Consider the following 72089-nt stretch of genomic DNA (forward strand, 5'->3'; position numbering starts at 1 on the left):
TATATGCACTTAACATTTTACACTGCATTAGTAAATGACCTGTACATTGTAGTAATCTATAACATCAATCAAGGAAGGCTGTTATAACCTTGCACAGGACTGCAGAGAACCCCATAACCAAGGCAATTACCAATTCTATACGCAGGTCATGTCAACCGGGGGAAAGTCAGTGCCAAGCAAGGAATGAGGGATAGATTACAATATGAATTAGGGAAGAAGCTAAATCATACACAAGGAAAACTTTGCAATACAGGTATGGGACCCATTATCCAGAATGCTCAGGACCTGGGGTTTTCTGGATACCTTAAATCTACTAAAAGATTATTTAAACATTAAATAAACCCAATAGAATTGTTTTGCCTCCAATAAGGGGTAATTATATCTTAGTTGGGATCAAGTACAGGTACTGTTTTATTATTACAGAGAAAAGGGAATCATTTAACCATTAAATAAACCCAATAGGATTGTTCTGCCCCCAATAAGGGGTAATTATATCTTAGTTGGGATCAAGTACAGGTACTGTTTTATTATTACAGAGAAAAGGGAATCATTTAACCATTAAATAAACCCAATAGGGCTGTTCTGCCCCCAATAAGGGGTAATTATATCTTAGTTGGGATCAAGTACAGGTACTGTTTTATTATTACAGAGAAAAGGGAATCATTTAACCATTAAATAAACCCAATAGGATTGTTCTGCCCCCAATAAGGGGTAATTATATCTTAGTTGGGATCAAGTACAGGTACTGTTTTATTATTACAGAGAAAGGGGAATCATTTAACCATTAAATAAACCCAATAGGGCTGTTCTGCCCCCAATAAGGGGTAATTATATCTTAGTTGGGATCAAGTACAGGTACTGTTTTATTATTACAGAGAAAAGGGAATCATTTAACCATTAAATAAACCCAATAGGACTGTTCTGCCCCCAATAAGGGGTAATTATATCTTAGTTGGGATCAAGTACAGGTACTGTTTTATTATTACAGAGAAAAGGGAATCATTTAACCATTAAATAAACCCAATAGGGCTGTTCTGCCCCCAATAAGGGGTAATTATATCTTAGTTGGGATCAAGCACAAGGTACTGTTTTATTATTACAGAGAAAAAGGGAATCATTTTTTAAAGTTGGTTTTATTTTCTTTTAATAGAGTCTATGGGAGATGGCCTTCCAAAATGCTCACAGAACAACTAGCAAAATTAGAAACAAAATTTCTCTGGCATATCTCAGCTTTACCTGAGGGTTTAAGAAAGTATGCAGTGCTCTAATAGGTCATCTGATATTTTGAAAAACCCTAATTCTAATGGCTGAGGCTGAGGCGTAAGGTGTCAATTTGCATTTACTCATGCAGAGCCAGTCTACATAATCCAGGAACTTCGACACTGGTGTATAAACCATAGTTTACCTCAAGAAGAGCGCAATTCAATAAATATGAATACAAAATACAAATCCACAAGGATTTGAAGCTATACGAACAGCTAACAATTTACCCTGTTCTAGCTCGGTTTACAGGAAAGAACACTGTGGCAAAATCTTCCACTGTGAGTCCCAGGGAAAATCAATCTGTTAAAAATGTTTTTTCTACTGAAATTTCTGTACATATTCCATAATGCACCCATAGTGCCCCCCCAAAACCTTCTTTAAGGCATTAGACTCTGTTATAAGGGGTTTTATATGGTCAGGAGGAAGCACAGAATGTCTTTTCAGACGCTACAAGTTCCATTAACTGGGGGTGGGTTGGCTCTGCCCAACTTTGAAAGATACTTCCTCGCCAGTCAGTTGGTGTACACACTGACTGGCGGGTGTAGGGTACTGAGTGCCGCCGGCTTACCTGCACATCCAAAGAATTCAAGTGGAACAGATGGACGGGGATACTGGGGTTTTGGTGGAATTTCTCAATAAATCAGTCTAAAACACAAATTTTTTAAGCACAATCCTTCTATTTGTAGAGGAGTATAATTCACTGGTACATTTATAATTTTTATACAATATGTCTCCTTTAAGCAAATCAGGGCTAGTTATGGAAAGAATCACATGACTTGACCCCCCTCCCAGCTGTATATTTTCTTATTGTAACAATGGGTCAATGAATCATGCTCCAATACCATTAAATGGTGCAATTACATTGGTAAAATGTCAGGCACATGTGATTCTTGCCATAACTAGCCTTGATTTGCTTAAAGGAGACATAGAAAAATGATAAATGTACCAGTGAATTATACTCCTCTACATATAGAAGGAATGTGCTTAAAAAATGTGTGTTTCAGACTGATTTATTGAGAAATTCCACCAAAACCCCAGTAGCCCCGCCCATCTGTTCCACTTCCTGCTGGCTGAATTCTCTGAATGTGCAGGGGGCTGGCGGCATTCAGTACACTGCACTGTAGGATAGGAACCAATCAGCAGCTAGGCTGACCTGATAGGGAACTGAAGCCTGTCTTTGCTTGTGTGAGTGCAGGGCTGTGATCAGAGTCGGACTGGCCCACAGGGATACCAGGAAAACTCCAGGTGGGCCCAGGTGTCAGGGGGCCCCCATGCTTCTAACCATTTGGCCTAATTCATTCCTTATTTTTCTATATGAACAAAGAGACTAAATAGATAAAAGAATAGAATATAGTATGTAAAGATAAAAAACTGGGAAAATATAGAGGTTGAGTAAGGAGTGGAGTAGAAGTAGTTTGGAGAGTGGCCCCATGGCCTAAGGTTTTCTGGTGGGCTTCTGGGGTCCCAGTCCGACACTGAGCCCAGGCATCCCCAACCTTTCTTACTTGTGAGCCACCAGTTTCAGACTGGCCTGCCGGCATACTGGGAAAAACCCCGGTGGGCCCCGGCGGCCCAAATCTGATCCTCCCCAGGGCGCTACTGTGATCCGCCATCTCCCTCCCCTGATGCGCCGCAGGTAAGTTTCATTTAGGAGCTATTGGGGGAGGGGGTCGGAGGGTGTTGGGGGCCTCTGGGGGTAAGTGTGTGAAGGTGGGGGCCATTGGGGGTGCAGGGGCCCCTGAGCCAGAAGCCCCGGTGGGCCCTGCACCCCCCTGTCCGGCCCTGGCTGTGATTGGCTCTCCCCCTCCTACTGTGCTTCTGGCAGGGACCGTTAGGACACACCCACCCTTCATTTCAAACACGGACGGAGAAGTGATAGGATCTATAGAGAGCTCCAATAAAGGGGCCATTTTTACAGATAGGATTAATGTTTAGCACAAAGGGAAACCAGCACCATATATTATTCATAATTGCCTACAAAATTAGGGTTTTTCTGTTTATCCAATATGTCTCCTTTAACACAAGTTAGCAACGCCTATTGATGCAGCCCACTAGTGGAATCCTGAAACTGCTGCCACATCCAAGATGGCAGTAATTCCAGAGCTCTACCTGCTATTGTACAGCAACATTAATATTTTGCCAACAGACATTGTGGTTATGTGAATTTATACCATATAGTTAGTGATGAGCAATTTTTTTCACCAGGCAAGGATTCGCAGCGAATTTCCACATTTCACCATTGGCAAATTGTTTTGCGAAACTTCCACAAAAATTCACCACGGAAAAAATTTGTTGCGCATCAAAAAGAGTTGTGGTCGCGACAAATTGGGTGTGCGGTCACGTAAAAATGGGCGCGGTCGTGTCAAATAAAAGACGCAGATGACAAAAAAAGACACGCAACAAAAAAGTTGCAAATTTTTCTGACATTTCACTAATTTTTGGGTGAAGCAAAATGGGACAGATTCGCTCATCACTACATATTTTGCAATTTAGAAGAAAGGTTTTACTATGCAGATATGGGTTTATATAAAACAGGGAATTTTGAGCCACTTCATATTCCTGTGGACATGATTCATCATTTCTTTTTGTAACTTTTGTTTTCATTCCTTTGTACCATTTAGAACTCTATCAGCTGCCCCCAAGCATGGTGATTAAATCAGATCACCCTTACTTCTGTAGTGTGCTTGAGTTGTCTTGAAACTATTAATTACTATGATTGGTCAAGGGGCAAAAAATTCAGTACTGACTCCTAGCAACCCTTGGAAACCCTTAGATGACAGCAACTTTGAAATATAGATGTTCTTACTTGAAAACAATCATAATATATGGGTTAGTAGGGCTCATTAAGGATTGGAGGAAGAAGTATCATGAGTTTGCCTCTTGTCCTCTCAAATAATGAATGCAACATTCTTATTAATTAAAAGTGAAATTATCAAATAAAACATTGTTTTAATTTTCCTTTTTACTTTATTGTAGCAACACTTTTCAAAGTTACTTTCAAAATTTTTTTTTCCAAATGTGGTTTATTTTGGGACAGCCATAAACAGCCATTAACTTTCTGATCATGTACATTAACCAATTAAGTGCCACAGCTAATACCACCCACAATCTTTTATGAAGAAGCTTTATGTCTGACATATTGTTAATTCTAATGTTTCTAAAAAGTATTTCTGATCTGTTCCCCACATCTTGGACAATTAACAGAACGTTCCCAAGGTCAACAGTGAGAAAATGGTTTATCATGTGAAAACTTATGCATTTTAGTTCCACAACAAAATCAGGTTTTCACCAAACAAAAAACCCGAACCGAAAAAAATAGAACAATAGCAAATGCCCCCTTCTAAGTCTGTGAAGGTTCTCATTCATCCAGGTCATGGTATATGTGTAGTAATAAGTCAAATTAACTTGAAAAACCTAATATATTAGTGACAAAAATTGGTCACCGAAGTCAAAAAAATTGTTGCATATTTAAAAATATGACGTATGTAAAAAAAAATGCGCGAGCAACAAATTTTCTTTTTTTTAAGTGCGAGACATTTTCGCCGTTTCACAAATTTTTCACTGTTTCACAAATCTTTTGAAATCCTTCAAAAATTTTCGGCAAAGCGAAACGGACAGATTCACTCATCACTATCTATTAGGTATTTATTTGACTTATTACTACAGATATACCCTTCAGTGTTGGCTAGTATACACACACAGACACTTTCTTTTACCGCCTTAATTGTTATCTGCTCTAAAAATATAATTTTATTGCCTACTGTGACTGGTTTGAGTACTGATCATGTTATTTTATTGCATTTTTTTTTATTGCCTTGTGGACTAGTGTAACTGGAATTTTGACCACTTAGCTGACTTGTGATTTTATTTCCTTGAGTGATTTCATTGAAGTTCTACATTGCTGCTAATTACTTTTGGCACCTAATTTAATTGCCTTTTATGAGAAGGTGAGCAGAAATACCACAGGGGTCAGCCCTTGGTCCTTTGCTTTTTAACTTGTTTGGGCATAGAAAGTATTCTATTTTTGCTGATGATACTCAATTTTGCAAAACTATTCAACTGTTCAATGCAGGATGCTGCCACTTTGCAGAGTGATTTAGAAAATATTGGAAAACTGAGCATCAAAATGGAAAATGAGGTTCAGTGTTAAAAAGTAACTTTGGTAAAAAAAAAAAAAAACTAAGGAGATTGAGTCACATACTGAATGGTAGTGTGTTGGGGGTATCCTTAATTGAGAAGGATATGGGGATTTGTGTAGATAGTTATTCCAGGCAGTATCATTCAGGGGCTATTAAAAGCAAATAAAGTGCTGTCTTGTATAAAAAAGGGCATTGAGAACAAAATTTTGCCTCTTTATAGATCTCTGGTAAGGCCTCACCTTGAGTATGCGGTGCAGTTTTGGGCTCCAGTCCTTAAGAAGGATATTAATGAGCTGGAGAGAGTGCAGAGACTGCAACTAAACTGGTAAAGGGGATGGAAGATTTAAACTATGAGGTTAGACTGTCGAGGTTGGGGTTGTTTACTCTGGAAAAAAGGCACTTGTGAGGGGACATGATTACTCTGTACAAGTACATTAGAGGGGATTATGGGCAGATAGGGGGTGTTCTTTTTTCCCCATAAAACCAATCAGGCACCAGGGGCCCCCCCTTTAGATTAGATGAACGGAGCTTCCATTTGGGTCAGTGTCAGTGTGGGTCTGTATGTTGGTCTGTATGTGAGTCTGTATGTGAGTGTATAGATAGGTCAGTATGGGTCTGTATGTGAGTGGATAGATAGGTCAGTATGGGTCTGTATGTGAGTGGATAGATAGGTCAGTATGGGTCTGTATGTGAGTATATAGATAGGTCAGTATGGGTCTGTATGTGAGTGTATAGATAGGTCAGTGTGGGTGTGTATGTGAGTGTATAGATAGGTCAGTGTGGGTCTGTATGTGAGTGTATAGATAGGTCAGTATGGGTGTGTATGTGAGTGTATAGATAGGTCAGTGTGGGTCTGTATGTGAGTGTATAGATAGGTCAGTGTGGGTCTGTATGTGAGTGTATAGATAGGTCAGTATGGGTCTGTATGTGAGTGTATAGATAGGTCAGTGTGGGTCTGTATGTGAGTGTATAGATAGGTCAGTGTGGGTCTGTATGTGAGTGGATAGATAGGTCAGTGTGGGTCTGTATGTGAGTGTATAGATAGGTCAGTATGGGTCTGTATGTGAGTGGATAGATAGGTCAGTGTGGGTCTGTATGTGAGTGTATAGATAGGTCAGTATGGGTCTGTATGTGAGTGGATAGATAGGTCAGTGTGGGTCTGTATGTGAGTGGATAGATAGGTCAGTATGGGTATATGTATGTGAGTGTATAGATAGGTCAGTATGGGTCTGTATGTGAGTGTATAGATGGGTCAGTATGGGTCTGTATGTGAGTGGATAGATAGGTCAGTATGGGTCTGTATGTGAGTGGATAGATAGGTCAGTATGGGTCTGTATGTGAGTGTATAGATAGGTCAGTGTGGGTCTGTATGTGAGTGTATAGATAGGTCAGTGTGGGTGTGTATGTGAGTGTATAGATAGGTCAGTATGGGTCTGTATGTGAGTGGATAGATAGGTCAGTATGGGTCTGTATGTGAGTGTATAGATAGGTCAGTATGGGTCTGTATGTGAGTGGATAGATAGGTCAGTATGGGTCTGTATGTGAGTGGATAGATGGGTCAGTATGGGTCTGTATGTGAGTGTATAGATAGGTCAGTGTGGGTCTGTATGTGAGTGGATAGATAGGTCAGTATGGGTCTGTATGTGAGTGGATAGATAGGTCAGTATGGGTATATGTATGTGAGTGTATAGATAGGTCAGTATGGGTCTGTATGTGAGTGTATAGATAGGTCAGTATGGGTCTGTATGTGAGTGTATAGATAGGTCAGTGTGGGTCTGTATGTGAGTGTATAGATAGGTCAGTATGGGTCTGTATGTGAGTGGATAGATAGGTCAGTGTGGGTCTGTATGTGAGTGTATAGATAGGTCAGTGTGGGTCTGTATGTGAGTGGATAGATAGGTCAGTGTGGGTCTGTATGTGAGTGGATAGATAGTTCAGTGTGGGTCTGTATGTGAGTGTATAGATAGGTCAGTATGGGTCTGTATGTAAGTGTATAGATAGGTCAGTATGGGTCTGTATGTGAGTGTATAGATAGGTCAGTATGGGTCTGTATGTGAGTGGATAGATAGGTCAGTATGGGTCTGTATGTGAGTGGATAGATAGGTCAGTGTGGGTCTGTATGTGAGTGGATAGATAGGTCAGTGTGGGTCTGTATGTGAGTGGATAGATAGGTCAGTATGGGTCTGTATGTGAGTGTATAGATAGGTCAGTATGGGTCTGTATGTGAGTATATAGATAGGTCAGTGTGGTTCTGTATGTGAGTGGATGTATAGGTCAGTATGGGTCTGTATGTGAGTTAATGTATAGGTCAGTATGGGTCTGTATGTGAGTGTATAGATAGGTCAGTGTGGGTCTGTATGTGAGTGGATGTATAGGTCAGTATAGGTTTGTGTGTGCTGGGTTTACTTGGAAGGGTTGAACTTGATGAACTTCAGTCTTTTTTCAACTCAACTTAACTATGAATGCTTTAAAAGCATGTTATTTCTTACTAACCTCATCTCTAACACTTTTATCAAACCATAAATACTGATGAGTGAATCTGTCCCATTTTTGTAAAATTTGTAAAACTACAGAAACACGGCAAACACAGCCATTTTTTTTACAGCAAATTTTAGCCAATGGTGAAATGTGGAAATTCGCAGCAAATCCATGCTCATGACTACTAGTGATGAGCGAATCAGTCCTGTTTCGCTTTGCTGAAAAATATGCAAAACGGCAGAGAAATTCGTGAAAAGGGCAAAAATGTGCAAAACAGCGGAGAATCCGCAGCAAATTTTCACTGAAGTTTCACTCAACAATTTGCAAATGGTGAATCCATGCCTGGTGAAAACATTTGCTCATCACTAATCACTAATTATAAAGATTTTGCATTGCAATGTCTCTCCTTGCTTATAAGGGGAATATACTGACCTGTATACTTGTTTAACAACATTTTAAAGATATTTCATTTTCCTTCTGTGCTCAACCCTATGAAAAGCCTTTCCCAGTTAATAGATTGTAGGGCTGCCCTTATACTGGCACATCCAAATATTGTGTTTATTTACTCCCTTATAGAGTTGTCTCTGCAACATAATCTCAAAGGAGTTTATTCCTTAAATGCTCACCCATGTGAATGCTAGAGATGAGTACATTTTCATTTAGCATATTTACAAACCTACTAGCTTTTTCTGACTTGGCCACCCCATTACTCCAATTAATGTCTGGATAACTGAAGTCCCCCATAATAACAACTTGACCTGATTGTTAAGCCTCTTCCATTTGTAATAGTAATACATACACTAATGATAATTTTCTTGCACCCCTTTAGACCTGCTAAAAATATATACCCAAAGGGATTGCACACCGACCCCATGCTGTCCCTGGTAATTTTTTGCATGTCTCTGATTCTGGCTTTACATGGACAAACTCCTCCACCCTTTTTAATTCCTCTGCCTTCCTAAATAAGGTGTAACCATTTAAATTCACAGCCCAGTTATATGTTTCTTCCCACTAGGCCTCTGTGATACCAGTTATATCATAATTTTTAGCACTTACAATGGCCTTCAGCTCTCCTATTTACCTGACAAGCTCCATGTATTAGCCAGCATACAGCGAAAATTACTACTTTTCCCTCTGATGTTTATATAACGTAATAAAGAGTTACATCTAAGGTTACTATTAGTCTGTTTTCAGACTACAGGGGAAACAGGCGGATCTCCTTAGCTGGTAAACTGTATGCCCCCCTCAGCCACAGAGTATTTTACAAGATATGTTCTTATAATGTTAAACAAATATCTTTCTTCACTGAACCTGAAAAACTGAAACAAAATGTTTTTTCCCATGAAGGAAGTAAAAAGTTGTTTTGCAAAAAAAGTTTCTGCCTTTATGCTAAAGAATCTGGATAGTCTATTAGGGGCTAGAGATGTAGCGAACTGTTCGCCGGCGAACTAATTAGCGCGAACATCGGGGGTTCACGAGTTCGCGAACTTTTCGCGTATGTTCGCAATTTTGGTCCGCGTGGTGTTTTTCCGCTGCGTTTTTTCTCGGCCTAAAAACGCTGCACAAGCCACACATGGCGTTTTTCAGCAAATCCCGTTTCCATGGTGCTAATAGTGCGAAATAGCAAAAAATGCTGCGTATTTCCGCTAGGTCTGCCAGCTGCCTTTGTGGTTTTATGCAGAGCTGTGTCAACAAAGTATTTTTCAGAGAAATTTTTGCCCTTGATCCCCCTCCTGCATGCCACTGTCCAGGTCGTGGCACCCTTTAAACAACTTTAAAATCAGTTTTCTGGCCAGAAATGGCTTTTCTAGGTTTTAAAGTTCGCCTTCCCATTGAAGTCTATGGGGTTTGCAAAGTTCGCGAATATTCACACTTTTTGGCATAAGGTTCACTACATCCCTATTAGGGGCTGGGCATATGAAATGCACTTATTGATTAGATTTAATAATACTGCAGAAGACACATATCACCATGATATTGGAATGGCATCATTTCTGGCCGCCAGCATTAGCAAGTGGTTCACAAAACAGTAGTGGCTATTAAGGCAACCCACTAAGGGAACCCTGGAATTGCTAACAGGTCCTGGCTGACACTCTATGGTTCGTACCATGTGCCCACGCTAAGGTCAATTTCATCAGGAGCCGACTGACTTGCTTGAGTGTTGTGCAGAGAATACAGGGATCCCAGGGGAAACCCACACAGAAATAGGGGAACATACAATTTCATGCCCTGGTTGTATTAAACCAAGGACCTCGGCAAAATGCAAAATGAATGCTTTCATCATTCTTATAGATCAGTATAACTGGTTCCATTGTTATGTTTTTGAAAACTTTTGGACTGATACACAGCAAAACTTTTTGCCCAAAGGTACCTTTACAGTACGTAAAAACAAAATAGCAGCACTGTATGCAGATGCAAAAAAAGGTGACAGTTTAGTAAGTGCTAAAGTCAACATTTTGGGCTCCACTTAGTCCTTTTCCAAAGCCTACCCTTGAGTACAGTAACACAACGTATAGAGGCACAGGTAGGGATGATTGTGATAACATTCTTATATCCAATACTCACACTGTCACTTTCTTTTTTCAAAAGCCACTTGATGAATCTTGTGAAGTTCCTCTATTAATTTGACAGACAAGAATTATAGATGTTCTGAAGCTTTAGCATCTACAGTCAATAACCTAAATATAAACCAATCATAGATGCCTGGATGCAAACTTTAAAGAGTAAAAAGTCTTTGTACATTAAAAAAAACAATAATTAACCTTGAAATCTATTCACTATTCACATCATCAGATGAGCGTGTCCCCGAACTTCTCTATCACATGCATTAGTTAATATTTTAACTGCCTTTTTAAATGTTTAACTTCCTGGAAGTAAGAAGGAATGGGTAGTTAGATTTTTTTGCATGTAATATTAGATTTGTTTCATTTAATTCTCTTTTCATTTCATTAATTTAATTCTCTTCTACTTGTCTCACGGACATACAGTATCTGAGTCTGTAGAGACATTTATATTATATATTAATAACAGAACTAGACTCAAATGTATAGTACAGTATCTTTTTATTGGAATAGTCTTCCCAGAGTTGAGAGATTTCTTATAATATAATATAGGTCAGCACAGATAGGTCACAACTTTTGGAGTGCTAAAACCTAATATATATATATACATATACACAAATTACACAAATACAAGGTACTGTGTAATTAATACAGAAAAAGGAAATCATAAACATAATTATTTTCTTAAAATAGACTCTGTTCGAGATGAAGAGCACCAAAGTCTCTAAAGATACCAAGATCCTTACTTTTCTTAGTTTCACTCAACTTCTTTCCTCAGTGGTCTTTTAGGTGACCTCTGTCCATAAACTCACTTTGCTTATCATCTGACATACAGTAGTTTACAGTAGTATGTTTAATAAATTATTTAAAAAAAATATGTCATCAGACTTCTAGCATGGAAGCTGGTGTAAAACAATAATGTGAGAGGTGATAGGTTATTCTCTGACACAATACACCTTGAGACTTCTTGAAATGCTCATTCAGATAAAGAAGTTTATTGATTCGGTGCACCAAGCACAGATTAGCAATACAGCATTCAACAGCTTTAGACAAAGTTGTCTGAACCTTACCCTGTTACATATTCTTTTATACCCTAAAATAAACATTATTAACATTAATGATTACATATTAAGGACTTTCTTATCTCATTGGTTGATACATTCATATTCATCATAAAACCATGAAATCATTGAATTAGACAATAAAGTGTCACCTGCAGAATGGTGAGATGCCCAAAGACACAGGACTTCATCTTTCATCTCTCATTTCCCTACTTTTAACCCAATGCTCTTGGAACACATCATGATCATTAAACATGGTATCCTGTTTATCAGAACATTTGCAGGAACTTTCAAGACACAAAATATTTGATACAAAGCATAATTAGCTAGAAGGTTATCTGAACTATTTGAGCAAGACCGGTTCAGGCGAAGCAAAAATAGACTCAACACTCAAAATAAACAACACATGTAAGAATATTTTTATTTTAATCTGTCTGTAGTTTTGTATGTATGGTTATATCCAAAAATTAAGACTTTTTCCTTTATATGTCATGGAGAACTGGCACAACTGAATTACCAAAAGTATGGAACCTCTAATGTTTCCACCATATAAAATAATGAACAATATTGTACATATACTGTAATGAGTGGGCCATATACAGGTTGGCTTATGGAGGGGCCACATTATTCCCTATCACTGTACCCTTGATATATTTATAGTAGTTATTACCAAACAGGAAATAGTTCACTCCTAAAAAAATTCTATAAGTTGTACAAAAATATTTGTTCACCTGATGCAGATTCCTCAGAAAGTCTTAGCCTTTTCTCAAAAGGTCTTAATCTAACCCACAGTCAATATAAATTGACAAAAAGAAGAAGGCTGACATAGTGCTGGTCACTATAGCTCTCCAAGGTGGCTGATGAAAATCTTTTTGTAATTTGGGAAGTGTATAAAACAGGTATAATAGTACATTCCTTCAATAGTTGCTCTGTAGCAAGTCCTGCTTCATAGGCTGTTTCCACCAAAAGTGTAGGATTAGCCTTCAAGCATGATATACAAAGTACATCAGGCATATAAAACTAGATATTTCCTTAAGGACATACTATTGTCAGGTCTGGCCACTGGTGTGTGACCAGCAGGTTGGAGCTAAATAATCCCAGAAACATGCTTTAAAGGCTGATTAGAGAGCAAAGGCCAACAAAGTGAAATGAAGCAAATAGATTCAATGGGCCAATAACGACAGTAACAAAAACAGATCAGAAGTAGAACAAAAATAAGATTCAAGATACAGGCCTGTGGTGAGGCAAAGATAAAACAGAGTCCGGTAACAGGCAAGTAGGTCAGGGCTGGCAGAAGACTGGTAAGTCCATAAGGCAGGCTGTGGTCAGTGGCAGGCAGCAGGCTAACAAGGTTGAGTAACAGGCTGAAGGTCAAACCAGGGAATCCACAGAATATGGGTATCAGGTGGGGAACGGAGAATGGGAACAAAGAACCAGGCAGGGCACAGGCAGGGAATGCAGGAATCAGGAATCGTGGAAAACAGGCTCAGGAACAAACGCATAACAGGCTCAGGAACAAACGCATAACAGGCTCAAGAACAAACGGTGATAGAGCACTGTCTGTTGTAAGGAGCCAGCTTATAAAGCCCCTTAATTGCTCGACCAACACCACTTGTGATTAACAAGATGGGTGGAGACAAAAGGGAAACAGGTAGAGATGCTGGATGCACATCAGAGCAACTGACCAAGCCTCCTATGGCTCATTAGGTTAATGCAGACACAGTTATATATAAAGTTCAATTCCCCGCAGATCCTGACTACTATACACATATGTTAAATATTCTGCAGACCTGGCTTAGTGCAAATTCTATGATTTTGGTAATTCTGTTGTGTCAATATTTGTTTAAAACAAATGCCTTGAAAATTTCTGCAAAGGGGTTAAACAATCTTAGTAGATTTAAAGTTATATAAAATAAAAATGAAACTGAAAACAGTATTAGTCTGGCTGTTCACATTCTCTCCACTCTTGGCTCTGACTCCTAAAAACAATATTGCAAGTTTTTACCTGCAACCATTAACAAATAACTTAACAACTTTTTAAAAAAAAAAAAAATGATTAGTGGAAATGCAAAGGTTGCATAGAATCTGTCATTGACAGATATCAGAAGCAAAGGCAGACAATCATCACTTTCTAGCATTCCAGGCAATATTGTTTACTAAGTTTTGAGGAGACAAGGTTTGTGTCAAGATTCTGCAATGGCACGAGAGTGAATTGTGTTTGTGTATAATACAGGTGTTTTGCTACATGTCAAATTGGGTGCGGTTGCGTAAAAAATGTCCGCGGTCGTGAAAAAACCTGCGGGCGACAAAAAAAAAAAGACCAAAAAAGACACGGGCAACAAAATAGACGGGAGTGACAAAAAAATTGCCCGACAAATGCGTTTCGCGAATTTTCCGTTGTTTTGCAAATTTTCTTGCCGTTTCGCAAATTTTATGGCAAAGTGAAATGGGACAGATTCATCACTACTTATGTGCAATCAATCTTTCAACCTTTTATTTTGCCTTGCAGTGTGTATGTAAAATGTGTGTAAGATTGCACCTTTTTTTGTCATTTTTAATTAATGTCCACACAAATTGTTTAATGCAAGACAGTGTCCTGAAAATGTAACTAATTATGCTGTATTTTCCGATCATGCGAATGAGGCTGGTAATGATAATAATGATAACCCCTCAGGATGCCCACAACAAAGCACATCATAATCGTAAGCTCAAATCCACAAATAGTACTGTTACACCAAAACTACTTGAACCAGAAAAAAATCGTTTCCATAAGTCTCTTATCAATTATCAAAAATCTCTCATGAAAAAATTGCATGCTTTTCATCTTGATCTGTGTATCACCACAACACGTTACAATAAGAGTCATGGACAACAAGCCTCATACAAGGCAGCTCTGTTAAAGATGTATGAGCAAGACTTAAATGTCAAGGATCAGCATATTTCTTTGTTGGAAAAACAAAATGCAATTTTAGACAACATAATTAATTGTCAACAGGACTTGAGCAAAAACTTGCTAAGTGTTATAGATAGCAGTCGAGCAGTGGCAACACGCTATTGTAGAAAAGATAGTGCAGATAGTTCAGCAAGTACTTCTTCAAGTACAACTCACCAACTTTGCAAAAAAAAATAATTTCCCATATTCTGTTGATATGCTGAGGGGCAGATTTCTTTAAAGTGTTTAATTAGAGTTCATCACTGTAAATTTGCACCAATATCTATTTATTTGTTTGTAGATATGTTTCTATTAATGGGTGCATATAGAGATGATCATTTAATAAACACACATCTAAAATGAATTGAGATTGGTTTTGCTGTTTTGTGCGCTAATTTCACAATTTGCTAAATCTTATACAAACATTAAAGAAAAGAGTTGTTTTCATATTTTTTACAAACATTTTATTTTGTTTATTTTTTCCAGCCAAAATTTGGTAGTAACCAATAATGTTACAAAACATTAACATCAGTCCTATGTGATTATAGTGCTATGTAAATAAACATTTATCTTGTTACTATTTCACATATTTGGTGATTAACACGCGGAATGATTGAGTCCGCCACAACTATTGTGCTATCGTGGTCAACTAGCCACTCCGAAAAGCCTTTCCATTAACAACAATAGTCGCCAGTGGAAAGCCTTTTCGGAGTTGCTCGTTGCCTGCAATAGCAGAGATGGTTGGGACCTCTCCCCACTGCTCCGTATGGGAGTTGAAAGGAGCACCTCGCGGCTGGGGGGGTTGCGTTTTGCGCATGCGCACTCGTGGCTTGCGCAGGGGGGTTCACGCATGCACACGGGTGGAGGGGGAGGCGACCAACAGGGGCGGCCTCGGGGCACCCAGAAGACAAATCCAGCCCTGGTTGGATGAATTGGATCATCTAGGTCATCAGCCACAAACCCAGGCAAATCCATGACAGTTGGCAATATTGTGCAGTACAGCACATGCTAGAACATTTTGGGCCACATTACTTGGGCTGTACATTAGGATTCCTCCTACCTTATCCAGACATCTGAAGCGGCGTTTCAGAACCACAAAAGTTCTCTCAATTATAGACCGCACTTTGACATGTGCTTCATTAAAAGCAGATTCAGCCCTTGTATGTGGCCTGGTTATTGGAGTCATTAGCCACCGATAACATGGGTAGCCAGCATCTCCTGAAATAAAATAAGATGAAATAAGTTCATGAAATCAAATAAGCTGCTTCCAGTCTCCCACTGTGAAAACAGGGCTTGCTTGCAATGGCAAATCATGCTTATGGCAGGCAGGCCCTGGTTTCACAGTGGGAGACAGAAAGCAAATATAGCAAACTTCTGATAGACATGACACAAATACTTACCTAAAAGCCATCCATGAGGCATGTTTCCACTTTCAAAATCAACAGATAATCCAGACTGCTTCAAGATGTAAGAATCATGTGAGGAGCCTGGAAATCCTGACATAATACTCATGATATTCATCTTACTGTCACATACGACTTGGATATTCAGAGAATGGTAATTTTGCAATTCCAGAAAACATGTTCTTTGTCTAGTGGGTGATTAAATGCCACATGCGTCTAATCTATGGCACCTAAGACATTTGGGATGCCACTGACACAATAGAGCTCTCTTTTTACAGTGTTCCAGTCATTTCTATTGATGGAAAACTTTATATAATTCCCAGACACTGAACGTATTGCATCCAGGACCTGCCCATGGCAACGTGAAAATGTGGGGTATGACACTCCACCATATATCCCTCCAACTTTCGGATAACTTCTGTTTCCAAAAAAATGAAGGGAGCACAGAAGTTTCACTATGCCAGGAACAGCATGGCTTCTATGTGTTAGTGGCTGCAGATAACGCTCCAGTACCTCATACAGGCTATAGATTGCAGCTCTACTTAATCTATAGCGCCTCACTATTTCCTTCTCTGTTAATCCATCTAAAGTTGATCTTTCCTTGAAAACTCGAGGATACATCTCTCTAGGACAATCACATACTTGATTCTCTTCTTCACATTCCAGAAAAAATCCGACTGCAGACTCCATGTTAGATTAGAGGAACGGAGCTTCCATTTGAAGCAGCGTAGGTGGTTTTTCACGGTGAGGGCAGTGAGGTTATGGAATGCCCTTCCTAGTGATGTTGTAATGGCAGATTCTGTTAATGCCTATAAGAGGGGCCTGGATGCGTTCTTGAACAAGCATAGTATCCAAGGCTATTGTGATACTAATATCTACAGTTAGTATTGTTGTTGGTATATATGGTTTATGTGTGTTGGGTTTCCTTTTAAGGGTTGAACTTGATGGACTCTTTTTTTTAACCCCATTTAACTATGTAATATGCTTTCTACATCTCTTTACTGGCAGTAAATTGCCAGTAAATTGCTTTAGTTCTTTGATATTTGAAGGGTGCCTTCTCTACATTGCCCTTTTTACGTATCTCCAAAAGTGTTCTATGAGATTTAGATCTGAACTCATTGCTGGCCACTACAGGTCTTTGTCTTAAACCATTCTTGGGTGCTCTTTGAAGTGTGCTTCGGGTCACTGTCCTGCTGGAAGACAAATGTTCTGTGTCTGTAACCCAGTTTTTAATATTGCACTTCTAAACACCATGGCAACCTCCTGATTTTTGATCCCATGCACAGACTCAAGGCACACAGTTCCAGGATCAATATAGAAACCCCAAAACAATAGTGACTCTCCTTGTTGTTTGAATTTAAGGATGGTTTTCTTATCTTTAAAGGCTGATTGTGGGCATGTAGTATAAGTGTGTAGGTTTAGGTAGACAATGTTGCGCCTCTAAATTACAAGCAAAGTTGTATTCTTCCTATAGTTTATGATTACACCTTACACTTTTAAAAGAAAAAACCTATAAAATAAGCAGACTAGATCATCCCATGCTGTACAGTACTATGCATAACAATGCGGAACAATGCAATATAAACTCAATTCAAACAAGTAATGCAAAATAACTTTAATCACATATCACAAGGGAGTCACAGCATACAGGTAAATATTCACGATGTTTCCAACAGGGCTTTCTCTACAAAACATGTACAATTCCACAGTATCCAGAGGACGTCAGTCTTACCAGGGGTAGCTACTTTTGGGCTCCTGTCCCCACCTGGTTCAGCAATCCAGCACTCCCGGTGCCCTTTGCTATTCCACCAGGCCTTTTCTACTGGCCGACACTAGCCCGAAGCTCATCAAGCCCTCCTTCTAGCCTACCCCTATCTACTCGGGTCCCTGTTCTGTGGATGATCCACTGGGAAGATTATTTCCCTCTACCCTCCTTGGTGGGGCAATAGACGACCCTTACTACTGAACCCTGACTCAGACACCTAGTGCCTGCTCAACTATTAGCTGCCCTGTTCTGACCTCTCCTTACCCTGTATATTGGTCTTCTTCACTTCTAGCTGGTCTCTTCCTGTATTGTCCCATAAAGACCACTAATTCTGGGTGTGGCCCCCTTTTATACATTCTTCCCCACACTAGTGGTTGGGGGGTGAACTACGGTCATAAATTTTTAATTGGTTTTAACAAAACTCTACTGCCACCTATTGGCCATTTAAAGAAAATTTATAAGCTCATATGTCATTATTATCTACTAATAATCAACTATTCCAGTGCTCTGCACAATTCTAAAGGATAGCATTGTCTATTGACAACATGTAAAATAAGACTGGATATTTCCATGAAAACTGAAGAATCCTGCAGTGCCTGGGTTTGCAGGTTTGAGAAATCCAGCGCAGAATATCACTGCTTTCCAGAAACCAAGACTGCTGACATGAGCATTAGCAGCACAGTAACTGTCCATGATGCTTGGGTGCCTGGAGGAGAGAATGAAAGAAGGCATTATAGCACTCCATTGAAATGAATGATTGTTTATGAAGGTATCAGTTGCCACTAGAATACTTCCATGATTAGACATTTAAGACAACAGAGAAATCCTAGTAAAACAATTACTACTGCTTCTAATGTTAGTATAACAGTGTAAGACCAATTAAAAACTGGGCGATTTAATAATAAACCATTTTCATAAAAATCTACTTTTGTAGTAGTATGTGCTATTGGGTAATGCTAAATAGAAACCTTCCATTCTAAGAATAGGATTCACAGTGCACACAAACAAGCCAAGGCACACATACATGCTAGGCCACATCAGCCAATTAATGGACAGAGTTCTGCCTTTTGCTCCCACACAACTTCCTGTTACAGTTAGAGCTGCATTATTTCCTGTCATGTGATCTCTGAGGGAGCACACAGACCATCACTAAATGGTGGATCAATGGAAAGGATGTAAAAGGGCAATATTTACTGATATATATATATATATATATATTCCAATTTGGTGAGATTCTTTAATAGGCCACTTAATATGATATAAACTATCAGTTGGTTTAGTATTCATTCTGAGGGTATAGTTTTCCTTTAAAGAAAAAAATCCCCAAAAAGTCGGCAGAAAAACCTTTAGCAAGTAAAAGCTGGCAAGTTTCGATAGAAGTCAATGAGAATTGTCTCTAACAACTTTATCTGTTTATTTATTTTCTCAGTATTAAATCCTTTGAGTTTCTTAGCTTCATTAAAAATGAGTGGGACAATGTGGTTCTTGTCAAGAAAACTTGAGGGGGAATATTCTGTTGCATTTTTATTATATAAGCTAGCATTGGAGAAGAAACACTGCACGAGGTGTTGTTGTTTTTTACATCCACTTTTTTCTTCCAAACTCAAATTTTAATAAATCTGCTGCTTAGTTCAAATACGTAAAGGATTAATAAGGCTAATTATCAAATGCAGTGATTTTTCTATCACTGATTAAGTAGCCTATTACTACTCCTCCTGGCTCTCACTGGCTTCTTTGGGGACAACCTAATAATGCTTTTACCAGCAGTTCTTATACTGAAAATGTGCATTTAAGTGTTTATTGGTAATGGTATTGGTAATGGTATCTTATGGAAGAGACATTCCTGTACAAGTGGTGTTAGGTGGCACCCATTAAACCAGTGGTCAGTAGCAGTCTTTACACACTTCTCCAACAGCAAAGAAAACACCTTGTAAACATCAAACAGAAGAGATCTTTTTCTGAAGCACTGGGATTTAGGCTGCATCTTCTTAGAAGTAAATGTTGCATATGTCTTTAATATGAAGTAGATACTAATTTAGGGAACAGTGATAAGCTTCAATCTTTTTTTCTCTATTTATAAACATATTCCTAATCAATCTAAATTGTATAATTGTATTTTATAAAGTTAGATGACCTTGAACATCCAGATTATATGGATTTATTTGGAGCACTCGGATGCTAGTGTAAAATCTGTACTGATGTAGGAGAAAACACAAATTACAAAAACTAATATGGTAGAGACAGAATAGGAAGAGCTAAAATGGCTATACCAGAGCGGTCAAGGGGATTAATGTAAAAGACTAGTAACCACGGGTGTAACTAAAGATGGAGCAGACCCTGAAGCCACGGGAGTGCCCTACAGAGAAAGGGTATGATAAAAACCTAACAGGAACTTCAGACAAACAATCCTGTGTATAGAGAGGAAGCTAGTAAAAGGGCTTGGAAGTGCAGGAGTAGCCATAGCACTGTCCCTCCCACCCACCTATAGACAATTTTAAAGGAACAGTAACACCAAAAAATGAAAGTGTATAAAAATAATTAATATATTATGTACTATTGCCCTGCACTGTTAAAATTTGTGTGTTTGCTTCATAAACACTACTACAGTTTATATAAAAACCCTGCTGTGTAGCCATGGGGGCAGCCATTTAAATTGAAAAAAGGAGAAAAGGCACAGGTTACTAAGCAGATAACAGATAAGTAGCATAGATTCCCGTTGTATTCTACACAGTTTATCTGTTATCTTCTTATGTAACCTGTGCCTTTTCTCCTTTTTTCAATTTAAATGGCTGCCCCCATGGCTACACAACAGCTATTTCTATTAGCTACAGTAGTCTTTCTAAAGCAAACACACAACTTTTACCAGTGCAGGGCAACAGTACATAATATTTTAATTATTTTAAAACATTTATATTTTTTAGTTTTACTGTTCCTTTAAGTGCCTAGGTGTTGGTTGTTGTGTACATGTATTTGGCTAATAATTCTGTCACAGTTGGCGGTGAAATGCTTGCCTTTGGGGGACTATAGGCAGTGATTGTTATAGATGTTATAGATAAGTAGCCAACTGGTTTGAGTCCCATAAGAGTGGTGACGTTTTACTTGCCCATCTGGCCCCTGAGGGGTTGGGCAGAAGGCATGTCAGGTAGCCCAGAAAGGTGCATGGTGCTTATCCTTGGCAAGCATTCCTTGAAAGTCGAATCGATTTATGTTTAACATTTAAAAACCTTTGGTTTGTAAGTCAATATGTTGATATTATTGTATCTGTATGTTTTGTAATTAAAACTATGCCCTTTTCATTCCCAAAATGCATCCTGTGATCTCCCATTTAAGTTTTTGTATATCAAATATGTGTATGGGGATGGGGGGTGGCATGAGGCCATAAAATCCCAAGTTACAGCCCTGCTTGTAATGATCATTACTTTGCCTGCACTTATGTACAATCATTTCTAGTTTAATTAAATTCACAAAGTTTTACCGGAAGCTGCAGACGGTGAATCTGGAAAGCAAAAGAAAGTTTATTACATTTAACAGGCCACAACATTGTTATAAATGACACAAATCCTGCTTCAGTTTAAAAAATAATATTTACTATTAGTGAGTACATTAGTGAGTACAAGTTACTAAAACTGGCCAGCAGCCTTATCCAGCAGGTAGAATTTAATTGTTTAAAAGCAAACTTCTTGTTGGTTTCTATGGGTTACTGCTCCTGGGCAAACATAGTGCCTTTTATTACATATGAGGGTTATTTTTCTACTGCAGTGATTGGTATTCCTCTGTAACATGCTGAGCCAAATTGCTATATATTGCACTGCTAAAACCTGTTTCATCTGCAGATGATCATTCATCTCCAATTTTTTTTATAGGTCATACCCAAACTATGCTTAAATGAGATTATTTTGTATTAAAGGGGTAGTTCGCGTTTAAGTTAACTTTTAGTATGTATCTTATACTGTAGAACTGCCTATTCTAAGCACCTTTTGAATTGGTCTTCATTATTTATTTCAAGGTTTTTTTTATCTATTTTTTTTTACTTCTAGCTCTTTGCAGCTTTCAAATAGGGGTCACTGATTTTGATAAATCTGCCCCTTAATGCTCTCTTTAATAATACAATGATGGAAACAAAGGATACAACATGCCAAATAATAATATTCCCTTAATGGTGTAACTGGTCCTTTCAGTTGGTGCCCAGGTAAAATAAAATGGAAATATTCAAAGTTTGAGAAGGGGAAGGAGATCGTTACTTTGCCTGCACTTAAGTACAAACATTTCTAGTTTAATCAAATTCACAAACAAGGGAGTTTTTACCAGGAGCTGCAGACGGTGAATCTGGAAAGCAAAAGAAAGTTCATTATATTTAACAGGCCACAACATTGTTATAAATGACACAAATCCTGCTTGAGTTTAAAATTAATGTTTTAATATTTACTATTAGTGAGTACATTAGTGAGTACAAGTTACTAAAGTTGGCCAGCAGCCTTAACCCATAGCAACCAATCAGCAGGTAGAATTTACTGGTCACCTGTTTAAAAGGAAACTTCTTATTGGTTTCTATGGGTTAGTGCTCCTGGGCAAACATAGTGCCTTTTATTACATATGGGGGTTATTTTTCTACTGCAGTGATTGGTATTCTTCTGTAACATGCTGAGCCATATTGCTATATATTGCACTGCTAAAACCTGTCTCATCTGCATTTCACCTACAATTAATTGTTTTTATAGGTCATACCCAGACTATGTTTAATTCAGATTATTATGTATTAAAAGGGGTAGTTCACGTTTAAGTTAACTTTTAGTATGTTATAGAACTGCCTATTCCAAGCAACTTTTCAATTGGTCTTCATTATTTATTTCAAGGTTTTTTTTTATCTATTAGTCTTTTTCTTCTAGCTCTTTGCAACTTTTAAATAGGGTGGTCACTGATTTTGATAAATCTGCCCCTTAATTTTCTCTTTAAAACTACAATGATGGAAACAAAGGAAACAACAGGCCAAATAATAATATTCCCTTTATGGTGTAACTGGTCCTTTCAGTTGGTGCCCAGGTAAAATAAAATGGAAATATGCAAATGTTTGAGAAGGGGAAGGAGATCATTACTTTGCCTGCACTTTTAATCAAATTTAATCAAATTCACAAACAAGGGAGTTTTTACCAGGAGCTGCAGTCGGAGGTGAATCTGGAAAGCAAAAGAAAGTTTATTACATTTAACAGGCCACAACATTGATATAAATGACAGAGTAGGAATTTGAATTGCACAAATCCTGCTTGAGCTCAAAAAATAATGTTTTAATATTTACTATTAGTGAGTACATGTCAATAGTTTGTATTACTAAACTGTAAAGGGACTCGTATGTTTCAGCTGTTATTGACTGGACAGTAAGTACATGGTACTCTCATTTGGCTTCCTGTACCATCTTTATGCAGATTCCACTCAAATCTCCAGATTTTCCCCTTTTGTCATATCTCAAGTGCCCAACTGTACATCTGTTATATCCTCTTGGATGTCTTCTTTCCTTTTATACCTCAACTGATCATATTTCCACACACACGCTGTACCCCTGGCCTGTCAGTCACTATGAACAACCACCATATTATCATTAAAGGATAAGTAAACTTTAATTAAAAAAACTCTAAACAGTGATAAGTTAACATAACTTTCTCGCTGCATTGCCTCAAGTTCTACAGTGCAAGCAACTCATGTGCAGCTTTTCCTAGTCTAGCATAAAGCCCCACCCCCTTTTTTCTGAGCTCTCCTTCTCTGTGAAGATGTCAAAGAAGTGCCTACTGGGCATGCTCACTGCCTCTGCTCCAATGGAAATCCATCAGACATGCGCAGTAGGCACTTTTTGAAAATAAGTTTGAGAATTTTGGTGCAACTGAGTTTTTTTACATTCCTTTTAGCAACTGAGTTTCAAAGATTCTACTTTTTTCATGAATAAGCTAGCAATAAAGATTTTCTAGTTTTTTTCTCAAATTCGAAAAAAACCCCAAAATTTGAACTTTAATAAATCTACCTCCATCAGTTTGGGTTTTGTTCGGCTGAAAACTTTGGCTCAATCTGAATCCTACAAAAAGGGCAAGGACTTAAGTTGTTACAATTTAAAATAATTATTATGATGCTGTATTCAGGCTGATCTTTAAGAATGCACTAAGGATATTTTTTTCCTATGTAAGGCACTTCCTAATGAACAATATTATATTATAAATGTGATATTCATTCTTATTTGTGTTCATTTCAATTAGGTTCACATCATGTATAACATATAGCCCCATGTGTACTCACCCAGCCTTTTGAATGGTCCCAGTTTCAGGTTAAAGGTCTTTTCCATGTTTACATCCAAGGCGCGGGCTCCAGAGCATGTCTGCAACACATAGATATCCATTGTTTGTAGTGCATGGTTGAGAGAACATTTTTTATGTTTGTCTGATCCAGCAAAATAATTAATGCCAAGAAGGAATCGTAATGTAAAGAAGGTGCAAATTTGTTTAGTCATCTGTAGCAACTAATCAGCAAGTAGCATTTACTGGCCCCCTATTTAAAAGAAAATGTCTTGGTTTTTTGCTATGGGTAATGGAACCTTTTTATTTCTTACAGGTTAGAACCTAATGATATATGAATACAGTTTTTACGCATGCAAAACAACACACGTAGAGGGTTTATGTAATAAATTCAACAAAAACTGGCCAGCAGCCTTAACCCATAGCAGCAAATCAGCAGGTAGAATTTACTGGTCACCTGTTTAAAAGCAAACATCTTATTGGTTTCTATGGGTTACTGCTCCTGGGCAAACTTAGTGCCTTTTATTACATATAGGGGTAATTTTTATAATGCAGTAATTAGTTTGTTTTGTTTCTGCTTTTTCACTCTTAGCTGTGGTGCCCATTCAGTCAGGTACAATTATTTTTACATAATTGTCACTGGGCACATGCAGGTTCAGTAGCCAGACAGATCTTCAGTGGAAATTGTGATTTATTTTTATCACATTCAGGAAAAAATAGTTTTTTGCAACAGTGCCATACCAACTTTTACCAGCAGGTGGTCAACTGTAACCCTTCAAGCACACTCCTGGAGCTCTATAACTACCTCTTACAAATGCTTAACACAGACTCCCAAAAGAAACCAGTCTGCAGCTTTTATAGCCTCCAAACTGCTCTATGCTGCCCCTGGTGGTCAGCATCTACTCTATAAATATTCATTCAGAGAGGCAGCCCACCCCTTTAGAAACTGGCTTCTCTGAGAGCTCCAGGTAAGTGCTTTATTCAACTTTACTTTATACATGCAATTGCAATGTTCTGTATAGAAACAAAGTAGTTTTATGTACACACTTTTATATACACTTATGGTAAACCTAGCTTTCTATAAGCAGTAGTTTCAGTACCATTTAAAACATACTTCCAGCACAGCTGAGGCACATGTTTCAAACAAAGTAGGCCTCAGTTTGTAACCCAAAGCTAATACTGTTGCACAGTTTGTACTTTTCACACATATATACCACATATATATATATACAGGTTATACATATAGCTATTTACACAAATAATAAATTACTGAATTAATGAATTACTGGCCAGTAAAATTAACATTTAAAGACAAACAAACAAACAAAAATTTTTTAGTTTAATTCACTCCTTCACAATAATAATTTACTTAATAATTTTAAATAATTTTGTACTCACAGGTGCACAGGCAGAGGTCCTACTGTCACACGCATAGATCTGACAGTGCAGATAGACCTGGTTATAATTCCCTGCAAATGCAAACATTTGAAAAGAGAACCGGGCTTGGCTGGATAAGCCATTTTCTGCTACATTGACAGTGTCATCAATTGTACTAGGGCACCTGTACAAAAGACAGAAAGCACTGTGAGTGAAATAGGTCCAGAATTAGGTTTGGGTCCACCTTACTTCAGTTACAGATATATGCAAAGGTTTTCATCTAAATTACCCTTCTCCTGTTCCAAGAACAGTGCGGACCAACATGTTTTAGGATGTATGCCAAATAGCTGATATACTCCACATATATATTATATAATATATAATTATATAATATATATTATATATGTGTATAATGTATATTTTTCACCAATGGTAGCAGTTTGGTTGTTGATATTAAATGGGCGTAATTACTAGAAGTCACCATTAAAGCCATTAAAGTGTATTTATACTTATATGTAAAATGTAAATATTACCTTTATTGCACAAGGAGGTGTCATTTACTAACTGCCTCGCAAATTCCTCTGCTGTTTGTGCTTGGCAATGCTTGGTCCTTCCTGCCTCCTGTTCCAAATATAGTGAGGTTGCACCTATTTACACAGGGGAACCCAGGGGCTACTGCCACCACTGAACCAGGTGGTTGCTCCAGAGTTCCCACAGTGCAGTTGTGCCAAAATAATAGGGCTTATGTGTCACTTGCATGGCAAGGGCAGCACACTTGTATTAATTTTAATGCATGGGCTACATTTGTGTCAGTCGCATGTTCCCCTGGCAACCACAATTGTTTTGGGAAAAACATTGGGGGAAGCCATTGCAATGTGGGGAAAAACAAGCAAATTTCACTGAAAATTGTGTGATACTTCACCTGTTTTGTATGATATAATATTTAATGGGATCATCGGGATTGCTTGATGGAGTGGCATAGCAGTTATTCAGTACCATGGCAAACAGAGATGGATCCGGCCCATCAAAGAACACTCCAATATAAATCACTGTTTTGGTATATAGATCAATTTGGGTTCCTTCGTATGGATGTTTATAGTCGCTGCTGTTGTAAGCTGCCATGTGAGCGCTAAACGCTCCGGTGCCATTAATGGAAATATTTGTAGAGCTACAAAGAGAATGGAAATGACAGTCATCAAGAACACATTCATTTTCCAATACAAGACATTTGAAAGAGGAAACCATTTTGACAAAAACATATGTAAGGGTGACCGCAACCATTTTGACATTACTGTGGGCAATTTGATGCGGCTGCACCCATTTTGACGAAGTCGCACCCAATTTGACGCCACTACGACTTTTTTGGATGCAGCAAAATTTTGCACCTTTTTTGCAAAAAAAAATTTGCAGATGGTGAAATGCGGAATTTCCCTGCAAATCCATGTCTGGTGAAAAAATTCACTCATCACTACAGGACAGCCATCTTCCATAGACCTCACTTTAAACAAATAATTTTTAAAAATTATTTCCTTTTTCTCTGTAATAATAAAACAGCACCTTATATTTGATTCCAACTAAGATATAATTAATCCTTATTGATGGCAAACCCAACAATATTATTGGGTTTATTTAATGTTTAAATGATTTTATAGAAGACTTAGGATATGGTGATCCAAATTACAGAAAGATCCCTTATCCAGAAAACCCTAGGTCCTGAGCATTCTGGATAAAAGGTCCCATACCTGAACTATACTTTGACTATATCTCTTTAATCTTGAATTTTCTACTAACAGACTATCTGGGTGATATGTCATATCTGAAATTTAAGATTAATTTCCAATCCTTTCTTAATTGCTTTCTCTGCTTTAATCTAGAAATGTCTCTGCTATAACTTTATAGTATTCTTTTTCACTTCCTTGCTGCAGTATATCAAATCTGTAATCCTACAATGTGAACATTTTATGACCCCCATGAACTCCTCTGTAAACAAACTCTGTAACTCACTTTATCTCAGTGTTAATATTCACTGTTTCTCTGCTATCATCCTGTGCCACAGCTGGTAATTACTTTGTTGGTAACCCTGAACTCTGCTGCATACCAACTTGTCTGTCATTATTACTCTTTAACTTTGCTAAGAACCTTTTTGTCCTCTATCCTTTCCAACCTTCATTCAGATTCCCAATGTTCCTTCTTTCTACATCCCTACTCTTTTATTAACAGAAACTTGATTTTCCCAGAATACTGCCATGGAGACTGCATCTCACGTTGGTCTTTCTTTCCCTCACAACCCCAGGACCACTGGATGCAGTTGGGGAGAAGGAATTCTCATTTCTTCTAAATGCCACTTCAAAATTATTCCTATCCCTCCAGCCTTCTCTACTTTCTACACATCCATAATATTTTTGACCCTTTGCAATCTGACTTTCAATCTGCACAATTTACTGAGATTGCCTTGTGCTGAATTATTATTGACCTTCAGGCTACCGAAGCCAAAAAAGTCCCTTTTTCGAAACATACAAAATCGCACTTTGCTCACTGTGTCTGCAGATGTAGGTGCCTTTGTGACTATAGTGTATGAGCCATTATCAACTTAGTAATAATAACAGACATATAGTAAATACTACATTTACCTGATAATTGGATTCAGGGCAGTTTCTAGACTTAGTTTCATATCAAGTGGGTAAATACAAGATGCAGTCACTATCAACTTATCTCTAATAATATTACCAGGAAGTACAAAGTAAAACTCAAAGCTGTTCACGTAAGAGGCATGGGTTCCATTTGTCTGATAAAAATGAGAAAAAAATGTATTAGTGCAAAGAGTATTAGTGCAGAGTATAGATAAATACAGGTATGTCTTACTGTATGTTATCTGGAAACCCAGTATTATGAAACTTCAAAAATGCTGGTAGTGAAGAGGTTGATCTGTCTGTATAGAGACAGGACTGAATGAGACATTTGGCCACTGAATGCTTTCGGCTTTGTAGCCAAAATCCATCTGTGTGACAAATGGATCTAATTTATTCCTGTCACAATTTCAGTTTGAATGTTAGTTTTAGATCTTTGAACTATTCTTGCTTTTCCAGATCATGCATTGACTTCCATAGTTCCCCTTAACAGCCATTTCTTAATGACATTATGGGCAGTGGAAAGTGTGAAGGTTTGAGAGAGATTTTATTTGAGGAGAACTATCATGAAATTATTAATTACTAAAAACAATCATTGTATCAGGTTATTTAATTCTCTAAATAGAATGTATTCAGTTGTTAAAATATTCAGTTATCATATGACATACAAACAATAAGAGGTGACCATCAAATGCCACTTTTTTACTGGTTGCTATTGTTACTAATCCTGGGCAAACTTAGTGCCTTTTATTACATAACCCCATAATGTAGACAGGGGTGCCCAAACTTTTGCATTCAACTGTATAAGTAACCGGTGTGAGTATCACTTACAGACAATGTCATCCCACACTTTTTTGCTTGCAGAGAGGACAGAACTGAATAGGTGTTGGTAGTGTTATCATTCAGGACAGTGAAGCAATGGCTGTTTGTAAGTACTATATCTTTGACGTCAACTTTCAGAGCCCTCAGCTGGCATTTGCGGAAAGATATTTTCATGCTCTGTACTCCACAACTCACAGTTGGTGTTAAGTCTGAGAAAGCTTTAAACAACAACAATAAGTTAAGTTTTCTTTGATTTTTTTCTTTTCCTATATTAAGCTTTGCTCATTTCCAACCACCCAAGAGCCCAGTTAATCACCCTAGTGCCTGTGCTGCAGTATACTGATTGTGTTTACATTTACATAAAGCACTGCATACACTTGTGGTGCTATAGAAATGAACACAATACATTTCTTTGTAAAATAATTTTCATATTGTACTTACCAGATATTGTCCGATTGTCATTGCAGTAGCACCAATAGGATCCAGACACAAATCTGCATTCCTCATCAGGGGCACATAAGCATTCACCATTAAGTGAACTGGGATCTAATGAGATAAAAAATAAAAATGTTTTAGTATGTAGTCCAGCAGCGTTTGGCTAAAGTACACTGAGCAGCAGTGTTTAGATCTCTTTCAAGGCCAATCACTTATGCTGGTAATTCTTGTTACCTACAATGGGAAGCACTGTGGTTCACTTGGGTTGTCCTGTAAGTGAGTAATATATATATATATATATATATATATATATATATATATATATATATATATATATATATATATATATATATATATATATATATATATATATATATAGGGACGTTTACGTTTACTGCTGTGCCAAATGACAGAAAGAGGCTTAATTAAAACCACTGATGCTTTTAACTAACATACTGTAGGCTTTAAATTGCACTGCTAGAGTTACAAGTCACAATATATCAGCAGTTAACAGGCTACTGAAGGTTTACAAAATCAAAGATTTTATTGTTTGCTATGAGCAACTTCACTTGTTCAGTTTATACCTATACAGGTATGGGACCTGTTATTCAGAATGCTCAGGACCTGGGGTTTTCTGGATAAAGGGTCTTTCCATAATTTGGATCTTCATACCTTAAGTGAACTGAAAAATCATTTAAGCATTAATTAAACCCAAAAGGACTGTTTTTCCTCCGGTAAGGATCCATTATATCTTAGTTGGGATCGAGTACAGGTACTGTTTTATTATTACAGAGAAAAGGGAATCATTTAACCATTAAATAAACCCAATAGGGCTGTTCTGCCCCCAATAAGGGGTAATTATATCTTAGTTGGGATCAAGTACAGGTACTGTTTTATTATTACAGAGAAAAGGGAATCATTTAACCATTAAATAAACCCAATAGGGCTGTTCTGCCCCCAATAAGGGGTAATTATATCTTAGTTGGGATCAAGTACAGGTACTGTTTTATTATTACAGAGAAAAGGGAATCATTTAACCATTAAATAAACCCAATAGGGCTGTTCTGCCCCCAATAAGGGGTAATTATATCTTAGTTGGGATCAAGTACAGGTACTGTTTTATTATTACAGAGAAAAGGGAATCATTTAACCATTAAATAAACCCAATAGGGCTGTTCTGCCCCCAATAAGGGGTAATTATATCTTAGTTGGGATCAAGTACAGGTTCTGTTTTATTATTACAGAGAAAAAGGAAATAATTTTTAAAAATGAAAATTATTTGCTTATCATGGAGACTATGGGAGATGGACTTCCAATAATTCAGAACTTTCTGAATAACGTGTTTCCGGTTAACGGATCCCATAACTGTATTAGTAAATGGGGACAGCCCCATTGTTTTTAGCGTTATATCTATAAGTGGCAACAATGTACCTGTGCAATATGCTAAGGAGCAGGCTGGTGTTCTATTCAGCTTATAGACATGGTATCCACCAGGACAAGCCTTAATCTGTATAGTTGATGACCACCGGCAACAATCTCCAGCCCAATGGGCACAGGCTGTGCGAGTGACAATACCATCAGTTGGAGCGGAATGTGGTCCATTTAACCACATAGGTGCATCAGTGCTACACCTATTTACTGGAACACAGGATTCTGGCATGCGTATTCCTCCACTTCCAACAAAACGATACCAGCCCTCTATGTCACGGTCACATCTGATGTTCACAGATAAGTCATAGGCAGTGCTTCTCCAGGGTTCATTAAGAACGGTGTAATTGGCACATGGATCAGAGCAAGAGTAGGTGCTGCCATTTGTAATGCACTCCGTACCAAGCCCACACACATCTCTGGTACATGGATCAATTTCACAGTCAAATCCATCTCCTGTGACTCCAGGTGGACACTTGCATGTGTAAGTTCCAACATGATTAAAGCAAGTGGCAGATGGGTGGCATTTATTTAGGTCTGGGCTAGAACACTCATCCATGTCAACACAAGTGTTTCCTTCTCCTTTTGTGTAGCCATCAGGACACACACAGTCATAGGAGCCAATAGTATTTACACAATAGCCATAAGCACAGCTGTGTAACCAGGAATAGGCACATTCATCAACATCTGAGCACAAGAAGCCATCTCCAATGAATCCATCCTTACAGGTACATTGAAATAGGCCAAGATATGCTTCACATGTAGCGTTAGGGTGACAGTCTGAGCATCGTTCAGTCACTGGAAAAAAATAAGCAAGATATGTGGTACAGGTATAGGACCCGTTATCCAGAATGCCCGGGACCAAGGGTATTCCGGATAAGGGGTCTTTCCGTAATTTGGATCTTCATACCTTAAGTCTATTAAAAAATCAATAAAACATTAATTAAACTCAATAAGATTATTTTACATCCAATAAGGATTAATTATATCTTAGTTTGGATCAAATACAAAGCACTGTTTTATTTTTACAGAGAAAAAGGAAATCAATTTTTAAAATCTGAATTATTTGCTTATAATGGAGTCTATGGGAGACAGGCCTTCCGTAATTCAGAACTTTCTGGATATCGGGTTTCCGTATAAGGGATCCCATACCTGTATATTTCTGTTAAATTAAACTTTTATCCCCTGCTTTAATTTAATGATTTCATACATCTTGACAAAAGGCTAGGATAAAGTATATGTACTTTAGAATTTAGTATCATCATCCTTTCCAATATCCTTAAATAATGGGAACTTTTAGACCTGTTTTTAAAAGCCTTTGACTGCATAAGAAAATAACTGTCTATATTGTATTTTCATATGTTTGTGAAATTTACTAAAGAGAAAGAGCTGAATGAGCCTGGCATGCTGTTAAATATCCTACCCCTACCCCTATCCTACCCCTCTGCTCATGAGTTACTGCTCTTATCTAATGTGTGGGGGCACAAGCAACTGTGTGCCTTTCTTCTGTGCTGTGTAATGTAATAAGTAGTAAAGGTATTTATTTTTCCCTCCCCCAATGTTATCCTGGATGCAGTTACACCTTTTATAAATCCATGTGTAAAAACAGCTTTAAAAAATAAGAGATGGTGAAAAATTAGAGATGTTATATGCATGTGTAACATGAAACGTAAAGGCTCTATATTTTAGTCCTGTAGTATTAAATCAATTAATGCCTTTGGGAAAGGATGTCACAATTTGCAATTAGTGTTTCCCTCTCCCAGGCGTTCTCTGATACCAGAGAAACCATCCAATTCCATCATTCCACAGGGTACAACAAAATGCAGCAAAGAATATTGAGGATTTCAAGGGTTGAGAGTTTCAGCCTGCCATCTGTTTACCCCACAATCACATGCCTCCTATCTGACTAATCAAATTGTGCCCTCCCTATAGTATTAGGGAACTACTCAGCAAGGCATTGTGGAAAGGACAAAACATGGACTTTGGGATTTTCAATGGTGTAGAGCTTCAATCTGCCATTTGTTTACCCCCAAATCATCATGTCTGCCCAACTGACCATTTCTATTTCATTGTATAACCATTGCATGACTACCATCTGACCAGTCAGCATGGGGAATGCCACTCCACAGTATTTTTTCCTTCATTTTATGATGCTTCTATATATCCTCGGCCACCATTGTTGTTACTCTTTAAACACTTGCTTTTTCTTTCTTCCTAAAGCCTTCCTGTAGTTTCACAAACGTCTTACAAAAAGACAGCATGAAGCATGTCCTTGCATTACATGGCATGGAGCGACATCTCTGGAAAAAGCTGACAGTGGTTGTTAATACCGCAGCAGCATCAACTTACTTGCTTATGTCAGCAGTCAGTACAGAGAGATGCAGTAATACTGTGCCGGCATTCTCCTGCACAAGGAGCAGGACATATTTATGGGTATATTAAGGCTTTGATTGAATAAAGCCGTCTCTTTTCACGTACTGTACTGTATAACTAAAAATAATAAATACATATATATTAAAATATATATTTGTTATGGAGAGCAACTTACCTGACATGTTGGAAGCTGAAAGAGAAAAACATAAAATATGTTATAATTACAACTTAAAAAATAAAATAACAGCCCTAAGAGAAAAAGTAGCCATTGCCACAGCTGCAAGCAATTTCCCTTTCAATTTATTTTGCCTGCCCTATGGCAGGTGGCATAAACAGGGTTAAACAGTAGTACTCTTTGATTGAGGTATATTTTTGCACCCTTTAATGCTCTTGCACATTTGTCTTGGGTCATAATATATTGAATTATGTAAAATATAGGGATATTATAAGTCACTGAGGAGTTCCATGACCATATAACAGGTCATGAAACTCTGAGGTGACTTCTAATATCCTCATATTTTACAACAGGGGGTATTTTATTTAGTATAATATACAAGTTTTAGTCATGAATCATGTGACAGAAATTACATCACTAAGTTCTAATTATAACTGATGACATCACTACTCACTGGTTATATAGGATATAATTTACAGTTTGGTCCCATAGAGAAATGACCAAACTGTATATTATAAGCATGTTAAGCATTTTAACAATTCTAAGAACTTGTATATTATATTGAATGGAACATTTATAAAAGCATCAAGGTTGAAAAATGGATAAAGAAATAATGCAACTTTTTAAACTGAAGCTTTTGATAAAAATTCAACAGATGGTTCATTTGAGTACAGCTTATCTTTATATTCAGGTCCCCTACCATTCATATTCCAGTTTCTTATTCAACCTACTCCCTGGTTGCTAAGGTAAACTGAAATTCCAAACTGGAGAGTTACTGAACTAAAGGTAAAATAATTTAAAAACCACAAATAATAAAAAAAATTAAGACCTATTGCAAATTGCCTCATAATTGTACTCTGTACATCATACTAAAAGCTAACTCAAAGGTGAACAACCTCTTTAAGAGGCCTGAGAAAGTGGGCAGTTAAGGGGCTGGAGCAGGGTCAGACTGGGCCATCCCAGACCCTATCTCCAAAGGTGGTAGAGGCCCCTGGGGGTGTGTGGGGGCCACTGTGAGCATCTCTTGTAGGTGTAGAACCCCGGGGGGCAGCCCCAGTGGGCCATACATCCCCCAGTCCAACCCTGGGCTGGAGGAGGAGGAGAGTGAATGGAGCACTTTGCCAAAAACTATTGCCTTGGGTGCTATTGGCTTGTGTAGCATTTTCATATTTTGACATTGACTACCTCAATAACTATTTCATTGCTTTGAAGTTTTACAAAAAGACATTGCCAACATCAGTGTAACCATACCTGAAAGGCTAGCAATAAAAGTTTCCACAATCTACCACAGTGTATCTATAGTTGCTGGACAGCAGCATGCTTTATATGTTGGAGAAGGCCACAGTGGAAGGTTTATGTCCCCTTTAACTACTGTGATTATAATACTTTATTATTCAATGCACTTATAGAATTTATTTTGTACCTGTTAGTCCCTCCACCTGAAGAGCATGAGGGCTGCTTGAAACAACGCATATGTTCCATGCTCCTTGGGCAGGATTTTTAATCTCATACAATGATCCCCAGATCTCAGACACAATTGTTTTGGGGTTTTGTTCTTCAGCTACAATAGGAAAAAAAAATATATATAATTTATTTTTGTTCACTGTCGTGATTTTCTTTCTGTAAAGCCTTGAAGCTGCAAGAGAACAAGAAACATAACAACAAATATAAAAGTGTATAGGAATATATTGTAACATGCATCTTATTGCCTGGCATCAGTAGATGGTACTGTTGGTTTAGAGGAACTGACGGAACTGATAAAGAACTAAGTAGACTTGGAAATCTCTTCTCTCTGTCCTGTCTTTATTATAAAGGCAATGCTATAATATATTGGAATGCTGTTTTCTCGTGTGCCGGACATATTTTGCAAATGCAATGAGACACATTCTTACTGAAACTGACCATAAACTTACTAAAACTGTTCCTTGAAAGGTGGTGTATTATCCCATGTTTGTATCCATTGCCATTGGTCTTGGGCTGTTGCTATCATAGTTCTTGTCCAATGGGATTTTCCACCTGGCCCAAAGAATATCTGAACCATCACCATATTCACATATTCATTTTAGGGGTAATAATATCATCCCATACTAGATGAATACCCATTTTTAACATTTTAACTAATACACATTAATTATTATAGATGGATACAGTGCAAGGTTCAGATTGCAGGTCAGCACCTGTGAGGTTAAAAATGAGCCCAAAAGTGATCGGCAGTGATAACATTATTTTCCCCCTCAACCAGTGCCTGGAAAGACAGCATAAGTCAAGCTGTGGGAAAAGCTCCTCATAATGATTATTCTGCTATACATAATCATTCTTCAGACCAGAATAATTGTTTAGACCAGAATAACTGTTGCCTCTGGTCTGCTAAGTTTATGATATATCAGTCTGAATTTTGATTTGCTATTAATATTATATCAGTATATATCAGTACAACCATAATTATTTGCATAATAGTATCCAGTATCTAAGAATCTTTCTTTTTGCCATACATCTTGCGTCCGTGGTGCAGTTGCAGTCCCTGTGATTTCCCCACAGTCAGTTGCACGCAAAGCCACTTTCATTCTTTCATTAAAGGTACATGCTTCAAAATGCGCTCCTTGCACTTCCATATAGTTGCACCACTTGCCTTCCTGCTTTCCATTCCAAATCGAGCCCTGCTGTACCTATTGATGCAGGGGAACCCTAAAGCTACCACCACCTCCAGACTTGGCGGTAGCTCCAGGTTTCTCTTAGTGTCAACCACCACAGTTCAGTTGCACCAAAAGAATAGGGCGCACAAGTCACGTGCATGGAAAACACTGGAAATGACACCAGCGAACACCAGAAATGACACTAGACAGATTATTGTATATGATTTGCACTGAAGCGAATGTGCAGCTGCATTAATTTTGCCAAGCTGCATTAGGCACAGCGCCATTGTGCCAATAGAATTGCCCCCTTGTTACTAGAATTCTTGGAAAACTCTGCATTGTGGGAAAAAACATGGTGATTGCACTCGAAATTGCATTTTGCTCACTGCGCTTGCAGACGTTTGTGAGCCCTATAGTGATGGAATAATTCATTGCCATGCATACACACTTACCCCAAAAGTTTTAGAGATATGAACTAAATTGAATATAATGCACTTACAGTTAGGTCCGAGAATTCTTATTGAGGTAATTGGTCCATCAGTGATCACCAGTAAGGCAGATAAGTTACTTGTTATGTTAAAGTTATCACAATGATTTATTCCATCGTAGTATTCATACAAAACTTTTTCTGTAGTGTTAATAGGTCTTGACAGAGTATAGTCCAGATAATTAAATACCTGGGGAGAAAATTGTTAAACCTCTGCTTAGAAACTGAGCTTGTACAGCTTAAAACAAACACAAGCTAATTTATTATCTGTGGGTAAATTTTCACCTGGCCTGTAACCTATAGCAGCCAATAGTGATAAGCCCTTTTCAGTCAGGGACAGACAGTGGGTGAGACATAGATGGAAGAACAACTATATAATTTACAGTGTATTGGATGGGACTGAGGGTGTGAATAGTAATACAGATAGCCTCCATTTTATGATGGGGGTTCCCTAGTTCATAAAAGGGATGATTGACTTAGATTTCCCTTGCTGGAAAGGGTTGATGCTGAAGAGCCTGAGGCAAGAGTCCTCAGTGGAACAGTAGGGAGAAGATCTGTTCTGTAAGGCTGGACAAGATAATGTGAGGGACAGGTCCTATATCAGTTCACTTTAGGAGAAATAGGATTAGGTTAGTTAAAATAAGAAAGCCAGAGTCACCATCAGTGAGAGCAGAAAGGGTTAGTAACTGTTACCTGCCAGCATAGGGACAAATGCCAAACTCAGGGAAAGAGGAGCATTACCGTGATGATCTTTTTTTCTGGGGACTGGTCACCTACTTAGTACTAATGGCTGTAACTAGTCTAGCCTGTGCCCACATCATCAGGAAACAAAAAATACTGGAAAATGTAAAGTAATGTGTTGTGCACTATCCCAGATAATACTGTATCAGTGAATTTGTATCTGACTGCTGATAAAAGTCAGTTGTGAGCTTTCTGAAATTGTATAAGAAGTCAATGTGGAAACCCTACTTTCAAACCTACAGTGGGAGCCCAAATGAGATTGAAAGAGAGAGTTATGTTTAGTGAACAGAATGCTTCCAGGAGTTGCAGATCTGTTACAAATCAGCTAAAGCTAGACCAAGTCTAGTCTCTTAATGAAGTGCTTATATGAATGGAGAGAAAAGACAGTTATAAGGTTGAACAAATGCCCTGTATGTACTGCCCCTCTGGGCATATATAGTTTTTTATATACCTGTATACTTTTTTAAAAAAAAGCTTACAGTACTACTACACCCTCTGTTTATTTCACTTGACTCGGTATAGAGCCATCTAGTGTTACTTTTCTTTAGTACAACATGTTTAACTCGCTAGGTGACACCTAAATCATTTCACTGATTACTAGAGAGCCATGTGATTCTAGCATCTAACAGCCCTTTACATTCCAATACAGGGTGGTATCCCATACACTTTTGCTCCGCCTAGTGTGTATTTTAGGAATTAACCTCATCTGAAGGCCCTTTTCTTGTGAGTAAGCTACTGCTGAAAGAATTGGTTATGAAGTACTAGAGGCAGAATACTATACAACATAATTTATTATTCAACATTTTTGTTGTGTACCAAAAGAGGGAGCTGCATGTCTAAATGTTTCAGTTAAATGGATTCTGTTGTTGGTTTTGCGGTGTTATTTTTATTACTAAATTACAAGTATACAGTGCAAATAAATAATTTAACCATTTAAAATTATTTTCTTGAGCCAATAAATGTATTTTTTTTAGTTGCAATATTGTTGTGTAGGCAACCACCTCGGGTCACTGTGCCTAATGCTGTGCTTGTGGTGTTTCTCCTGCTCAGTGTAACTGGAGGAGTCTTGGCCAGACTTTACTATTGAGTGTCATTCTTATATCTGCCCCTAGGTGAGGCATGGGAGCATTTTTAAAAATGCAAGTGTGAGGCAGCTGTTATTCTGTTACCTGTCCATTTTTCTGCTGATAGGCTGTGGTGGTTGAGGGGGATTTCAATGCGAGATTGCAAAATAATGCTGGAGGAGCACTAGTTACTGATGCTATTTGTAATAAACATTTTTTCCCATGAGAGTATCACTTTAATATGTAATCTTTCCTTTATTGTGTGTGTTTTTCTAGCTTAATTTCTATGTGCTGTCTATGTGTTATATACTTGTTTTTCTGCAAATGTCTGTAAATAGTTAGCCATGTTGGAACTTTGATATATAAGATGTGTATGAGATCAAAGGATTATGCCTGCATCCCTTTCAGGCCAACCAGCACTCATGCCTTGGCTTTATCTGCTTGTGACATTATCCAACCTGGTTACAGGCAGGAAAGCAGTTTAATGGCTGGGAGGTGGGAAAAATGCCTGAAGTTTGCTGGGAGCCCATGCTGCATCTGGAAAAGAAGGACCCAAAGAAAAGGTTTGGGGCCCAGCATACAGGGTGGGCCACCAGATATATAAAGTGTGTCGCTTCTGTGTAAAGACTGGTCTTGTTTGTGTACCTGCTATGTAGGAGCAGATTATTTGTATTAGATGCCCAATGTATTTTTCTCTTTTTTTACATAAAGCTTATTATTAATGTAAATCTCTGTGTATTTTATTTCCTAGTGGGACCAAATGAGGTGTATCCCTCAGTGGCCCTGAGTGTTTCTCAGTCTCTCACAAAATTTGCAGAGGTTCCAGGTCCAGGTTTGTTATATTCCCAGCAGGTAAGTGCCAGGTCTAAAGGAGTGTGATCCTATTCTAAGAGAGTGTTCCTCACTGTCTCCTTTAAACTGAAATAAAGCCCTTCCATTCCCATATCTGTTTATTACAGTGGAGCAGCAGAATGGTAAATTGGTAACTATTTTCTACCCTCCCACAATTATTCTGAAGAACCAAGGAGACAGTATTATGTAGTGATGGTTTTGCCGCTATTGGCGAATTTTTTTACTGTGACAAAAAATTTGGCTAGAAAATGCCCATTGACTTTAATGTATTTGTAGTGAGGAAAAAATGACAGTCATGGCAAAACATTGCAGTAAAAAAAGTCCCAAGTTTCATGAATTTTTCAGCAGTTTCGGAAATTTTTCAGCATAATGGGACAGATTTGCTCATCACTAGTATTAAGTATAAAATTATAGTATTTAAAGCAATACTGACATCTTCACATGTGGCCATACCAGGATGGTGTGGAGGTAGGGATTTGTCTGTAAGCGCCCTAAACGCATTAAATGCACAGAACAGTGGCGTAACTACTCTACAGAGTACAGAGCTGAAAATGTAGGGACCCATAGGGTTAATATGCCCCTATGGCTTTAAACCCTACAACTTCCTTAGTTTATGCTATTACTGGGCAAAGACCCATGTATCTAGTTTATCCTTTGCCCTTATGCCATATTGGTTATTTGGTTGACCACTCCCTTTGCAAAGGGGTGTGTCTTCCTCTTTGGCTGCCTCTGTGTCTCAGGTGAAGGTCCACTGAGCCTGGGATCAGAATAGGCCCCAATAAAGCCATTTATGCCCTAGAGTCACCATCTTATCTCTAGTGAAGTCGGGGACAGGGACCCTGTGAATAAGGACCAATTAGATAGTTACTCTTGTAGAGCACTTTCTAGGAAAATGAGATAGAGAGGGAAGGAAGCAAGAGCAGTTTTGGCTCCAACCATACAGGCACTGTTGCCTTATCATAGGGCCACGGTTAAGACATAGGAGACAGTCAGTACCTTAACCCTGAACCACAGTCGGCTGTAGGACTCTTAAAGCTAAAGGTATTCAACCTGAGGACTGAGGTATCTATCCAGACTGCCCTCCATAGGGGTGCCTAACTGACCAGGTGCATTTACCCTGCCCTGTGTCCCAAAAGAGGTGGGATAAACCGGTGTGCATCCTCTCTTGTTGTTCTCAAAGAGTACTACTATTGTTATACCATCTGCATTGTGAGTATTTGATCCAACCCTGCATTGCTAGTTGTCTCTGACAATAAACCCAGTTAATATTTGTTCAACTGCAAGAACCATCTGGCGTCCATGATTTTTGCTAATTTGCACTGCACACAGCTAGAGTGAGTTGTAGTTGCATTACGCCCCTGGTTACTTTCACATAGCGAAGGCCCATCCTGAAGGACTGAGTCACATGCACCCCATGCTCTAAACCTATACTAGTCGTGATTTGACTGTTTTACAGCCAAATAGGGGTTACACAAACTTAACCGGCCCTCTGTTCTGATGCGCCCTCCCGTCACTCTGACATGTCCCCCCCCCCCCGCCCACTTGCATATAAATCCCTGCTCCCCATCCGCTCTCATATCTTGGAGCCAGTGTGTAAAATGGAGGAAGCAGACCCCGCCATCCGGGCCCCCTACCACACAACCACAGGGTCTGCTTCCTCAATTGTTACGTCACTGGCACTGAAGACGATGGACTTTTTTTTATCTCATGCCAAATGAATAGAAGTCAAAGGTTGTATTTTTCTGCAACTATTTCAGGGCTTTATATTAATGCTGAGTATATACTTTGATTTTAGAACCCCTTTTAAGCTGAAACAGCCTGGGCATTCTGAAGGGAAATGTTTTTGTATAAACAGAGCTCCCACAGGGACTGTACTTACCTTATTCAGATCTGAGAGGCCAATTTGAAAGATATGCCCATAACTTAGAGAAGCAATATCCCTGTAAATAAGGAACCTTGGATCATTTAAACCTGAGCAAAGCCCCGTTATCAAAAAGATAACCTGCGGAAGAAACAGGGAATATGAGTAAATGAAACATAAATAAAAGCTTTTCAAACAAAGAGCCAGAATCACCATGAACTAATAATATAGAATTTAAAAACCTTGTGCGGTACCTGTGACTGTGTGGTAGTTATAAGTGAACGTATGCTGTTCAGAAGGGGAATATCGTTGTAATCTTTAGCAGATGCATCTGTGAGCACTAGAATGAAAGATCTGGCTGGGGAATTCTCTAAAGCCAGTTTGAGTCCTTTCATTGCTAATTCTGGGCAGTCGCCTCCACCTTTGACAGTGAGTTTATCGAAAAATGTCTTAAACTCATCAACTGAATTTGTCATCCTTGCTGGGCCAAATGCTACAAAACAGAGTGAGATCACAGAGATTAATAAGAACTAGTTTATAGCAATTTACAAGCATGGGTGAATGTTGGCCTTATCTTGAACAGCATGGAAAAAAGTTAAATGGGGATTCAAACAGTTGATCAACCATACTTCACTGCAATGTTGCTAGAACTCTTGTCCAGCATTGCTTAATAAAACGTTCCTCCATTTTTCCAGACTACATGCAGTATGGGAAAGTTTTGTGGAGGGTGTCCATCCCCTTTAAAAGTCCATGTTCCTGCTTATGAACTTGCCATAAGGATAAACTACTCAAAAAATGCACATATTTGTTCACATTCGCTAATGACTGACCATTTGCAGGTACTTCTACTACATCATATGATGTTACTTTAGATCAGATGAATCCAGGCACTTAACCAGCTGGCTGGAGAAGAGCATCATAGGTGGAGTCTAGATACTCACTGCCCAGGGAAAAAGATGGTCAAACAAGAACTTAGAGAGATCGGAACGGCACAGATTCGCTTGTCACTACTAACTGTTAATGCTTGTTGGAGATGTAACAAAGAAATAGGAGATATATTACACATATGGTGGTCCTGCTCTACTATACAATTGTTCTGGACTTCAGCATTTTCTCTGATGTCGAATTACATCTCACAAGATTTTGTTTTATCTCCGGTGTTATTAAACATTTATGACAAAATTCCTAACAAAGCTCTGGAAATAGTAATTTTTCAATAATCAAATACAGTCAGACTTTTAATTGCTAGAAATTGGTAAAAACAGGAGGTTCCAAACATTTCCAAACTGATGAGAGAAATTGGCAGTAATATAGAATATGAAATGGCAATTTGAAGAAATATTTCAGAAAGAAGATTCATACAGGAAGCTCAAAAATATGGAAGAACATTTCTGGTGTCGATACTTTATAGTTCTGTGTCTGAGGTTTTTTGTTTTTTTTTTTGGTTTGGGAGCTACCGTTTGAAATTTCTATTTGTTAAGTTACTTTATTTGTTTTACTTTTGTCTTTGCAGATATTGATAAAGTAAGCTGTGTAATTATTATGGTTTACATGTATTGTAAAAACTAATAAAAAGTAAGTTGAACATGCAACTTACTTGCTTTCAAGGAAAAACCCCCTAATGGTTGCCCTTTTATTGGCTCCACTGGGATCACCTGACTGTAGCAGGGAAGGGTGGGAGCTACAACATGGAGCTGGCCACTGCTCCTGTATTAACTATAGCAAAAAAGGGAAAGCTGTGCTCAACCACTAAATTTTAAACCATTAGGTGGGGGTGCCCCCTTGCGCTTGCAATGATGCTGGGAAAAATGCTGCAACAAACACTTCTGCATGATCCCTTGTAGTTAGCATTTACTTGGGGATCATTTAGAAACAGGGACTTTTCCGACCAATGGGGGAACATATGGTTTGCAAATGCCGCTCTGCATTATATGCATATTTTATTATCTCATAATAATAACTTATTAGTAAAATTTGAATACATTTTATATTAAGATTTAATGATAAGTAGTTATCTCATGGTTTATGTATCTGGCCCATCTCATGGCAGCCATATCTTGTAAGAGGCTTGAAAAGCCTATGTAACTAGGATTAAAAAAGTAAAGGCAAATCCATACTTGGGTCATTGAACTCAACCATTGTATACTGCCTCACACCGCATGGAAACTGTGCCACTGTGCGATCAAGTATCCAATTATTCACCAAATTTAACTGCTGGATGTCATCTTTCATTGACCCTGTCGTGTCCACTACATAGGTCAGGGATGATGTGACTGAAAAACAAAAGATTATAAAAGTTCATAGTTGAAACTGTTTCCCTAAGCATGTATAAACAATTCTATGATGCAGCAGAATATGTTGGCTCTGTATAAATAAATAAAAATAATAATTCTAGTGATTAAGGTGAATACACCTCACAGGAAAACTATGCTCTGCTGTGTGTTAGGGCTGGAACTATGGGTAGGTACAAGAGGCACGTGCCTAGGGTGCAAAAGTGGGGGAGCACTAGGCACTTACCTCTTCTGACTGCCTAACCCTACTCCTGAACATTCTGTAACTCTGGAGGAAGATCAGTGCTAAGCACAGGTAGAAAGCACAAGAGAATGCCAAGCTTTTTACTCTTCTACCCTGCAAGTGTTACTAGATTGTTGGACTTTCTAGAAGGAGGACATACCATGCAAATTTTGCTTACACCTGACATCAGTTCAAATGGCAACACTGAATGCGCAACATGGTCGACAAACTGGGGCCATAATAAACACAAAAGGGGGCTGATTTACTAATCCACGAATCCGAATCCCGAATGGGAAAAAAATCGGATTGGAAACGAACATTTTGCGACTTTTTGTATTTTTTGCGTATTTTTCGTCGCCGGGCGCGACTTTTTCGTGATTTGTCGCAACTTTTTCATAGCCGTTACGATTTGCGCAAATTGTCGCGACTTTTTCCTTTTGAGCGCTAGTAAACGGCGGGCAAAACTTTCCGATTTTTTCACGACAGGCACGAAAAAGCCGCGACAATTCACACAAGTCGTAACGGCTACGAAAAAGTTGCGACAATTTACGGAAAAGTCGCGATGGCACCGAAAATATTGCAAAATACCGATCATTGCGGAATAAAACGCATTCGGACACTTTCGATCCGTCTGTGGATTAGTAAATCGGCCCCAAAAGGTGTCTACCTCCTAATGACTGGCCTTCTAGCCTGTATCAAATAAGTGAGATTAATATACCTGTGCAATTGTTAAATAAAGATTTAATACAGTATCATACTATGAACATTTTACAACATTTTTGTGCTATTCAGGTTTAGTGACTGCTTATACCTTAAGAAGCAAATCTATGTAAGTATTGGAGTTATTGAAACTAAGGTGGAACGTATTTAATGGACTAATAGTGATTGCTTTTAGATTTGATTTAGAATATATATACTTTGATGACATTGGTTTTATCTTTGTGACCAATGTGCCTACATCCAGACCAAAAGCAGCTATTATCTAAAAATGTGTACTTTCCTTTCAGTATGAATACGATAGAAAAAAGTGTTCACTGTATTCACACAGCTTGTTAGCTGCAAAAATCCCTAAATTTCTCTCAATTAAGAATAATACCCCCAACAAACTACCTTTTAGTATATAACCCACAATTATATTATTTCTGCACAAAATTGCAGGTACCTTTGTACCTCATTTGCCAGTTTGCTGCCCAATTTCAGTAGATCGCTCTGCAAAGTGGCAGCATCCTGCATGGAATGGCTTGCACAATTTAGTATTTAGTAGTAATTTAGTATATTTAGTATCATCAGCAAAAATAGAGACGGTATTTATAGACTTACAGTTCTTGTCTCTAGGTCATTAATAGACAAGTTAAAAAAGCAAAGGACCACGCGCAGACCTCTGCGGTATCCACTAAGAACACTGGTCAAATTAGCCATATATATAATATAACCTTCTGTCGGGTACTGTAATGCTTTAGCAAAAGTTTAAGTAGATTACATACACTGCCATCCTAGAGTTAAGGTTTCTGCTCACCTCCTTATACAAGGCTATAAAATGTGCCTGGCAAGATCTATTGTGCATCAAACCATTCTGGGACAAACCCATAATATTGTGATTAGAAATGTATTCCACTATGTCGAACTCACAGAAAATGTAATAAAATGTTCAAATATTGCTCCATTTTTAGTCTTTATAGCCACTAATAATGAGGGTGCACATTTAATTGATTTCAATGAGTTCTTGGTCCTACATCAGCCTACAGGACTTATTACATTACTCCTTTACATACTGAATAGAGTAGCAGCATTTTGTATTGGGAATGGGGTACCACATGAAAATATATGTGCAACATACCTTTTCCTGGTTGTATGTGGGAGTGCTGTGTTATGCGGAAAAGTTTGTAAAGCTTAGGTGTTGTAGTTCATCAAGTGCAGGTTAGACTGTGTTTAACACCACTTGAACTGAAAACTTCAGCCAGGTGTTTCTGACTAATGAAACAATGTTCAAACTATCGTGTATGGCAAAAACTGCAGCACTACTCTTTGTCGTAATGATGTTTGTATGGTGGGAAAAAATGCTGCACTGTGGGTAGAAAACATGGAGACTTGTGTCTGAAATGGTACTTTGCACACTGCACTTGCAGATGTAAATACCCTAATGTCAGCAGAATAATGCTAATAATAATTAAAGAATATTTATAGCACTTTAGCTTGGACACTTACCTGTTGGGCACACCTGAGCATGGGATCTATCAGATGCCAGGAAAAAAATCAGCAATGTTAGCAATATATGCATTGCCATTTCTACCTGAAACAAAAAAAAAGAAGTTATTTGTTTCAAAGCTGCCTTCAGAAGCAATGTTCTGCACTTTGGGTACCATACCTTTTAACAGTGATATTTAAAGGAGGGGAACACTTATCTGGTGTCATTATGTATTTCATATCCGTCAGAAGTTAAGGTTCATAACAGGCAATAAGTCATTTAGTTGTAATGTGGAGCAGAAGGAAGTAACTGGTAGGAAAAAAATATCTTAAGATAATCTGAAGAATTAGCTGAATTAGCTATTACATGAATTAGCTATACCTTTACTTCTTGCATACTTTTTAGAAAGATTACTGAGTTTTATATCTTGTTATTCTTTCTTTACAGAACTCAAATATAAAACTGAAGGATTAACAATATCAATATCCCCAAGGACATTTCTGCTCTACTTTTATGTAGAGTAGAATTGTGTTGACTTACCCAAAAGCCTATAGGAAAAGGATTCAGGCACAGGTGCATCTTTTAGCTGTAGTGCTAAGCAAATTTTTTCACCAGGTTTTTCCATGAACAAAACACTGTTATACTCCAATGGCCACAAAAAATTGTTGGTGTTAAAAAAGTCACAGTGCACTTTTGCACAGATCAGCAGTTGGCAAGAACACTCATCCACCCCTGCAGCTTATTTTGGAGGTGAGAGCACTGCCCTGAAGCTTGGGAAAGAGACAATAACAAAAGTCAAACCAGGCTTATTTGGACAATTTGTGCTTGAAATATTTATTCCGGATCAATTAAAAAAATGAAATGTTCTTAATTTTTTGACCAAGTGGTCACAATACTTATGTCTTCAGTAAAAATACAACAGTTTTGTAAATCTACCCCCTAATGTGTTTACTAAAGGTCCTCTACATAGCATGTTGTTTTGCCTATGCACCTTCTGCCCCAATTTGCCCTTGTCCCATGTCCAGTTGGCTGCACAGAAATCTCCAGGCAGCCAGCTTCATGCTATTTCTGCACATAAGAAGTTTTGTTATTTTCCATATATGTATGTATGTATGTATATATATATATATATATATATATATATATATATATATGTATATACATACATACATATCTATATTACAGTAAAGCAGGGTTTGTTAGTAAAAAGCTATGTGCCAAAGGTCATCCTGTTGCTTGATAAGGCTTTTTCCTGTTTGGATTTATACACTGTCTATCTCTGGGATAAGGAAGGGATTATTATCTCTGCTACACATGCTATATATGTTATAAGCTGAGGTGCTGCAGTTTTCCTGTGGGCAGGCATATATACTACCGATCCAACTAGTTTAGATACTTTCAATAACTTATATAAATGAAACCCATTCTCCAAAAATGCTACTTAAGAGAGAAAAAAAAGCTCATTCAATGTCTTCCCAAACTTAGTCTTCCAGCTATGGCTTTTCATTATTTCAGCTCTCTTTTGGCTAACACTCTCCATATGCCTACATAATATAGCCAGTGAGGGTGCCCTGAATAGGGATGTAGCGAACCTTAAAAAAAAAAGTCCGCGAACGCGTTCGTGAACTTACGCCAAAAAGCGCGAATATTCGCGAACTTTGCAAACCCCATAGACTTCAATGGGAAGGCGAACTTTAAAACCTAGAAAAGCCATTTCTGGCCAGAAAACTGATTTTAAATTTGTTTAAAGGGTGCCCCGACCTGGACAGGGGCATGCAGGAGGGGGATCAAGGGCAAAAATTTCTCTAAAAAATACTTTGTTGAAAAAGCGTTGCGTAAAAACGGGCAGACCTAGCGGAAATACGCGGCGTTGTTTGCTATTTCGCGCTATTGGCACCATGGAAACGGGATTTGCTTACACCAGTACTAGGCTGAAAAACGCCATGTGTGGTTGTGCCGTGTTTTTTTAGGCTGAGAAAAAACGCAGAAAAAAAACGCGGCAAACCCAAATTGCGAACATACGCGGAAAGTTTGCGAACTTGCGCGTTCGCGAACACCCGATGTTCGCACGAATTAGTTCGCCGGCGAACAGTTCGCTACATCTCTAGCCCTGAACCGTAGGGAGGTACCTGGTATTAAAGGTACCCTGGGAATAGCTAGGTCTGAGTGCAGGGTTGTCTGCCTTAGCTTGGGAAGGGCTTTGTATACAATCCAGATGCATCTTAACGATGCCTCTGAGCACCTAAATAGCACTTATATCCACCCTTCTGATGTTTCATTAATGTTTGATGTTGATGTTTGAGGCCTGTCCACACATCTCATTTGTAAAGGCTCCCATCTGTGGAACTATGGAATAAACCAGGTATTCTAAGAAGCTGTGTCTGGGCAGTAGCTAGACAAGGCTCACGGATGCAAATAATGTGTACTAGGAAAATAGGGTGCTAATGCCACTACTGAATCCAGAAGTAACACAATGCGAATTTCGCAAATGTGCACCACAACTTGTACAAGTTTCACATATAACAGGAGCAAAACTGCAACCATATTGGTGATTTAAGAACAAGTTGGGGTTTGGATGCAGTAAAAAAAATGTGGTTAAGAACATGGCACTTAGAACTTATATATGCACTTGACACTTTACACTGCATTAGTAAATGACCTGTATAGTGTAGTGTTAGGGTGAGGGCAGACAAAGCGTTAATCTGCTCCTCTCAGCCCTGCGCTTTTCTGCCTGGCTGAGAGAAGCGGAACCGCATTGGTACACTGTTCTATGTGTGCGCATTAAAAGTTATGAGCCAGAGTGAGCGCACAAAGAGTGGATTGGATCAGCGGTCAGCCTGGAAAGCGCAAAAGCGAACGCTTTCTTAGACCTGAGCTTGTATTGAGCTTGGTCCAGTGACTTTAGGTACAGAGGGTAGGGAAATGAAAATTGTAAAGATGAAATCCTGCTTCCTTTTACCACAGGTGACGCTTAACTACCTAATCCAATAAAATAATTGTCTTATTCTGTATATTAATGTGCTAACCAATGAGCTAACAAAGGTAATAAAATGTAATTACGTACACTAATGATGTTTAATCAGAGGTATAAAAGAATATGTCACAGGGAAGGGGGGGAACAAATTTGTCATGCTTTACTGTTATTCTATGCTTGGTGCACCGAATCTATAAACTTGCTTTTCTTAATGAGCATTGCAAGAAATCTCAAGGTGTCGTTTGCTGGGGGTTACCTGGACCTTTCAGCTGGCAACAAGGATGGGATGCACCGTGCCTTGGGACGGAACCTGGAACCATTGACCATAACTGCATACCCAAGGTAAGCTTTTACCTCAATTTGTGCTCAGTTATTGGTCACTATTGTTTCTGTCCCTGGGTAAGGCGGCATCCTATTCCCTGCTCTCAGAAAATGCAACTTTATAATTTGCAGATAATCTCGCCCCCTGGGTATTTTGTTATTCTGAATTCAGTTTCCTCATAAGAATAGGTAGGGAAAGATTACCTGCTGCTTGAGGTAAGAAAGACAGATTATAAATCGGCTCTGTGTATATGTACTGTATATGACCCTGTATTTGCGTTTTGTCGGATTGTTACAGTTGTTGTCTCTTGAAGTCCTGTTTGAAATGTATGTGTTGCTAGGCCAGTTTGGGAATTTCATTAGGGTGTAGCAAAGGACTGTTAAGTGTTAATTGAAAAGCCTTAAAATTGAAGGTTTCTTTTTCCAAATTATTGGTGTGAATTCCACCCAGGGCTATAAGGGCTGTGGCACACGGGCAGATTAGTCACCACGCAACAAATCTCCCTTGTTGTTGTAATCTCCCCGAAATGCCATCCAGCCGGTGGGATGGCATTTCGGGAGATTAGACGCCCGCGACAAAAGAAATTTGGTCAGAGGCATTTGCCTAAAGTTACTGTAGTTGGCCCATCCCTACAGTATATTGCTTTGGCGATTTTTGCAACCGCACTGATGGGAGCGAGCACGGGAAAGGTGGTATGTTTACTGATGTGGTTAATTATCGTTGCAATTATTCTTATTGCAGTTTTATTGGCTGTGTATTGCTATTGCTGTCATAAAGTTGGAAGTGGATTAATGCCACCTTTAATGATCTGAGTGATAGCGTTAAAGACTAGCGTGTGTAAGAGAAAGGAGAATTTGATCAACTACTGTACAGAGTGTAATACAGGGTCAGGTGGCTGATCTGAACAACCTTCAGACATACTGCAGTAAGAAAGTAACAGAGCTAGAAGGTAGTTCACGCAGGGACAGACATGGGGAACGGTAGATCCAGGGTGGCTGAATACCCATATGGTAAAAAGGTAATGTAGGGACCCATACATTAATATGCTCCTATGTCTTTAATCCCTACCATTTCCTATATCATCCTGTTACTGGGCAGAGGCCCATGTATCTAGTGTTCCATTAGCATATGTGCCTAAAGGCCCCCATAGACGGGCCGATAGAAGCTGCCGATATCGGTCCCTTGGACCGATTCAGCAGCTAATCGGCCCGTGTATGGGAAGAAACGAGCGGCCTGGCTGACCGATATCTGGCCTGAGATTGGCCAGATATCGATCGGCCAGGTTAGAAAGTCCAGTCGGATCGGGGACCGCATCGGCTCGTTGATGCGGTCCCTGAACCGACTGCCCCATGGCCGCAAATGTAATCCGATCGTTTGGCCCCAGGGCCATTATTTTTTTTAAGGCCACTTGCTACCCGATATCGCCCACCCATAGGTGGGGATATCGGGTGAAGATCCGCTCGCTTGGCGACATCGCCAAGCGAGTGGATCTTATAATGTATGGGGACCTTTATTGTTTAACAGGGTGACCACTCCCTTGGATATTTCCACATAGCGAAAGCCCATCTGGTGGGTAGAGTCCTATGTATCCCATGCTCTAAAGCCTATCTAGCCGGTATTGCCTGTTGTTACAGTCAAATAGGGGTTACAGTAACTATAAAGGAATGGCATCTGTTCCCTGCCCAGGTGGTTAATCAAGCCCCTTGTGCCTTCATGGTGAAAAGATATTGGGCTGCGACTGTTTATGGCAGCATGGCAAAAGCGGACTACACAAGCCACTAAAGACCCAGATATGATCTGGCCACAGTGTGGGACTTTTGAACCAGCCTATATAAGGTTTCTAGAAACTCTGCTAATGCAACGTCAAGTTCCCTATAATAGTGAATGGGCAATGTTCACTTGTGGAGGAAGAGGCTAATGCTCATAAACTTGTTCCAAGTTCACCACCTCCTTACTCTGGGGAAGATCTGGGACAGACTCGAAAGGGAAAGGAAAACATGTATGCAAATTTGACTTCTGAGAGTCAATTAAAGGGTGATAGTGAAATAGACCTCCAAGATTCAATTGTCGCAGTAAATCCTAAAATGAATTCTAAGACCACTGATGTCCCAGTGTTGCAGCCAACACCCTTGGCACTCTTTGGAAAATATATATGCATTATTTGAAGATTTTATCGGGCTATATAGGTATGGATTTGATTAAATAAATAAACAATATGATAAGTATTTGAGGCTTGTCACTTGCCACTTACCCTTGAATTGTGATAATGTTTGGTATTTGATGTAATATATGTGTTTTATATGTTATATATGATCTATGCTGTTTCATTATACCATTTCCTACAATGATAACATGGTAGTTCAAATGCATGGTCGAATTGGTAAGATTCTAAATCTCACTGAATGTTGGGTTTGTTCTGCTATACCTACTATTTTTTTTTTTTTAAGTATTTTTATTGATTTTAACTATAGAGGTTAGAGGAAAGTAGGAAAGAGGGAATAGGGGAGGGGAGGTGGATGGTCTCATTCTTCATTCAGTGGTCGTTGCTGGAGATTCGAGCCATGGGGACCAGACACCTTCGAACTTGCTTATACAGCCTCTGGCTAAGTAGGTAAGTTTGTATAACTGTAATTGCGAGTTGACCAGGGCAATCCATTTGCCAAGTGTTGGTGGGGTTGGGTCGATACAGTGCATGGCTATTGTCTTTTTGGCGTAGAAGAAAAGCAGTCTCATGAGATATCTAGTATATGTTCTGGGCACCAGGGAGTCAAGTAAGCCTAGTAAGCACGTAGTTGGATTATAGACTTGGGGGTGCTATACCTACTATTGGAGAGGAATCTGCACTAATAGGATTATTCCTTAATTATACATAGATTGTAGAATTGAACATCCCTTCTCAACAAAGTAATAACAAATTTGAGTCAGCCATACCTGTTTTTGTTGTAAATACAGTCGCACCTCCAAGTGTTTGTGTGGATTTGAAAGGAAATGGCATTATTTTAGGGTATACTGACTGTACAGGGGCTGATCTCATCTACAGTATATAACAGATACAGTGCTAGATCACCAAGTTCCAATAAAATCACATGGGTTTCAGAAATGGTTAGAAAGTACTTACCCCCAATTCATGGTCAAGGGTGATGAGTATGATGACTGATGAGATCCCAACTTCACCCACAGAAAAAGAAGATTTCTATAAAGGGTTTTATTACAAATTTGGGGGCATAATACAAACATGTGACCCTGACACTGGTGTATAAACCATAGTTTATATCAATAAGAGCACAATTCATTAAATATGAATACAAGTTAATTTAATGGGCTTGAACCCAGCTTTAGTTGGTAAACCAATCAGATTCGCAGGCAAACAGACCACATAACCAAGCTCAGCAAACTTGTAACCCCCTAAGTATACTGTACACTTTCGGTCGCTGAATCATGCTCCAATACTATTAAATGGTGCAATTACATTGGTCAAATGGAAGGTCCGTGTAATTCTTGCCTTAAATGATCCTGATTTGCTTAACACAAGTTAGCAGCGCCTATTGATGCAGCCCACTAGTGGAATCCTGAAACTGCTGCCACATCCAAGATGGCAGTAATTCCAGGGCTCTACCTGCTATTGTACAGCAACATTAATATTTTGGCAACAAACATTGTGGTTATGTGAATTTATACCATAGAGTGCAATTTAGAAGAAAGGTTTTACTATGCAGATATGGGTTTATATAAAACAGAGAATTTTGACCCACTTTATATTCCTGTGGACATGATTCATCTTTTTTTAACTTTTGTTTTCATTCTGTTGTACTATTTAGAACTCTATCAGCTGCCCCCAAGCATGGTGATTAAATCAGATCACCCTTACTTCTGCAGTGCTCTTCAGTTGTCTTGAAAGTATTTATTACTATAATTGGTCAAGAGGCAAGAAATTCAGTATTGAAACTCCTAGCAACCCTTGGAAACCCTTAGATGACAGCAACTTTAAAATATTGCCTGTCCTCTCAAGCAATGAGCTCAGCATTCATATTAATGAAAATAGTAGCAGCACTTTCCAAAAAGTATTTCTGATCTGTTCCCCACCTCCTGGACAATCAACAGAACATACGTTTTCCCAAGGTCAAGGACAACAGTGAGAAAACAGTTTATCATGTGAAAACTCATGGACATAATAAACCATGACAAATTCACATTTTTTTCCACAATAAAATTGGGTTTTCGGCAACAAAAACCTGAACCGAAAAAATTGAGCATCAGCAAATGCCCCATTTTATGTCTGTGAAGGTTCTCATTCATCTAGGTCAGTGCTGTCCAACTTCTACGGTGCCGAGGGCCGGAATTTCTCTAGCATACATGGTGGAGGGCCGCTAATGGAAGCCAGTTTTGACCACCCCCCTTTTTGAAACCACACCCACTTCAAACCACACCTATTTTATCACAATGGTGGTAGCACAGCAAAATCCCAAATGCTTGGTCCTTACTGTGGGGATATCAACCATCATTCATATGTGAAAGAATTATGTCATATTAAGATATACCCTTAAATTCCATATGCCTCCTCCTCCCCTGTGGATAGCACAGCAAGCCCCCAGTACATAATTACACACCTTAGGGGCCATTTAATGGCTATTTCCAACTGCTAACAAACTCCCACAACAAACCCCTGCCAGGTTCACCTCCCACAAGCAGCATAGGGCAAGCAGAGTATGGCACACACAGGCAGCACTCTGCCTGTCCTATGCTGTCTGTGTGTGCCATACTCTGCCTGTCCTACCCTGCCTGTGTGTACCATACTCTGCCTTCCCTATGCTGCCTCTGTGTGCCATACTCTGCCTGCCCTACCCTGCCTGTGTGTGCGTACTCTGCCTGCCCTACCCTGACTGTGTGTGCCATACTCTGCCTGCCCTACCCTTCCTGTGTGTGCCATACTCTGCCTGCCCTACCCTGCCTGTGTGTGCCATACTCTGCCTGCCCTACCCTGCCTGTGTGTGCGTACTCTGCCTGCCCTACCCTGCCTGTGTGTGCGTACTCTGCCTGCCCTACCCTGACTGTGTGTGCCATACCCTCCCTGACCTATGCTGCCTGTGTGTGCCATACTCTACCTGCCCTATGCTGGCTGTATGTGCCATACTCTGCCTACAGTACCTATAAAGGAATGGCATCTGTTCCCTGCCCAGGTGGTTAATCAAGTCCCTGGAGAGCCCAAATGACACCATAGCCCCTTGTGCCTTCATGGTGAAAAGATATTGGGCTGCGACTGTTTATGGCAGCATGGCAAAAGCGGACTACACAAGCCACTAAAGACCCAGATTTGATCTGGCCACAGTGTGGGACTTTTGAACTGCTAATGCAACGTCAAGTTCCCTATGATAGTGAATGGGCAATGTTCACTTGTGGAGGAAGAGGCTAATGCTCGTAAACTTGTTCCAAGTTCACCACCTCCTTACTCTGGGACAGACTCGAAAGGGAAAGGAAAACATGTATGCAAATTTGACTTCTGAGAGTCAATTAAAGGGTGATAGTGATAGTGAAATAGACCTCCAAGATTCGATTGTCGCAGTAAATCCTAAAATGAATTCTAAGACCACTGATGTCCCAGTGTTGCAGCCAACACCCTTGGCACTCTTTGGAAAATATATATGCATTATTTGAAGATTTTATTGGGCTATATAGGTATGGATTTGATTAAATTAAATAAATAAACAATATGATATGTTTTTGAGGCTTGCCACTTGCCACTTACCCTTGAATTGTGATAATGTTTGGTATTTGATGTAATATGTGCGTTCTATATGTTATATATGATATATGCTGTTTCCTTATAGCATTTCCTACAATGATAACATGGTAGTTCAAATGCATGGTCGAATTGGTAAGATTCTAAATCTCACTGAATGTTGGGTATGTTCTGCTATACCTACTTTTTTTTTTTTTTTTAAAGTATTTTTATTGATTTTAACTGGAGAGGTTAGAGGAAAGTATGTAGGAAAGAGGGAATAGGGGAGGGGAGGTGGACGGTCTCATTCTTCATTCAGTGGTCGTTGCTGGAGATTCGAGCCATGGGGACCAGACACCTTCGAACTTGCTTATACAGCCTCTGGCTAAGTAGGTAAGTTTGTATAACTGTAATTGCGAGTTGACCAGGGCAATCCATTTACCTCATCTGTCTGAGGTGTGAAGAAGTGAACAATGGGGGTGATTACAGTCTGAGCCTGAGGTGTGAACACTGCAGGGGGTGAACAATGCAGGTATTAAAAGGTGTGAAAAACACAGGGAATTACATTTTTAAACAATACAGAGGGATTACAGCCTGAATCTGAGGTGAGAACCATGCAGGGGGCCAGTTAATCTCAGTATTGATACCATTGAATGCTTACTCAAAGGTAAGCCATCAAAGCAGCCAGACAGGTGGGGGGCCACACAGAGGGGGGGTCGCATGCGGCCCGCGGGCCGCCAGTTGGACAGCACTGATCTAGGTCATGGCATATCTATAGTAAAAAGTCAAATCAGCCGTTAATTTGACTCATAACTATAGATATACCGTTCAGTGTTGGCTAGTATACACACACAAACACAGACACTTTCTTTTACTGTCTTAATTGTTTTCTGCTCTAAAAATATTATTTTATTGCCTACTGTGGTTTGAGTACTGATCATGCTGAGTTATTTTATTGCATTTCGAGTGTTTTTTATTGCCTTCTACACTGTGTTGATTGCATATCATTGCCCATAAAAGGTTTATTGCACTTTAAGAGACTAGTGGAACTGGGATTTTTACCATGTAGCTGACTTGTGATTTTATTTCCTTAAATTATTTCATTGAAGTTCTACATTGCTGCTAATTACTTTTGCCACCCCGCCTAATCCATTTACTATAGTTTCCCAACCAATGAAAAAACATCAAAGGAGATAGCGGAGAATAGCAACTAGAACACAATGACCTGCTGCGGGCCAGGAATAAAGTCACTGGATGCATGGCATAGAGAGATGAAACAGATGCAAATCCTGCTGTGGTCAGTACTGACATGGCTACCATATTGTAAAGTGCAGGGCATACTCACCAAATTAGCAGCTCAGACCTGCATTATATAGTTGTAATTTAAATACCTTCATAATAATTCATAGAGATAAACTATAACTCTCCCCTTTCATCAGTGTGGCCATCAGGACATCTCACACAACACTCGCTGCAAACAAACCATAATATCCTTTTTGTACCACTTGTCAGGTGTATATAGATCTCAAAAGCATGTCCTTACATGCTCCATAGGATTGTTAGACCATTAAATAAAGGAGGACTGCTAACAAAACAATGTTTTGTTTTTTTTTAATCTCAGAAGCCTTGATTTGATTCTTGCTTCAGGAAATGGTTCAGGTTTGTACAGAATGTTGGTCAAAATTTGTGTAACATACATACAAACACTCCTTTGGTTTCATCTTAGGTTGGTCTGAGACTGAAAATATGACTTTTCCAAACCTCATCACTCCTACTGTGGCTCCCCAGCTTGCCATTGGGCTGATTTTTTTTTCAGGGGAACAGCAGCAACGAGAGACACTGATTGGAGTAATGGGGTGGCTAAGTCAGAAAAAGCTAGTAGGTTTGTAAATATGCTAAATGACAACTTGAGTTTTCTATCCAAGTTTTTTACTTGGATAGAAAACTGGCTGAAGAATAGATTACAGAGAGTGGTGGTAAATGGAACATTTTCTAATTGGGCCAGCGTTGTAAGTGGATATCGCAGGGGTCAGTCCTTGGGCCTTTGCTTTTTAACTTGTTTATTAATGACCTGGAGGTGGGCATAGACAGTACTGTTTCTATTTTTGCTGATGACACTAAATTGTGCAAAACTATAAGTTCCATGCAGGATGCTGCCGCTTTGCCGAGCGATTTGACAAAATTGGAAAACTGGGCAGCATAATGGAAAATGAGGTTTAATGTTGAAAAGTGTAAAGTTTTGCACTTTGGTAAAAAAAAATTAAATGGGAATTACACATGGTGTAGTGTGTTGGGGGTTTCCTTACTGGAGAAGGATCTGGGGATATTTGTAGATAACAAGTTGTTGTAGGCAATAACAAGTTATTCTATCAATGTCATTCTGTGGCTACTAAAGCAAATAAAGTGCTGTCTTGTATAAAAAGGGCATTGACTCAAGGGATGAGAACATAATTTTGCCCCTTTATAGGTCCCTGGTAAAGCTTCACCTCGAGTATGCAGTGCAGTTTTGGGCTCCAGTCCTTAAGAAGGATATTAATGAGCTGGAGAGAGTGCAGAGACTGCAACTAAACTGGTAAAGGGGATGGAAGATTTAGACTGTCAAAGTTGGGGTGTTTATTCTGGAAAAAAGGCGCTTGCGAGGGGACATGATTACTCTGTACAAGTACATTAGAGGGGATTATAGGCAGATAGGGGGTGTTCTTTTTTCCCATAAAAACAATCAACGCACCAGAAGTCACCCCTTTAGATTAGAGGAACAGAGCTTCCATTTGAAGCAGCGTAGGTGGTTTTTCACAGTGAGGGCAGTGAGGTTGTGGAATGCCCTTCCTAGTGATGGGGTAATGGCAGATTCTGTTAATACCTTTAAGAGGGGCCTGGATGAGTTTTCGGGTGATTTGTGAGAGCAAATTTTTAATGCAACATTACAGCTAAACATCATTAATTTTGGGCATGGTTCCCAATTTAGTTGTCCTTAAACAAACAATAAATGATGAATACATAGTATACTGTAGGTAATTATATACACAGAGCCTTAATTTGCATGACAGTAAGATGCCCTGTAATGCAATATGTACAATCTCAAAAAAGGTGGATATCATATTAAACACCAATCACCATTGTATTCATTAATAGAATATAATTATATGTTCGATGGTTGATAACTATTACTGCAGTGCATTGGCCTGCAGACTCCAGACATCCAGAGTAGAAGATTACGGCTTTCCGGATATGAAAACTATTGACAAGACTGTTATCATGGTTCCAATAACTGTCCAAGATGCATGTGTACCTGGAGGTGAAGAAAAATGTAAGGATGAAATACAGCATCAACATCAACTGGGACTCTGGCCCTATGGGAAGATTTATTTTCAGTGTCAGTTTAATAATCTGCAGCAAACATCACAACATCATGCCTAATAATAGGCTGGAAAATACTGCACCACTGGGGTGTATGCCCCCTTTACTTAGTGATAGGCTGTGATCAATAAGCTTAATAGGCAATTAACATTTTTTACTAGACTAGGCATTCTCATCAATGTTCACTTATTGTGCCATTGGCATTAATAAGCCTAGATTCTCTTGTATGGAAATGCTGCAAGTAATACTGAAAGACATTTTATAGCATCTTTCAAACTACAGTACATGTAGTTTCTATTTTTGGGGCAGTTCATGAATGTATTACCTAAGGCTGAATTATATAAAAAAAGACCAGTTGTAGTTTACGCAAGAGAAAAAAGATGGCTGAACTCAACCGAAAACATTTTTACGTGCACAGGAGGGTATTAAATTGTTTGTGAGGTCAAGGTATATATTTCATTTTTGGTGATACTATTCCTTGTTACTAGAAAAGTCATTTGCTTGGACACACACATTAACAGTAATTTTAAAAAGTGCTGTTTTACCATAAGCTGCAGATGCAGGGGAAGGAGCTGGATCTGAAAAGCAATAGAAAGTTCATTATATTTAATAGGCCAGAACTTTAGGCAGCAGGGTGCAAAGTGCAACAAACAGGTGTGACGCCCCTTGTGTTGTGTCCTACATACTGAGTTATAGTGTGGACAGGCATTGGGGTGTTGGATGTGACCCCCAAGAACCGAAACATTTTCACAGGGACTTAGTGACTCAATATGGTGTTATAATTCAGCTCTACCACTGAATACTTGGGGGCACATTTACTAATCCACAAATCCGAATCCCGAATGGGAAAAATTCGGATTGGAAACGAAAATGTCGCCGTCTTTTCGGCGCCGGCGCAATTTTTTCGTATTTTGCGCAACTTTTTCGTCGCCGTCACGACTGTATCATATTTTCCCCGACTATTTCGTCGCTGTCGCGAATTTTTTCGTATTGAACGATCGTAAACACTGAGAAAAACCTTCCTGGCTTTGATATCGATCAGTGCACTTGCGTACGAAAGAATTTTCGTTGCACAACGAACGTTCTTTCGTTCAATCCAAAATTTCGCTAGGGTGACGAAAAGTCGGGGAAAATACGAAAAAGTCAGGACGGCGACGAAAAGTCGCAAAAATAACGATCACTACGAAAAAACATATTCGGACGCATTCGGTATGTTTGTGGATTAGTAAATGTGCCCCTTGGCCTGAGAGGGAGTAACTGGTTTTGGCTGCTCAAAGCAGTGGAATTACTTCTGTGGCAAAAGTCCAGATAACTTGTCCATCATCTGTATGGCTGGGTCCCAGAACTGACTTTTTTTAATCAAGCAAAATGTAGGCAAATCAGTTGAACTTATTAAACTTGTGACCCAGTTGTACTTTTAGGGGCAGATCATAAAATATCAATATTTTGTATGCTATTAGAGTTTTGCTTTATAGTGTTAAATTGCACATTTCTACCTACCCAGCCTGTTGAATGGTCCGATTTTCAGATTGGTGGTAGTCTGTGTGGTTACATCCAAGGCACGGGAACCAGAGCATGTCTATAATACATAAATATACATTGTAGTGAATAGTCAAGAGGACATTTTTTGCATGTTTGTCTGATCCAGTGCAAAATGTATTGTACTCACAGGTGCGCAGGCGGAGGTCCTACTGTCACACGCATAGATCTGACAGTGCAGATAGACCTGGTTATAATTCCCAACAAATGTGAACATTTGAAAAGAGAACCGGGCTTGGCTAGATACGCCATTTTCTGCTACATTGACAGTACCGTCACTCTTGCTAGGGCACCTGTTAAAAACAGCACAATGAGGGATGGTAAATGGCTCCTTCAGTCCCATATATAGGCTCTTGTAGTGGATTTCCCCTCCCAAAGCCAATCTTAAGAGTTTGTGACACCTGATTGCGGAACTGGGCATTGTCTAACTATTTACATCCTAATACACTATTTAATTACCCAATTCAGCCATTGAGGTCTAGCAATTGGTCAAGGTATACCTTCACTTCAAGCTGCAGGTATCTGCTTTCCGAAATAGGGTATCCCCTATAGTTCTTATACCCTATAGTCATTTTAATTAAAATTCTATGATCTAGAATATCTAGGACCCTAATATAAATAGCAGCCTGTATTGATTTTTTTTTTCAAAATGTCTATATTGCTCTATTGATGTACCACCTACTTCAATAAGAGGCCAATGCTGGAAACCTAGATTTGCTTTCATTGTAAGCTTAAGGGGTCATGCAAAACAATATACATTTAACTGTAGTTTTTTGTGCTTCAAGTGTGTATAACAAAAAATAAAGGCTGTTCTGGTGCACCCCTTTATATGGTTCCATATTGCAAAGGCCGGCACTGAAAGAATATTAACATCTTGTGTATATTATTTTGGAATGGGGCTCACACATTCCATCCTTTATTTTACTAGCAAACAGTTTAATGTAACAATCCATATTTTAAACATATGCATCTCACAATTTTTTTTGTACCCTAATACAGTACCTGTTTTGGATGATATAATACTTTATGGGATCATCGGGATTGCTTGATGGAGTCGCATAACAGTTTTTCAGTACCATGGCATACAGAGATGGATCCGGCCCTTCAAGGAACACTCCAATATAAATCACTGTTTTTGTGTATAGATCAATTTGTGCTCCTTGGTATGGATATTTATAGTCGCTGCTGTTATAAACCGCCATGCGAGCAGTAAAATTTCCAGTGTCATTAGTTTCAATAGAGGTATTGCTACAAATTGCAAGACAATGGTAAAATTATTGTAAATATATCATCACAGTCATCAACAAATTCCTACTGTTAAACAAAACTGTGAAAAAGAAAAACTTACAAAAAAACCCCCACTCTAAATATGTATCTTATATCAAGCAAGAACATTCAGTAATGTAAAAATATTGTGCAGATTTGTAGGAGAAACTGCCCACAAGTTGGGTGAACCATAAACCAAAATCAGAAATAGCAGCTAACGATGTCTATGAGATTAATCTTAGATTGTATTTCCTTCTGTATATCCATTGCTCTGCATCTGTACAGGTATGGGACCTGTTATCCAGAATGCTCGGGACCTGGGGTTTTTCAGATAAGGGATCTTTCCGTAATTTGGATCTCCATAACTTAAGTATGCTAACAATCATATAAATATTGAATAAACCCAATAGGCTTGTTTTGTCTCCAATAATGATTAACTATATATTAGTTAGGATCAAATACAAGGTACTGTTTTATAATTACAGAGAAAAAGGAAATAATTTTAAAAAATTAGAATTATTTGCTTGTAATGGAGTCTATGGGAGATGGCCTTTCTGTAATTTGGAGTTTTCTAGATAACGGGTTTCCGGATAAGGGATGCCATGCCTGTATATTATTTGGTCACATCTACTCTTCCACACTTGACTTTTTTTGAAGTGGGAAACCCAAAGCAAGTTGATTGGGGGTGGGTGAGTACTTTATCCTGCCTACACCATCATTTTTATCTTGGATTGGCAGCAAGGCTGGGTGTATCAGGCATTATTATGGGCTCAGGAAAGATATAAAACACTGAGATATATGGAGACTGTTTCCATAAGTTTTCAGCTCTAAACGAGTTGACTCGCTGGGCATGAATAACCAGTGTATTTTATGAATCATGAAAACATTCCTGATTGTCAGAAATATTTTCCAGCTGACCCCTATCACCTCTAATTCAAATTACATGTTAGAAGGGATTTAGCACAGAGAATAAATTGTAAACAAATTGTCTAATTCCAGGCAGTGTCATGCTGTGGCTACTAAAGCAAATAAAGTGCTGTCTTGTATAAAAAAGGGCATTGACTCAAGGGATGAGAACATAATTTTGCCCCTTTATAGGTCCCTGGTAAGGCCTCACCTTGAGTATGCGGTGCAGTTTTGGGCTCCAGTCCTTAAGAAGGATATTAATGAGCTGGAGAGAGTGCAGAGACGTGCAACTAAACTGGTAAAGGGGATGGAAGATTTAAACTATGAGGTTAGACTGTCGAGGTTGGGGTTGTTTTCTCTGGAAAAGAGGCGCTTGCGAGGGGACATGATTACTCTGTACAAGTACATTAGAGGGGATTATAGGCAGATGGGGGATGTTCTTTTTTCCCATAAAAACAATCAGCGCACCAGAGGCCACCCCTATAGATTAGAGGAATGGAGCTTCCATTTGAAGCAGCGTAGGTGGTTTTTCACGGTGAGGGCAGTGAGGTTGGGGAATGCCCTTCCTAGAGATGTGGTAATGGCAGATTCTGTTAATGCCTTTAAGAGGGGCCTGGATGAGTTCTTGAACAATCAGAATATCCAAGGCTATTGTGATACTAATATCTACAGTTAGTACTAGTGGTTGTATTTATAGTTTATGTATGTGAGTGTATAGATTGGTAGGTGTGGGTTAGGTGTGCTGGGTTTACTTGGATTGGTTGAACTTGATGGACACTGGTCTTTTTTCAACCCTATGTAACTATGTAAAATCATTGCTAATCTTGTATTCAGCTTGGTCACTATAGAAGTGAGAATAATGACAGACCAAGGGGTCCTTGTAGGTCAGGAATCACCAACCTTTTTTACTCATGAATCATACTCAGATGTAAAAAGTGTTGGTGAGGTTGGGAGCAAAAAAAAGTTCTTTGGGGATGCCAAATAAGGGCTGTGATTGGCTATTTGGTAGCCCCATGTGGACTGCTGGTTTGCAGGAGGCTCTGCTTTGGAAAAAAAATGTGACTCTGTGCTTTCAAAACAGAAGTTTAAAAACAACAAGTTTAAAACAACCTAGGTGTTGTGCCTCTGGGGTGAATCACCGGAGGTGCCTGACTCAATATGAATAGGTGGCACAAGCCTTATTAAGGCACAATAGTACTTACTTTTTAACACTTTTTACTTAACACTTTTTACCTAAGCACTTTTTGCTTTGTATTTTCTCTTTCACTTGGGATTTTTGGGTGCAGTTTAGCTCATAAGGGCTCTATGATAAAGGGGCTCAACCTAGCCTTTGGGCGCAGGTGAGTATGAAGACTCTGGATTCCCTTAGAGCCTTTTGGGTTTTCAAGAGATTTTGAGAGCCCATCCCTTTTTAGGGATGGCTCACTAACACTGTGCACTCTATTTTTTGCACTGTGCACTTTTTGGGGTAACTGAAAGCACAACCTCAACCTTTCTATAAAAAAACAAATGGGCACCTACTGAGAGCAACATCAAATAGGGTGGTGAGCAACATTTTTCTCACGACACAACACTGGTTGGGGATCACTGTTGTAGTTAATAACTGGGCTGTAGTAATCAATGTCAGTTAGCAGCTTCAAGTGCAAACAAGGTTTTGACCTGTATTAAAAAGGGGTATAGATTCACGGGAGGAGGGAGTCATTTCCCCCCTTTACAGAGAACTGGTAAAGCTGTATCTAGAATATGCCGTGCAGTTTTGGTCTCCAGTGCTCAAACAGGTTTTTCTTGAATTAGAGAGGGTCCATAGAAAGGCAGCTAAGCTGATAAAGGGTAGGGAAGTCTCAGCTATGAAGAAAGACTGGCCAAGTTGGGGTTGTTTATGCTGGAGAAGAGGCACTTAAAGAAATATATGATAATTATATGTAAACAGGATCATATAATAATCTTTCTAATGCTTTATTCAACAATAAGTCCTTCCAGCAGACACAAAGGCAGCCATTTAGAATTAAAAAAGGGGTTGGATATTTTTTTTAGCCAATGAAGAAATACAAGGTTACTGAATTTTTTCCCTTCTGAGGCTAATTAGAGAGGCTTCAGGGCTTCAGAAAGGTTTTTTTTGCCTCTGGAGCAACTAGCAGTTGGACAGGTTTCATATAGACATACAAGGTTGAACTCGATGGACAAGTATCTTTTTTCACCCTAGGTTATTGTGTTACTAAATAATACATTTACCTGATAATAGGATTCAAGGCAGAGTTAAGACTTATTCTCATATCAAGAGGGTAAATACAAGTTGAAGTCGTTGTCAGCCTATCCCTAATAATCAGTCCATTAAGTAGAAAGGTAAAATCAAAACTCTTTCTATAAAAGGCATGGGTTCCATTTGTCTGTGGGAAATCAGAAAACAAACATTTGTAGATTTAACAGAATATAATCATAATACAGCTCTTTAAACAGACAGCTAAAACAGTACTATAACAGGCTATGGCACACAAGGTGACTTAAAATCACAACTTAATGACAACAAAAGAAAGTATTGTGCCCTGGCATTGGCAGCTGAAGGACCATTTTCAGATAATAATTGTGGGTCTGAATTGAATCACTACTCAGTTATTTAATTTTTCTGCTGCTTTGTTTACTGCTCATTTCAGGAAAAAACCCTTATGCCCTTACCCAGCAGCTTTATGGTTTGGGAGGTCTGTATGAAATATATGAGTGAATAAAGAAGGTAAACTAGTCTTTTAAGGGGAGATACACCTTCCCTAAAACTCTCCCATGGATACCCTATAGTTGACAGATAAAGCAGTGCTTAGGTGTTTAGTGCTAGAAAAATATTGTTTAGTGAGCGAAGTGAGCCCTATGAATATTTGAGGGTGTTTATATAATGCTAAATACATATTTTGGGGTTTTCTGCATGGTGAACTAGTAAATCCTGGTAGGAGCAGAGTGTCCCATGTTTCCCATAGAAATTGAGCAAATTCATTCTTTTGAACTGCTTAAGTGCATGACATGCAAAGTGTCGAACAAGTTGTTAGTGATGCTACAATAATGGTTCATTTTTAAACTGATGCTTCTGTTTATTGCTCGGGTAGAGTGTGACCCAATCTTGGATAATTGATTCTCAATGGAGGAATGTATCGAATCAGTTGGACCATGAGAGCTTGGAAAAACATTTTACTGCATTCTATTGGTTTAAAAACCCATTCCTGATGTGTTGTCACGGTATGTTTATGCCAATATTCCCATATGAAGATTTTAATAAATGTACTAAAATATAAACTTTAAACTGGAAATGTAAAGGCATTAGTATGAAATACAGTATGTGTTTTTTTTCTGTACAGCAAAGCATTTTCACATTTATACATATTCTGTGCATCCCCTTTTTGTGAAGTGCAAACTGCTCCTTCTAGTTCAAGGCTACAAGCCTCCTAATTCTTTAACCCTTGATAACAGGACTGAGTGTGCTAGAGGTTATAATCTAGGGAAAAAAACAAAGTAGGCCAGCCTAGACATCTAAATGGCATCTTATGAGGTTTGAGCAAGGGAACATTAATAGAACTTTCTTTCTACAGTTGGTAAATTGAATACCCATGAAGCATTATACTATATTATTAAATAATATACTTTTTGGTCATTGCCCTATGGGACCAAACTGAAAATGTTATCCTTATAAACGGTGCTTAGTGATGTCATCAGTTATAATCAGAGCTTAGTGATATAACTTCTGTCACATTTTTCACTAAAACGTGTATATTATAATAAACAAAGTACCCCTGTTGTAAAATATGAGGATATTAGAAGTCACCTCCGAGTTCCATGACCTGTAGAAAAGCTTTTATATGGTCATGGAACTCCTCAGTTACTTATAATATCCCTATATTTTACAATGGGGGGCGCTTTATTCACTATATAATATACAGTTTGGTCATTTCCCTATGGGACCAAACTGTAAATGATATCCTTATAAACAGTGCTTAGTGATGTCATCAGTTAAAGTCTGAGCTTAGTGATGTAATCTCTGTCTCACTAAAACTTATATTATAATAAATAAAGTACCCCCTGTTGTAAAATATGAAGATATTAGAAGTCACTTTCGGCCTTCGGCCTTGTGCTTTTATATGGTCATGGAACTCCTCGGTTATTTACAATATCCCTATATTTTACAATAGGGTGTACTTTATTCATTATATTATGGATAATAATAATTATATAAATTATAATAATTATTGTTATTATACTATATAGGCAAACAGTGTGAGTATCACTTACAGACAACGTCATCCCACAGTTTCCTGCTTGCAGAGAGGATAGAACTGAATAGGTGTTGGTAGTGTTATCATTTAGGACATTGAAGCAGTAGCTGTCTGCAAGTATTATATCCTTGACGTCGATTTTCAGAGCCCTCAGCTGGCATTGGCGGAAGGTAGTTTTCATGCTCTGTACTCCGCAACTCACAGTTGGTGTTAAGTCTGTTAAAGCTTTAAACAGCAGCAATAAATTGTAAGTACACATGATTTCTTTATGCAATTCAACTAAGTATTAAACCACTTTACATAACAGTTGTATTAAGTTACCATTGAGCCATTATTGTTTATGCCCCATGTAGTGAATTGATAAAGTGTTTGTGTCAATTGCACTTCTCTATACTTTGACTTTGAGTAGAAGTCATTAAAGAGATTCCTTTGCAGTTGTACCCACAGGTACTCCACTTGCACCAGCTAGCTCCACACTAATGTAGTTGCTGCCGACCACATCAATACCCCCAAAACTAGCCCCACTTTTACCAAACTTGCATATTGACAAATCTATTCCAACTTGTAGCTCACAGTCATTTGGACACTGCTATGTGGGAAAGAAAAAAAGGGCAATTTGCCCTATTTTACAACTTTTAAAAGCAAAGCCTTTTATCTTTAGAATGTGTGTGTATATATTGCACATACCGGATATAGTCCTATTTCCCTTGCAGTAACACCCATACGATCCAGACACAAATCTGCATTCCTCATCATCAGTGCACGAGCAAGCTTCATTAAGGGAACTGGGATCTAATGATATTAAGAAACAAGATTAAATGAGAATCTGATTATTTTTGCTTTGTAAAAGTTCTTATAGGCCACTTAGATGACAATACCTTTGGAATTGTCACTTTGGAAGTCCAATATTTTCCACTATTTACAATACTTTTACAAGTACCGTTTAAGGGCGTTTCTTGCTACTTGTAGCTCCTGCTGTGGGACACCTTGTATGGACATAACTTATAGATGTCCTACTTCACTATAAATGCTTATGACATATTAGCATCATTTGTCTAATCTTCGTTATGGGGTTCCAGAACTAAGTACCAGGTACTAGGTACAGTGATGAGCGAATTTTTTCAGCAGGCATGGATTCACTGTGAAATTCCACATTTAGGCGATCCTGTAAAAAAAATCTGCCCTTTCATCCTTCAGCAGTTTAGTGAATTCTTTAAGCATAACTGAACAGATTAACTCATCAGTAACCAGAACAGTTTTTTAGGGGCAACCAATCAGCAGTTAGCTTTAGAATATCGATGCAAATACCCAATAGGTACTGGTGCAATTTAGCACCCATATTATTTCAAGTTGAGGATGTCTAATAAAAGCTGGAAAGAGGAAACAATTGGCTGGAAAACATTTGCACATAGGCATGTTGAAGGGCATTTCTGGAATGAAAAATCACTTTTTCAGTAAGAAATATTATTATATATACTGCACACTGGTGCAATCTATAAAATGTACAATGTTTTTTTCACTGATAGATGGGTAACTAAATTCTTTTATGGCTTTGCAAAATTTATAGTAAATTCATATAAATTCAGAATAAAATTCTTTATACATTTTATTTTTTTTTTTATTGCATTCTTCTAGATGTTTTAAGTAAGTGTAGACAATGTACCTGTGCAATATGTTAAGTAGCAGCCTGGTGTTCTATTCAGCTTATAGACATGGTATCCACCAGGACAAGCCTTAATCTGTATAGTTGATGACCACCGGCAACAATCTCCAGTCCAATGGGCACAGGCTGTGCGCGTGACAATACCATCAGTTGGAGCGGGATGTGATCCATTTAACCACATAGGTGCATGGGTGCTACACCTCAGTTCTGGAACACAGGATTCTGGCATGCGTATTCCTCCACTTCCAACGAAACGATACCAGCCCATTTTGTCATAGTCACATAGGATGTTTACATATTGTGCATTGGCGGTGCTTCTCCAGGGTTCATTAAGTACTGTGTGGTTGACACATGGATCAGAGCAAGAGTATGAACTGCTAGTCATCGAGCACTCCATACTGCTTCCACACACACCTCTGGCACATTGATCAATTCCACAATAAAATCCATTGCCAGTGACTCCAGGTGGACACTGACATGTGTAGGTTCCTACATAATTAACACAAACTGCTAATGGATGGCATTTATTCAGGTCTGGGCTGGAACACTCATTAATGTCAACACATGTGCGTCCTGCTCCTTTTGTGTAACCAACAGGACACAAGCAGTCATAGGAGCCAATAGTATTTACACAATATCCATAAGAACAGCTGTTTAACCAGGAATAGGCACATTCATCAACATCTGAGCATGAGAAGCCATCTCCAATGAATCCATCCTTACAGGTACATTGTAAGCGGCCAAGATACACTTCACATGTAGCGTTAGGGTGACAGTCTGAGCAGTTCCCCGTCACTTAAAAAAAACAAGCAAAATAAGTTGAAATCTCCAGCAGATAGGGATTGATTAAAAAAATGTAATTTTTTTCAGAAGTCTTTAAATGCCTTAGCAGTAATAACAGCCCATATCAATCGTACTTACAATTTTGCAAGAGAAGAAACCCTAGCACTAGCATAGATTATGTGCAGCAAGTATGGCCGTACAAGTGCCATCCAGGCCACAGGTGCCCTCAGCAAGCCCATACAAATAATATTAAATTCATAAAATTATGTTAAACCAGGGGTTCAGTGTGTGTGCATCTGGACCTTAGACGATTTCTGCACATGGTCCCTCTGTGTTTAACCAGGCCACCATTTTTCCTTTTTTATATTTCTAATGGATGTATTTTAAAAGGTTAATAAATAATGGTCGTGCCTTTGATTCTCATTGAATGTCTATAAGTTTTTATAGAATGTCATACTCACCTTACATAATTTCAACATAGGGCATGGTTTTGCATCTTATGGGGCATAGGCTGAACAAATCTGGGAGTGTGTTTAGCCAAATGTTATTGATATTAATATTTCATAAATGTCAATGCAGGGCTTACTAAGATACTCATATCCTGTAAAGTAACATACAGTAAAACTATCCAGCATTAAGCTCAATTCAGATATGCTTGGGGTATAGTAGCACTTTAATTCAATGAAGCCTTCCCTTTTTACACACTTAAGAAATTACCATAAACTTAAAAAAACACCATTCTTTGTTCATCCATTTAGATATTGTTAATGAAAGCCAACTTACATGACGTGTTGAAAACTGCAAGAGAAAAAAAATGTGTAATTAAAAACTAAACATATTTCAAATAAAATTAAACAATAAAAACAGCCTTATGTCTATCTGTTCTTCATGTGTCTATTTTATATTATGTGATCTGCAATATCTTCCCAGCCATTTGGTATACATAACACTAATTTGCACAGTAAATACTTGCAAGATATAGAGACTTTTTGCAAAGGCCTACCTCTTTTTATCTTTCTTCATATGCGGACCCTACATCATGGTAGGGTAGTCAGTAAGGACAGTGTTCCTAAGTAAATGTGGCCCAGGCATGAGCAGTAATGAAGAACACCAGCTCTGTTCCAACAGGAGATTCATACCCACTGCCACCTCTGCTTCCCCCAGAGGCTAAGTAAATGCTGTCTTTGATTACTATTACAACTGAAAACTTTTGATTTCTGCTTAATTAAAAGTAATTGAGAAAATTCTTTTGCAAAGTCCCAGTACTGGCAGGATTCTGCAAGAGGTGAACATCCACTCAAAGAGGTTGTATCAACATTTTATGAAACCAAACTTTGTTTTTTTATAAAACATTCATTTTGATGAAATGTTTCAGTACAAATGTTTCATTTTATCACAACTTCAGCTCAACCTTGACTGTTTTTCATCTCACTCACCCTACTTATAAAGACCTTCAACATGTCCTTTTGAAAAATAGAGAAGTCATTGATATTGTAATATATGTCAATTACTGAAGTACAGTACGTGCATTAGTATTTCTACGTTGGAGAATATTTTGACATTTGCACCTCAAGAATTATTTCAGCACTGTTTTAAATTATGCAAAAACATCCCACTTTCACACTTTAACAACTGGGGATTATAATACTTTATTATCATGAATGTTTTATTCTGTACCTGTGAATGCCTCCACCCGAATAGCATGAGAACCAATCGAATTGACAACTATGGTCCATTCTCCTATGGCAGGATTTTTAATCTGCAATATTGAGCCCCAGATTTCAAATACAATTGTATTCATATTTGGGTCTTTAGCTGAAAGAGTAGAAAATATATATATGTTTTATTTTTCTTTTGCAAGAGACACAGTTGGATATTTAGAAAGAATAAGTAATTAGCAGTTCATTTTAGGTAATGGTTGATAGGTCAGCACTCCTGACTTATCTGGCAGCGTACTGGCTCAAAATGATGGCATCCTCAATCAATGCGTAATAAAATATTATTTATATATCAGAAGAGCAGGCTTGATAATCCCAGGGGCCATGAAGAGGAGTATGGTGTGATGGGTCTGCATGTAGTCTGTTTATTGGCAAAGGCCAGATAAAACAAAACAACCAGATTTTTCCTACCAATTGGACGACTAGATTAGACATTTCAACAAATGAGCAAATCTGTCCTATTATGACCAGCTTTAGTGCAGAATATTGAATGCCAAAGTTTTTCTTTGTCCCTGTGCTTTGGTCCCACCCAAGTTTATTTAGCACCTTTAAAGGCAATCTAAACTCTTGCTTAACCATATTTTGTTTATATGTCACTGGCATACTTTAACATATTAAAGTTAAAAGGGTTAAAGCATGCTGGGTGCTGTTGTCCAGCAACATCAGGTTTGCATTCTTAAAGCAACAGTGTTTTTTCCAAACTTTGATTAAATGCAAAATAGTTTTCCAATGTATAGATCTGACTCCATATTCTTTGTACCTTCATTTGAAAATGGTAAACAGCATTCTCGTTGGTGAAGTTTCACCATCTATAATTATGCATCTGTAATTACTTTTTTTTAAACAAATCCTGCAGAGAACTAGGGTGTGCAAGGGGCAGATTTATGCAGGGGTTTAAGGTATAAGAAAAATTGGATAGATACAAAAATTGATAATTTGATATCTCAGATAAGACCAATTTTGTTTGTAAATTTGCACAATACACAGAGAGTTCCCCTTTTATATATTTATCATTTCATAATTGTATTACAGAGTCCATATAATGCCTGTCAGTCTAGTCCTTGTTCAGTGGTTCAATGCAGAAATATTAGGTCAAGAGAAGCTGAAACAGAAGCCCTTTATGCCCACATTTGGGCAAAAATGTAGTATGTGTGGAAATGCCCTTCAGTCATTTATAAATTTAGTAGGCATACTGCAAGCAGTGATCCTTATATAGATAAAAATTATATAGGGATATGGGCAACTCTCTGCCCAAAAGCCAGTTGATACAAGAAAGACCTACAATTATAACTTGGACTTTGAATCTATTAACCTATTTTTTATGATTTTTTTTTCATTTAGTTAGTATCAGTTAGACTAGTCAAAATGGGGAAATAAACTGTGTTTATAGTTCTAAATATATGACACAAACAATAAACTTCACTCCATATTAGTGATGGAAAGAAAGCACAGCAGTTCAACCAAGCAGAGGACAACCTGGGCCTCATTGCTATATGTTTATAAATGGTGGAAAATTAAAGTCGCCTGCAACACTTTTTTTTGACTGAGCAGGAATTTTTTCGTGGCAATTTTTGCACCTGTTTCGTGGAAGAATCCACCAATGGTGAAATGCAGAAATTCACCGCAAATCCATGACTGGTGAAAAATGTCGCTTATCACTATTTATGAATTGAACTGCAATTTGGAACCCTATGGAGATTTAAAAAAGTACATCAAACACTGTTGAATACAATATGTTTCAGTTTCTATGTTCATACATCAAATCAGGATACTTTTCACTCTAAGATCATTATTTGTACCGTTCCGTCTAGTTTATAATATAGCAATCTACAATATATCAATCAAAATCCTCCAGTAAATGTAAGGGACAACTATCAATATAACCACTGGCATTAAGACAATAGTCCAATATCTAAAGAACCTTGGCATAGTGATGAAATGATTAATTGCTGGGCATATGCATTTACTCCAAAAGACTTAGAGATACAGTATGAGCTAAATTAAATATAATGCACTTACAGTCAGGTCCGACAATTCTTATTGAGATAATTGGGCCATCAGTGATCACCAGTAAGGAAGTGTAGTTAGCTGATACCGAAAAGTTATCGGAATGACTGGCATTGTAGTATTTGTAGAAAAGT

The 72089-nt window shown here is 38.5% G+C and overlaps 3 protein-coding genes and 1 non-coding gene across 4 annotated transcripts in view; all 4 read right to left on the bottom strand.

The window, feature by feature from the left end:
- Positions 1-17431: 17431 nt before the first annotated feature.
- Positions 17432-24697, bottom strand: umod.1. The gene is made up of 6 exons (XR_004220502.1): positions 24619-24697; positions 23882-23960; positions 22751-22774; positions 21908-21928; positions 21078-21098; positions 17432-18308 (listed from the first exon to the last, which is right to left on the bottom strand). It is a non-coding gene; the product is annotated as a uromodulin (uromucoid, Tamm-Horsfall glycoprotein), gene 1 (transcript).
- A 545-nt stretch (positions 24698-25242) lies between these two features.
- Positions 25243-46030, bottom strand: LOC116407811 (uromodulin-like). The gene is made up of 14 exons (XM_031893840.1): positions 45992-46030; positions 45472-45556; positions 42870-43025; positions 41007-41245; positions 40771-40893; positions 36247-36424; positions 34538-34675; positions 33115-33129; positions 30570-31364; positions 29145-29249; positions 28713-28921; positions 27885-28039; positions 26177-26422; positions 25243-25438 (listed from the first exon to the last, which is right to left on the bottom strand). The coding sequence occupies exons 1-14, from the start codon at positions 46028-46030 to the stop codon at positions 25243-25245; spliced, it is 2679 nt and encodes an 892-aa protein (XP_031749700.1).
- Positions 46031-58291: 12261 nt separating this feature from the next.
- LOC116406496 (uromodulin-like) lies at positions 58292-60610 on the bottom strand. Its single transcript, XM_031893841.1, has 4 exons — positions 60362-60610; positions 59490-59652; positions 59321-59399; positions 58292-58398 (listed from the first exon to the last, which is right to left on the bottom strand). Exons 1-4 carry the CDS (start codon positions 60559-60561, stop codon positions 58292-58294), a joined length of 549 nt encoding a protein of 182 aa, XP_031749701.1. The 5' UTR covers positions 60562-60610.
- Positions 60611-66199: 5589 nt separating this feature from the next.
- The window catches only part of LOC116407812 (uromodulin-like), a 9445-nt gene continuing 3555 nt past the window's right edge, over positions 66200-72089 (bottom strand). The window contains exons 4-8 of the mRNA XM_031893842.1: positions 71968-72089; positions 69014-69028; positions 67448-68242; positions 66472-66569; positions 66200-66373 (exon numbers count right to left, since the gene is read on the bottom strand). The exon at positions 71968-72089 is cut by the window's right edge and continues 53 nt beyond it. Of these exons, the coding sequence (XP_031749702.1) occupies positions 66200-66373; positions 66472-66569; positions 67448-68242; positions 69014-69028; positions 71968-72089 (1204 nt within the window). The remainder of the gene's footprint in view (positions 66374-66471; positions 66570-67447; positions 68243-69013; positions 69029-71967) is intronic.

The sequence above is a fragment of the Xenopus tropicalis genome, chromosome 9 (assembly GCF_000004195.4).
Source record: "Xenopus tropicalis strain Nigerian chromosome 9, UCB_Xtro_10.0, whole genome shotgun sequence".
Classification (NCBI taxonomy): Eukaryota; Metazoa; Chordata; class Amphibia; order Anura; family Pipidae; genus Xenopus; species Xenopus tropicalis.

Bases quoted from the DNA above. Each gene is read 5' to 3' on its own strand.
- LOC116406496 (XM_031893841.1), bottom strand. From the start codon at position 60,561: ATGGCGGTTTATAACAGCAGCGACTATAAATATCCATACCAAGGAGCA. The intron at 59,653-60,361 runs GTACTGTATTAG...TGTTTTTAACAG, and splicing joins TATTATATCATCCAAAACAG to GTGCCCTAGCAAGAGTGACG. The intron at 59,400-59,489 runs GTGAGTACAATA...TATGTATTATAG, and splicing joins GGACCTCCGCCTGCGCACCT to ACATGCTCTGGTTCCCGTGC.
- LOC116407811 (XM_031893840.1), bottom strand. From the start codon at position 46,030: ATGCACCTGTGCCTGAATCCTTTTCCTATAGGCTTTTGG. The intron at 41,246-42,869 runs GTATGGATTTGC...TCTGTTTTGTAG, and splicing joins GGTTGAGTTCAATGACCCAA to CATTTGGCCCAGCAAGGATG. The intron at 36,425-40,770 runs GTAAGTACAGTC...TTTTCTCCCCAG, and splicing joins GCCTCTCAGATCTGAATAAG to GTATTTAATTATCTGGACTA.